Here is a 72,089-nt window from a genome sequence, read left to right as displayed (position 1 = left end):
GTGTCATAACTCATACCTATAGGAGTAAAGTTCCTCCTAAATGGTTTCTTTTGTCCTTGATTATTCATAGCAAGGACTTCACTTAAGTTAAAGGTACTAACATTGTTTGAGTGGGTGGTTTTGGAAGAAGAAGGGTTGTCGTTCTTCTTGCCTTTCCAGCCACTGTTGGAGTTACTGTTAGCAGCTTTCAGTTTAGTCAGGTTGTCTTTAATATTGATTCCAATGTCATAGACGGCCTTGAAGGTATGGAGATTATTCTGGTATTTGAGATGCTTAGAGTACTTCTCTTGAAGGTTTTTAATGAATAACCTCACGGATTCTTTTTCACTTGGCACCTCAATCATCTTAGCAGAGGTTTCTCTCCATTTGTTAAAGAAAGAGGTAAAACCCTCATTCTCCTTCTGCTTGAGGATTTCAAGCTCCCTATAGTCAGTCTCAACTTGAATGTTGCATTTGTATCTATCAATGAAAGCGTTTACTATAGACTCCCAAGTAGAGGTTATTTCTTTTTAAAGAGAAAAGAACCATTGTTGGAAAACGGTTTTGAGAGATAGAGAGAACAAAGAGGGAAACACCTTCTTGTCAATACCCTTGATGCTCATTATTGTTTCGAAGGCTCTTAGGTATAAGTAAGGGTTGTCAGTCGCTTTGAATTTCGGGATGTCGTTGGCATTGAACTTCTGCGGAAGAAGATCCTTGTCCACCGAGACCCCTTGTGAGCTAATTCCTTAAAATTTATAGTCACTAGACAGTTTGCTCATACTCTCTTGCATGAGGTCCATCTGTTGTTGCTTCACAAGATCATTGATTTTGAGGGTTAAGACCTTTAACGCCTTAGTCACAGTAATCAATTGGTTCTTGAGCTTATTAACTTCCTCTTGAGTTGCCATTGTTGTCTTAGCTTTCCTTTTACGAGCGATCGGTTTGTCGAAAAGTTGGACTTGAATAAAAATGTTGTCTTTGATTAAGCGCCCTTCTTTTCTTGACCACGCGCTATAAATTAAACCATTTTTGTTTTAATGACTTGACTCAGATTGACTTTGACTATACGTTTTGAAAAAGAGAAAAAGCAAAAATAGGGTGCATATTTTTGGCAAAAATAAGGCATACATTTTTTGGAGTTAGGTATAGGGTTCAAACAAGTGGTTTAATTGGAGGATTAATATCCGACTTACCCCCCTAAAAAAATGACGGAAAAATACGCGCATACAAGACTCCCTTAGACATAGTCAAAGTGTATATTAGTGTGTGCTTTATAAGGTGAGTGTGAGTGACATGCTTTGACTCTTGTGTAAGACCATGGGACTTAGTTCTTAGACTCGATTTATGACTTGACACGGTATTATTACTAGTAAAAATAACTGAATTGACTAGAAAACTGTGTAATTTAGACAGAAGGTGATGACTCGAGTAATAAACCGAACTGTCGCTAAAACGACAGGATTGACGCCTCTCTTTGAAGTGTAGCGCCAGACGACAGGATTGTCGCCAGGCGCTACGCTCCACAGAGTGGCGCTGCAGTTTTAATCTTGGAACCATTGCTGGAACGTCGATCTGGAACTACTTTCGGTATTATTACTCCACAGGGTATGCCTAAAGTCGTACTAAGTCAGCTCTGATTAAATTATTAGACTTTAATTACTCAATTAATTAATTAATTAATTAGGCAAAGTTCTTTTAGTCATAAATAAGTTTATTTAATCTTAACACAAGTCAAACAAACGGTTAGGAAAAAACACATAGAGGATGCACAACCAATAATGCACAATTAGTCAAGTAGGCATAACATGATGCAATGAGTTTGCAACCTAACCATGGCTCTAGTTATCTAAAGTTTGGGATATAGGTTAGTCAAAAGAGGGTCCATGGTTAATTGTCCAGATGCACCGCGCGGAAGCCTAACCGTGAAGGGTTGGTGCGAGTGGATAGGACGTCGCGAGTTTAGAAAAACTCGCTTCCATGGTTTGGTGAATTCAACATTCTCGGATGTACCCTTTGTTGCTCAGAGCGTTTAATCAGGTAGATGGAGCATGAATTACCAGAGGGTTATGTCCATATGTAGAACACATATGGGTTTCAGAAAAGTGAGAAAAACTCAATCACGTAGTAGGATCGAGCAAACAGTGCGAAAAACTGGTCGAAATTAGAACGCATATTTCTGACTCGGTATTGGAAGAACTTGGCGCCAGCAAACAAAGGCCAACGCCATAATTTGGCATTAGCACCTGGCGACAGAAGTTGTTGCCTGGCGCTAACGTCAAATAATTGGCGCTAGACTTTGTTCGCTGATGCTAGTTCCTACATGCCTCAGCAGCTTTCTGTGCTCGATAAAATTTTCCAGTTTCGCGCAGCATTATTTTGATCTTAGTTTTGAAAGATATTCCTCAAATTTCCTACATGTAAAAATCCTATGTTTTAACTCATTACGGATGGTCTTTCCAATGAGATCTTTTTTATGCATATGACAATAATGTTAATCAAAATTACGCACAAGGAATACTTAGAACTTTTCGAGTCTCATCCACTCATTCTAAATCATTGCCGAAATAAATTTCAGGAATTAAATAGATTTCCTCCCCAGCGGAGTCGCCAAAAACTGTAGGAAATATTTCAAGCATTACCCCAAGCTTGAACCCCACTATGATAATACACTAAAGTACGGTGGCGTCCAAAGAGAGAGAAGATAGAGCAAAAGAGTCGCCAACAAGTTTTAGGAAATAGTAAACCGTTCACATGATGAAGGTTACACCCGTTAACGATCCAGGAGATCGTCAACTCCAATAGGTTTTGAACTATGACTGGTAGTTCGGGGATGAAGGTACAAATCCAACCTAAAAGAGATTGAACCTGCCCTAATAATAGGCCTCTCCTTTATTCTGATCGTATTCATGTGTGCTTTCTGCCTAACATGCAATCAATAGGTTTACCCTAAACCTGTTTATCTATGTTGGTTGAATATGAATGCACAAATAAATCTATTATTGGCGATCACTTGAATTATAATCAAATTAACCCTAAACAAGATTATTAATTATCTTACTAAGCATGATTACAAGTAAAAATTCCCTTTAAACATACATTAAAGGTGTGATCAAGCAATAACAATAATCATCAAGCAACATAATAATAATCAAAAATTAATAATAATAACCATAATCATAATCATAATCATTGATGTTAAAGCATAATAATAGCAAGATCCTAGGCATGATACTAACAAGATTAATAACAAACCCTAGCATGTCACTAAACAATAAAGATAAAATATATAGCCCTAACATGATACTAACATGCTATATTAGGAAAGAACATAGGAAGCATCACAGAAATCATAATAGATGTAAGTAAATCACCCTAAATATCATACTAAAGAAAGCATCCTAACATGATACTAGGAAGCAATAAAACAACCTAATCATGATTTCTATATCATAAAATCAATAAATTAATTAAAGTACTTACTTAGATGCCTCTACCTCTTTCTAATAACAAAATACACGCATTAGTAACTTCAAGGAAAATAATAAAATAAACAATTAAATTAAATAATTGAAAGAGAGATTTGGGACCAAACCCTCAAAAATTAAAACCTTTCACGTCTAGGGCGAAGGCAACTTCGAACTATGCTAGATGTTTCTTGATCTTGTGAATGCGGAATTTTGTATTCAAAAGGGGTGGTTTAGAAAAGAGAGAGAGAATAAGCTTTAGCTTAGAGAGAGAAGAGTATTGTTTATAGTAGAGAATATTTGATGATGAAAAACGGAGGTTTTAGGAGGCTATTTATAGAGAAAATCAGCCAAACGGATAGAAAAACAAATTAGAGTTTCGACGAGGATAAAAGAAGTTAGCGTCAGGCGCTGAACATTAGCGCCAAACGCTGAACATTAGCGCCAGGCGATAAGCATTAGCGCTAGGCGCTAATGTCTGTCGCCAGGCGCTAACTTTTATCTTCACACGTTTTCTTAATTCAGATAAAATTTAGCCGTATAGAAGGGCAAAATCGTATTTTCCTTAAAAAAACTCTTTTATTCTAATTAAAACTCTAAAAAGTCAACCAAAGTTAATTTATCAATCCCAATTGCATTAGGAATGATAAATCTATATTAGGCCCTCCTCTAGATCATTGTGCCGCATATAAGTATCAAACCGGGCCCAGTTTAGTAATTTGGCCATAACTTCCTCATTATTTATCGGAATTGGGCTTATAATATATCATTGGAAAGGTCTTTTCAAACCCCATCCAATACACCATTATTGGACCCTTTATATGGACCAACCAAACTGGATTGGATGTTTTCTTAAAATAGGTTTTCAAAAACACAGAGAAGAGAAAAGAAATTAAAACTATCCGCAACACTAGACTTTCCACACTTCACTTCATTCGATTATGATTCAACGTGAAAGGTACTCATCACCGGGTTTGGTTTTGGGGAGACATAAATGGGTGTCTACAGTAGTAGATCTACAAAATTTTTTTTATCTTTTGCCTTTAGTTTTGGCGGGTTCGGTTAGGCTGGATCTAGGTTTGGGTATGAGTAAGGTAAAGTGGGGTGGTGGGTAGATCTGGGTTTTGGGTGGGTGGGTGGGGTTTAAATATGGTTGGGATTTTTTTGGATGTTTTGTGGATTGTGGTGCGGTGGTTTAGTGGTAGGGACTGGTGGTGGTGGGGGATAAAGGTTAGGATCAGTTAGGAGGTAGTGGAAGTGGTGGTCTAATGTTGGGGTTAGGGTTAGTTGTGGTGGTGGTTTGGTTGGGGTTGGGGTTGGAGGTGTTGATACGTCGTGTCGGTGGTGGCGCGATTTTTTTATTTTGGTTGATGCAGTTTCCGACGAAATTTCCCTCGAAAATTTTCCAACAGAATTGTGCTGTCGGAATTTTTCGACGGATTTTTCCGGCGCCGAAAAATCCTATATGTCGAAAAAGTGTTTTTGATGGAATTTCAATCGGAAAAGACCATTTCTCCTACCAACCATTTCTGACAACCCGTTACGACGGAATTCAGGGTGTTTCCGATAGATTTTTTCCTCCATCAGAAATGGGCTATTTTCTAGTAGTGCTCACTATCTTGGCGGTGGTCGGATGGTCGGGGGAGTCTAGGTAGCATCGTCGGCGATCGATGGAACTTGGGGTAATGTCGCCGGAAGGGAGATGGTGGTTGGGCAGGTGGCGGCTGTTTTAGGTTGTTGGGGTTACTTTTTAAAAAAAAAATAGAAATCTAACCATAGTTAATATTTAATGAAATAAGGTTAGGAGTGAGATCAAATTTTTATCTAAGGTCATTTTGTATATTAAAAAAAAGGAGAGATCACCATTGGTGCGTAGTAGAAGTTGGCGTTCACCGTTGAGAATTTTCTAAAATAAAATGATTATAGAGAAAGGTAAAGGGGAGGATATTTCACAATTTTGCTTTGTGTTTTTAACTACTAAGTATAGATTCCATAACTCGTGAAATGTAAGTGACTAAAGTGCATCATTTTCACCATTTAAAAAAATTAAAATTAATATATAAGGTCTGTTCATATTTACTGAACTGAATTGATTGGAGCTGAATTGAACTGAATAGAGCTGAAATGATTTTTTTATGAGAAAAGAAAATTACAAACTGAACTGAACTGAAATTAAGGTGAAGTGAAAAGACCCTTAGTGCACATTATATCTATTATATGTTTGTCTCAAAAAAAAAAAAAAAATCTATAATATGAAGTTTGAAAAAATTTATTCATTCTATTTCTTGACCGTAAATCTATTAGAATTGAGCTCGTGTGATAAATAAGGTGAATAATAGGAATTAGGAACAAATCTCACCTTTTAATCACCCTACATCCGACGGCTCACATCTCTCCTGCATTCATTAATGACATTTTTGTAATTTTGCAAATTTTTAATTTTTTTTTCCAGTTTTTTAACTTTTAAGGCAATTTCATTTACTTGATGACTAATTTTATTTACTTTTACTAACTTTTTATTTACTTGTTAGAAATGAAACTGAAAAATCACTTTATAAAGTTGAAATATTACGAAAATGTCATTAATGACATGGGAAGCATGTTGACCGTCCGATTAACATGATCTAAGAGCCTTGATTAGTTTCTAGTTCTTATTATAGCCTTGGATCTCATTATAACTTGGTTCTACATATATACTCAACAAATTTATAAATAAATATAACTGATGTTATTACTTTCCACATGTCAAACTCTTATAAAAAAAATTTCCTCCAAAAATAATAATGACATCATTATTTTTTTAACATAAATAAATATTTGAAAATTGTAAATTAATTATACATTTTCCTAACAGATTTTATATTTAAATTGACTAATTATACAATTTTCATTGAAGAAATTAAAGGAAAGTCGGACTATTCCATTTTCTTATAAACATTATCTTTTTTTCCTGATCCGTATATTTTATACATATTATATGAATTGGGGTTTCCACTCTTTATTAATTTCTCAATTTATTAAATTTTGTTTAAATTATTTGTACTATGTACATATTACACACAAATAAGCTAAAAAATATAGTTAAAATCATAAAATAATGGAAAATTTGATTCTAATAATCCAATTTTTCACTCGTCTTTTTCTATTAATCCCACCTTTTGATTATACATGATTACTCCCACCTTTACACCTCATTCTAGTTCATTAGGCAAAGGTGACCGATAACCTTTTCTTCAGGTAATTTATTTTATTATTTTTTTCTTTTACAATTTTTAACAAAAATAGTAATGAATGAAAAAAAATAATAAAAAATTAAAGACATCCCCTACCACCCCCTTCCCCAACCAGGCGACCACCCTCGCCCCTGCCACCCCTATTCATCCAGTTTCCAATCCCTCCCTCTTCTTCCTGCACCCTTCCCCTCCAATGGTAGATCATGTATAATCAAAAGGTTGGATTAATAGAATAAGACTAGTGAAAGGTTGGATTATTAGAATCAAATTTTTCTAAAATAATGTTAAAATTGTGCATCGTACGAGTTTAATCTAGTTTTTTTTTATTAATCTGGTTTTTTTTTTCTAAAAAAAAACCTTCATTCTTTTCCACCTCCTCCATCTCTCTCTCTTTTAAGCTTTAGCAATTTCATCACAATTGTTATACTCCCTCCGTCCCCTTTTAATAGTCACTTATGCCATTTTTAGTGACCCAAAATGTTGATATATTTGCTTTTTTCAAGTACCATATATATTCTTTTTTTTTTTTACCAAAATTCTCTCCCATTTGCAAAAATATTTGTGCAAATTTAATTTTTCCATGTACTTTAATTACTTTCTCTCTCTACTTTTTTGCGAACCAATGTAAATTTATTTTTTCAATGTACTTTTACTACTTGTTATTTATGTTTATGAATTCCCGTGATTTTATACCAAAAATGACTATCAAAAGGGGACGGACAGAGTATGATACTTTTTTTTTTGACAAGAAGAAGAATATTATCACTAATAAATAGCCATACGGCATCTACAACAATAATAAAGATTTGTAAACCACAGATCTAGAGAAAATAACATAACTTTTACAATCAAAATCATAAAGATTTTGCATATCGGGCATAGCTCACACTCCACCGCTTCAAACTTGACGCGAGTAGTGATTTTCGATGTCTCTTCATCTTTCCAAATAGAGACCTTCGCAATCTGCGCTGATGTTTTGATCGTAAAGTTGATGACGAACCCTAAACCCATATGAATCCAAATCACCTTCTTAATTATTATTAAAACCCTAAAGATAAAATTCTCATCCATAGATGAGAATCAAAATCCCAAAAAATTGAAAAAAACCCACAAAAATTGGGACAGACTCTCACAAACAGAGAGAACAAAACAAAGCAAAACAAATCAAATAACAAAAAAGCAAATTAAATTAAAGAAAAGAGAGAAGAGAGAAAATAACAAAAAAGCAAATTAAACGGCCAAGAAAATTGAAACCCTAAAGAGAGGAGAGAGAAGAGAGAAAAGAGAGAAGAGGGAGACGGCTAAAAAAACCGACAGAGTATGATACTATACCTATATTAATCTTTGTATTTTATATCAAAAGTTAACTACAGAAAAGCATATATATGAATCATTAGCGAAACTCAAGCAATTCATTTTTATTGAATAAACAGAGTTGTTTAGTCATCAATTTTAAAAGTATATATATAATATATCTACCCAATTTTAGTTTGTTTTCTTGATAGGTATCAAGGTATGTTAATAACATCTATCAATGATGTTGATGTAAATATTTTTGTTGTTTTTATCATTCAATTTTAAGGGTTTGATCTCTAGATTCAAATTATTTATTTAATTACTTATTTACAGAAAACTATCACTTCAGAATGAACTCACATTATTATGCCAAAGATTGCTTTGTGCAGCACCATACCGGTAGCATCATCAAGAATGAAACCAAGAAATCCGGGGAGACTCAAACAAACTAATTTACTATATCAAAATTAAAATACAAGGATAATATGAATATCAACTAAAACACATGAACTAAAAGATCATATTAGGCTTTTAATTACCTAGTTAACAAACTACTACTTACTAAACTACTTTGTACTTTGCCAAACGAATACTTCTACGACGAGGAATGAAGCTCTTATTTGAAGAGTTAACAAATTGACCTATGAACTTGATCTCACAAGCTGAGGGATTCTCAAGGTGGAACAATTTCTCACATAACTCATGCTCTCGCCATATGGCTTCTCCTTTTGAATAGCATTGCCGGTCTAGGTACACATCGACTGATAGCAATTCTAACACTTTTCCACAACTCAAAATATACTTGATCATCTCTACATCTTCATTAGTATCACTAAGGTATTTGATCTCTACGTACTTTAACCGAGTCCCACAAGTAGGCCAATGTTCAGGCAAATTCGATTTTATAAAGTGACTCGAATGTTGAGGTAGTGATAAGTGGAACACCTCTAAACAAGGACAACATCTTAGAAGTAGCACCACATCATTCCACCTAATAAACTCAATACCACCAAGTTTAATACCATCAATATTATCATACACGGCGATTCTTAGTTTGGACAACTTAGCAAAGCTAGGAAGAGGGTCATACTGTAATCTATTAGCAATAACATTAAAAGTACTAGTATCTAGGCTAAGGGATTTTACACGAGAAATCAAGTACGCGAGTGTTGTACCACCATTACGGAAATCTTCTTCTTTCAAAGGACCATATCCTAAACGAATATCTGCTTTTTTTAATGCACCTATACTCCCAACAAATCGAACCAGCATTAGACCAGGAGCCTGTAATGTAATTTCTTCCAGCTTTGACAGATTGATCACGAATTTCGGTTGCAGAAGGGTTGGTTCATCCCATTTAATAACCAATTTCTTGAGATTATGGGTCGATAAATCTACAATCTGCTCAATCATTCTAAATTTATTCGTCGACAGACTTAAATCTTCCAACAGTGGACAACACCTGAGAATTTCAGCCAACTGATGACAATTGAAGACCGATAATTGAAGTTTCCTCAACTTCGGCAGATTCATAACGAACCCTTTATCGAGTGGCTTAATACTGACATCTCCAATTATTTTAATCTCCACCAGAGATTGACATTGAAGAATACAAGACGGTAAAGTAATATCCTTTTCATTAAAACGAGTCGATTCCAATACAATCTGCTCTGGATTTCGGCAGCATATATCATGCATCCAAGATTCTATATTGGAAAATTCCTTCCCCTCATTCCACAGAAAGAGATAAAAACGGTGAATCTTTGTTGAGGTGAGCTGCGGAAGGATGCGATAATCAGACGCAGAGTTATCATGAATAGGATGAGGAAGACAAGTTGAGGAGAAGACAATGTTGGTTATGTGAGTCCAGTGGTAACGCCATTGGTGCGATAAGACGGAGGTGGTTACGGCGGATTTGATTGGAAGGAGAGACAGAATATGTATAAGGATGGCGTCTGGGAGTAAGCTTAATCGATCAATCTCCTCAAATTTTTTGGATCGCTTAATCTCAGCCATATTAACAAGGATTTTTGCGGCATTAAAGCTTAAACTAGAGATTAACTGAGTTATGGGGACTTAAATAATAGACTAGAAATAAAGTAGTACTCCGTATTACTTATTTATTTATTTATACCGTTCAAAAAAAAAAAAAAAAAAAAAAAAAAAAAATTATTTATTTATATATTTTTTTTTTGGAAAGATATTTATCTTGTTTAACACAACTGAAAATTAGGAAATATGTTCTATATATTTTATTTTAAGTAATCTTATAAAATCAATTTATGTTTACAATATCTTTATTGTTAATTTAATCAAATATTATCTTCGTTTAATCTGGCATTATCTAGGGTTGTTTGATCGGATTCGAGTAAGGTGAATGATATTTTTCCGACTTTTTCAATAGTATTTTTGTTTATTATTTAGCATTTTTATTTAGTAGTGTCAATATAGCTTTAGAGTGGCAGATTTTCACCCTGGACACAGGTTTTCAATTACAACTAGCGTTAGGCCCGAGTGATACTTTGAGTTATCACTTATTTTATAAAAAAAATTATAAATATTTAATTTTTACAAATTTTTGTATACGGCTGGCCACATGGTGCGGCAGGGGTTACTTGTAGGGTGTTACTGGTTTTGTTAGGAGTTACTTGTAGAAGTTACTTGTATTATGGGGTTACTTGTATGGGTGTTACTGGTTTTGGTCAAGGGTTACTTGTAGGGTGTTACTGGTTTTGTCAGGGGTGACTTGTAAGTGTTACTTGTATCATGATGTTACTTGTACAAGTGTTACTGGTTTTGGTCAGGGGTTACTTGTAGGTGTTACTTGTACTCTGGGATTACTTGTAGGGTGTTACTGGTTTGTTATGGGGTTTTGGTTTAGAGTTACTTGTAGCAGTTACTCAGAATAAAAGTAACACCTACAAGTAACTCATACAAATAACCCATACAAGTAACCTCATAAAACAAGTAACACCCTACAAGTAACCCATATAAGTAACCCTAAAATACAAGTAACACCTTACAAGTAACCTCTGCCGCACCATGTGGCTTGCCGCACTGAAAAACCTCTGTTTAATTTTTATTAAATAATAATGTTAGTCTCATAAACAATTTTGGGCGTTTTTAAAAAATTTACCCATATTAAATATATTCTATTTTTAACTTAATTTTTTTGGAATTAATTGGTTATGGATTGATGACATAACTCTAAATAAGGAAATCTCTATATTGAATTATGCCATTATGATTTTTAAATATCAAAAAACTTAAATAAGATAAACTAATTTATTTTATGTGATTGATTATATATGGGACTAAAATTATGAAACGGGGAGAGGGTAATAGGTTAGTGGTTAACATCATTTGGCACCTAACAATCCCAATCATCATCATATAAAGCGTTTTTTATATTGCTAAAATTGAAATTGAAATTCATTGGACCAAAGACATTTAATGGACCCTAGGCGAAATACTAGACTTCTTAGTTCTTACTGATTGTTTAGAAAGAAGCTCCGCAACCAATTCCAACTTTTTGTGTTTTGTACCTCAAACATCTGCCATGCTTTACTGATTAAACACTTACAGCATTGCCGTTTAAATTTAGGAATTTCTAGCAAGTGCTTGTACCAAGATTAATAAAAACAAGTTAAAATTAAGGGGAACCTTGGAATATGTAGAGTAAATTGGCCTGCAAATTAAATTTAATGAATAACACATCTGATTTCAAAAGACTAGTATGATCAGTTAAAAGATAGATGAACATAAATTTATCAGGCCACTACAAATACACAAAGTTTTATATGTGGACGGCCAGCCACAATATTTTTTTTTTATTTTTATTTTCTCTCTCATTTTCTCTATCTCCTCTCTAGTCTCTTCTAGTCCTCTCCTCTCAATTTCTCCGGAAACTAAAAATCAAACAAAATCAGCAACAATTTCTTCAAAATAAACAACAAATCTGCAACCATCATTCACCATCATCGATTTCGCCGTCATTTCAATTGAAGACAAAATTGCAGGAGGGTTACGGTTTTCGATTTCAATCGCCGGTAGTCATGGAGGTTTGTTCGTCGGTGGTGTTGGTTTTTGGTGGTTTCAAGGGTGGTATTTTGTTTGTTGTTCCAGATCACATGGTGTTTCGTTCGTCGTTAGATCTAGTATAGTGGTTTTTTCGTTGGGTGGGTAGTGGTGGTTTGATTGTGGGTTCGTTGTGGGTACGTACAAGTAGTTCGTTGGTGGAGGTCGCTGGGTGCGTAGTGGTGGTTTGTTGGTGGTTTTGTTGTTGGTAGAAGTGGTTTGTTGGTGATGGTTCTCCTTTCTAGATCTAGGTTTGTTGGTGGACAGGGGTTACTTATTAGGTCGGCCAGGGGTTACTTATTAGGTCGATCAGGGGTTTCTAGGTCCGGTCAGGATTACTTGGTCTGATCAGGGGTTACTTATTAGGTCGGTCAGAGGTTATTTTTAGGTCTGGTCAGGGGTTATTTGATCCGGCCAGGGGTTACTTATTAGATCGATCAAGGGTTACTACGTTGGAGGGGTTACTTTTTGTCATGTGTTAACTAGCCACACTGTGTGGCCAGCCACACACAAAACGTGTGGTTACAAATAGAGGTGTCAATTCGGATAATCGGATGGAGTTTGGGTCGGGTCTGTTCGGATCGGGTCTGCTCGGATCGGATATGTTCGGATCAAAATTATCCTTTTAACTCGGATCGGGTCGGATCGGGTCAAATTCGGGTCGGGTCAAATTCGGGTCATGGTCTATCGAGTCCGGGTCGGATATGGGTCGGGTCAACTCCAGATCGGTTCACTTTCGGTTCGGATAATTTTGGATCGGGTTTAAAACGGGTTTAACCGGATAACTTCGGGTCGGATGAACATGGGTCGGGTTGATTTCGGTTCGGTCAAGTTCGGTTTAATTAAGATAAGGTTGATCCGTTGATTCATTAATTGGTCAGTTTCGATTCAATTCCTTTTTGTGTTTGGCTGGATTTTGGTCGATCTGACCAAATTCATATCCAAATAAGGTTATTTTTAATCTAGAGATATTATTGAGTTTTTACCTTATTATTGGTTCGATATGATTATTAATTATGAAGCACGAAATTTTAGTTTTCTCATTTGATCAAGTTATGTATAATTTTTATCTTAAAGGAAAATTGAGATTGAATAATTATCGATAACTTATCATACCTATATAAGTGAGACCGAGCTAGTGATATATTGATGAGTAATAATAGTTACATATGGTGATATATACAAAATAGAATATCAGTTTTTTAAGGTTATTACAAGGTTACAACTCTTCATCAATTGTACAATCTTGCGAGGTTATGAGTTCTGTACTATTAGTTTAGTTTATTACTAATTCAATTTGTATAAGATATTTGTTATGGTTGTTAGAATTACTTTATTACTAATTCAATTTTTATATTAAAAACTTGACATTATACATAGTGATAGTTAATTGTTACTATGTACATTCTTTTTATTTAAGCATAAATTATTGCATATGTATGTAGTGTGTATATAACCGTACGATGTATAATGCCTATAATTCTAGGATAATGCACAGTCGTAGAGGAAGTAGTAATGAAGGAATGTTATGTATTTGTAAATACATAACAACAATTAAAATATTCTAAAAACACATGGTAAAGAGAGAAAAAAGGAGAGAGATAGGAAGAGAGAGCTCTTTATATGGACCCCACCTACTTTTTGGTCAGATTGTCTCACTTGATGGGTTTGTAGTAAACTTAAGACTCTAGACTATTTCTTTGTAGTAAAAAAGTTAACTTATTAATAATTAGTAAATATATAGTATAAGAACTTGAATAAAAAGGTCAATAATCAATTATGGTCGGGTTAAATTCGAATCGGGTAAAAATCAAATCGAGTTAAAATCGGGTCGGGTTAATAACAGTTCGGGTCAAAACAGATCGGATCTGATCGGTTATTTGTCGGGTCAATTTCGGATCGGATTGAGCTCGGGTCGGGTCAAATCAGTTCGGTTTGAGTTCAGGGCGGGTCAAATCGGATTCGGGTTGAGTTCAGGTCGGATCAAATCGGTGCCGGGTTAAGTTCAGATCGGGTCAAGTTCGGATTCAGGTTGGGTTCGGTTCGGTTACAGATCGGGTTTGGGTCTTGAATTTCTCGGATCAAATCGGTTCGGTTACAGTTCGAAACGGATAATTTTTTTCGGGTCGGTTCGGGTTTGACACCTCTAGTTACAAATAATAAATTGTTAAATTGGCATCATTGTACAAAAGATTAAACAATGCACCATCAAGATTCATGTCTTGATTAACAACGAGCCGAAATGAAACCAAGAAGTTCCTCACTTCACATTAAACAGATGAGACTCAAAATAACTATTTTACTCATAAACCAAATAAATATATAAGGTTCAAAACCAGAAAAAGAGGGGAAAAAATGCAAAGATCTATCAAGTTCAAACCAAGGAAGAGCATACTAGGCTTTAAATTACTAACATCATCAATAAATTATTAATAACCAAAATAATTTGTGCTTTTGTGCTTAGCCAAGCGATTACTTCAACGAAGAAGGAATGAAGTTCTTATTTGTAGCGTGCACATATCGACCCCAGAATTTGATCTCACAAGCTGAGGGATTTGGAATGCCAAACAATTTCTCACAAAAATCATATTCTTCTGGCATGACTATTGCTTCGTCACTCTGTACATCATACGCTTGATCAACACAAAAAGAGAGCAATTTTATCTCTGTTTTGTACTGTAAAAGAAGCCTAATCATCTCTGAATTAGGACGAATTCCTCTACACCAATGTAACACTAATTGCAGGACCTTTAAACAGGGACAACATCTTAGAAAAACCGCCAACTGGTGCACCTCATTCAACCCAGTACAACCGATAACAACCTGATAAGCAATGACATTTAGGCTAAGGGATTTTACACTAGAAATCAGCTTTGCGAGTTCTGCTACACTACTTCGCTGGTATTCTAAAGGAAATACTAAACGAATATCTGCTTTATCTAACGCACTTGAATCCCCAACAAAACGAAAAAGTGTCATACTAGAAGCATGTATTGTAATTTCTTCCAGATTTGACACATTGATTACAAATTTTGCTTGTAGTTGGGTTAGATAATCATACACATCATCAATAATAACCAATCTCTTGAGATTATGAGCCGATAAATCTATAAAATGCTTGCTCTTACCAGAACACTCAATGTTCACATTTAAATCTTCCAGCAATGGACAACTCCTAAAAATTACCGACCACAACTCAACAAAACCCCCAGATAAATGAAGTTTCTTCAATTTCGGAAGAGTCACAAAAAATCCTTCGTCGGGACATGTAATACTAAAATCTCCGATCAGTTTAAGCTCAACTAGAGATTGGCATTGAAGAATACAAATAGGTAAAATAATCCTCTTACCTAATAAATTGGGCTGCATCATTTCCACCATAATTTGTTCCGGACTTCGGGTGCATATATTACGAATCCATGATGCTATATCTTCTTTATTTTCGTAATTATTCCACAAGAGATAAAAACGACAAATTTTCGTCGAGGTGATCTGCTTAAGGATGCGATAAACAGTTGCGGAGAAATCACGAGTTGGAGGTAAAGGATTACATGTTGGGGTGATGACGACGTTGGTGATGTGAGTCCAGAGGTAACGCCATTGGCGCGATAAGACGGAGGTGGATACGGTAGATTTGATAATATACGGATTGGTTTGATCACCTTTGGTTTTGATAATATGTGATTAGTTGTGTTTTCATTAACATGAAAAATGATCTTAAACTTTTGATGTGATATCTCACATAATTAACCACCAACATATCATTAGTAAAATGGCTATCATTCATAACCAAATTAAGTAGATGACCTATATAAATTTGATCTTATGAGCATTAAGAACATTTGATTCATCATGTACATAATTTTTTTGGATATACAATTAGTTATATCTCAATAAGCTATTCAATATTGCAAATTAAATGCATGGTTTTATTATTACAAACCCGTTGATAAGAACTACACATCAGTTGATCAATGCCAAGATAAGAATATTTTTTTCCGATGAGCTCTATCACCACGTATCACCATTGAACTTAAGGCCTGTTCATATTTACTTATTTTCAGTTCAGTTCAGTTCAGTTCCAATCAGTTCAGCTCTTAATTTCCCTCTCTCATAAAATATTCATTTCAGCTTAGTTCAGTTCAGTTCCAATCAGTTCAGTTCAGTTCAGTTCAGCTCCAATTCAATCAGTTCAATTCAGTTCACTTCAGCTCAGTTCAGTAAATATGAACAGGCCCTTACAGTTTAATCAGTGCTAATAATGCATGTTGTTGCGTCTTCAATTCAACTGAGCAAGAACAAATATGATAAAATGCCTCTTTCATATCCCGTTTATTAAATAAAAAAGTGCTACTCGTGCATAATATTTATCATATGGCAGGTTGACTCATATCCCGTTTTAAATTATTTCCTTAGCTTGGAATCTATAGCCTTTTAGAGTGAATCGGTGAGACGGTAATGCCAAGATAGATGTGTTTTTTTAGGGGAGAAGTCTTGCTAGCCGGAGGAATCGGGGATCCCACACTTGCTTATTGGGGTGAGAATTGAATCTCGGGTGAAGGAGGTTCTCCAATCATTAGGCCAACAAAAAGTACTCCATAAGTCCATATAAGCAAATAATAAAATATGGAGTACAAGTACAACGTATGTGTATATGGAGTACGTATCATTATTATCTATTAAATTTTAAGATTGTGAGGAGTCTTTTTTTTTTTAATAATAATAATAATAATAATATAACTAATATATAAAGCTAAACTTTTAGCCAGGTCACGAGGTATTGACACTTGGCGTTTCAACTTTTCGCCAAGTGTCGCGCCACGTTTGATGGATTTAAATAGACAATTAAAAAGTTAATTTAAAATTCTATTTGGACACAATTTTAGGATAAAATTGTTAGTTTAGAGTTTTATTTTCAATAAAATACCAATATTTCAGAGGTACAAATTGAATTATAATTTTGTTAAAAAAATTTCAATAAAATATAGCAAATCATCATAAAAGTACATCAATTTCCTAACTAATTGTGTATCAATGATATATTTAAAAATTTGACATATAGATTAAAAATTTATCTTCAATAAACAACCCGGGTATCGCACGGGCACAAAACTAGTAATAATAATAATAATAATAATAATAATAATAATAATAATAATAATAATAATAATAATAATAATAATAATAATAATAATAATAATAATAATAATAATAATAATTTTTTTTTTTTTTTGAAGGGAGAGATTAAAATTCATTAATAATAAGCCATACAACACTTACATAAGAAATCGTAATCGAACAATACAAAGACAAAAGAACCAATTACAAGTTCGAAATAAAGGAAACTACAATTGCACGCGCAAAATGACTTTCTGAAATACCCTTGGCTCATATAACGTTGTCCTATGCAGCCTCTTGCAAGTGGGTCTGGCAATATGTTGTAGTTTCTGACGTGAACCTTCATTGACTCAGAATCCCGTACTCCTCGACCAAAAATCAAACTTGGTGCCATACACTTCACCATTGACAATACAATCTCTGATTCAAACACGGACCCCAGCTCAGAAGCATAACCCTTCAGCCCAAACCAACAGAAGATCAAACCAAAGCCCCATAGCATAGCCAAAAAACCCGGTTCAAAACATGCACCAGAAGATCGGCACACCGATCTGCACACCCCATAGCACACAAACGCACCACACAAGAAGAAAAAATAAAAAACCCTAAAGAACAACACAAACAACGATTAAAATAAGAAACAGACAAAAAATTAAAAACGAGAACTACAAACAAAACCCTAGCAAACGACCCCGCAGCCAATCCGAGAACCACCATCCAAGCACCGAGGTTCACCAACCCAACCCACAAACCACCGTACAGGAAAGCCTGACCCGCAGGAACCCGCCCGAGAAGCCCAAACCCCACACAACCCTGAACCACGGCAACGACGGCTGGAAACACCAGACTGAGAACGGCCCTACGCGAGGGACTTAGAGGGAGATAACTCTCCCTCCCCGTTCTCCTGCAAAACGTCGCGACGACGACGGCCAAGGCGGTGGAGCAGAGACACGGCGGGGAAGCGGGGAATAAGAGCGGCGGCAAGCCGGCAACAAGGCCGGTGAGGAATAGCGGCGGACGGAGAGGGGAAGCGGTGCAAAAAGCTAGGTCTACCGGACAAAAAACCAAAGCGAAAAAAGAAAAAAAAAACACCTCAAGGAGGTAGATCAGAGGCTCGCCGACATAATGGCATGGGCGGTGAGCCGCACACCCGCCGGCGAGCCTCATGGCCGGAGCGATTTTGAGAAGACGGATGAGTTTTTTGGGGGAGAGAGAGAGTGTTTGTTATGAGCTTTCTTTAGAAGATTTATTCTTTTTATTTTAAAACTAGACAAATTAATAATATGAAAAAGTGGAAGACATATTTTATAAAGAAAATATAAAAAAAACAATTAAAACTGATTCAATTCACACACTAATAATAATAATAATAATAATAATAATAATAATAATAATAATAATTATTATTATTATTATTATTATTATTATTATTATTATTATTATTATTATGATTATTATTATTATTATGAAAAAAATGTCCTAACTAATTTGCTAAAAATGCTCTTAGTTTCTTTCTTGGCTTCCTCCCTCCCTCCATTTCCAGAAAATTTCTCTCTAACAACATCTCTACTTCCTCTTCATTCTGGTGTTGAATTTTTGGTGCCCTAGTCGTCTTTCAATCATGCCCTTTTCATATTAAGGTTTTGCGCCCTTCTCTATCTCCCAATTTTATTTTATTTTTCATGTACAAGTTAATTATCTATCAAAATCATGAGATAATTAAACATTTGATGCTTAGAATTATTATTACAAAATTTAGCTACATTTTGGATAAAGAAACTTACAATTTGCGTTATGTAATGCTCTAGGGTGTTTGTTTATATATTTCACATGTACATTTATTTGTTATGTTCAATTTAATGTTATTTATTTCTTGATATTACACAAAATTTTGATAACAAAAGTATTTAATAAAATGGCGTGTCTTCTCCAGAAATCGAATAAAAGCTTTCGACTCATTCATTCGTGCATACTCCACATCGCTCATTTGGTAGAGCGTTACTCTTACAATTGTGTCATTGCTATATATGACACCTTTTTCTTATGTTAAAATGTATGTGTTCAATTAAAATCGACACAATGTCTAGAAGTCGTGTCATTCAAATTGTTGTAATAAGGCTCTCACCTACGGTTTATAGTCGATTTTGCTATGCATAACTTGTACAATTCTAGTGCAGGATTATTTTGTCAAGTTGGTGACATTTGATACAGGCAGTCGTAAATAGGGGTGTCCATTCGGTTTTCGGTTTGGATTTAGGCCAAATCCAATCCGATCCGAATTATAATTCGGTTTTCATTTTTTCAATCCGATCCGATCCGAATTACTCTTCCAATCCAATCCGATCCAATCCGAATTAAAATTCGGTTATTTTGGATCCGATCCGAAATCCGAATTAAATTAAGTTGATTTATAACGTCTAATAAACTAATACGATAACATAAAACGGTAGTCAAGATTAACATAAATTATTTAACATCAAGACTAATTAAATTGTTCAAAATAAATAGTACAACTTAAAAGCAACACTAAGAGTTCACTACAACAAAAAAGCTAGCAGGAACAACTTAAGAAGAAAAGTAGCAGCAAACAGCAGCAAAAACAGCAGCAAACAACAACAAAATCAGCAGCAAACAGCAGCAAAATCAGCAACGAACAGCAGCAAACAGCAGGAAAAACAGCCCACCAGCATTCTTTAATCAAGGCAGAAGCTTAGTCGTCTAAAACCTCAACTGTTTCAGGCTCAGCAATGGATATCTTGCACAAATCTTGATATTGAGAGAAAAAATAAAGAACAAATAATAATTAGAATTAAAATCAATAACAATATTAATACATAATTAAAACAAGAAAATAAAAAGATTTAGCAATCACCTTCTTCAAGTTGCTCAACTTCCTCCAAACATCAACATTACTTTCAGCATTATTAGCTTCAACATTATTAGGTTCAACCCCCCCTTTGCGTGAGACTCGTGACATACTGCAACTCTGCAAGTATAATTACGAATAAATTAAAAAAATTTAGTTGAAATTCAACAAAAAAAATAATAATAATAAAAAAACAATAGAAGAAGGGTAGCAAATTACCTTAAGTGGTTTAGGATTGTGAGATCAGAATAAGGAATGATTTGATTTAAATTTTCATGAGATGAATAGATGATGAAGAAAGAGCGCTTGATAAGTTGAGGGAATGAGGGAGTCAGGAGGCGTTGAGGTCTTGAGGAGTAATGAAGACTGAAAGAGGCAAATTTAGGGTTTTTAGTTATATAGTCTGTATTTGGGCTAAATTTTAAAGGCCCAATTATAAACTACAGCAGACCATTATATAAATGTTGGTAACTAAATTTCGGTGTTCGGTTTTAATTGGATCCGAATAGGGTCAATCCGATCCGATCCGAAAATCCGAATTTTCAAAAAATCTCAATCCGATCCGATCCGATTTAAAGTTCGGATCCGATCCGAATTGATAATTCGGTTTGGATTGGATTGGATTTCGGTTTTTATCCGAATTATGGACACCCCTAGTCGTAAATATTAATTTCGCGACTGAAGTATTGACAGTCACAAATATTCAGTAGCAAATTCAACAATTTGATGTAGTTTATAAAGAGCTTACTTCCTCAATTTGCTTTAGTTGATCAACTTCTCCACGAATTTAGATATGGCAGCTTACAAATCACAGGTCATGAATGGTCAAAGAGAAAAATTCGTCAGGTATACGAACTCATAATCTTGTAGCATTATATGTTCATAATTAACATTAACTATAGGTTACTCTGCTTTAGCATCATTCTTATATACTAATTGTTCGTGTCGGATTTTGTTACATTGATACTAACCCAAGTTGTATATCAAATAAATAAACATCTAAATGTTTATTTTAAGATATAATCTTACTATACTAGATTTGTTTAAAAGTGTGGCATGTATAATGGTTTCTTAATTTTTGACAGACTACATAAAATGGACTCATTCTCAACAAAGGACAATGACTCTACAAATCGTTTCGCCTTCAGTATAGAAGGACTAAAATGTAGTGTTTATAAGTCACAAAATTCAACAAGGTCTTTTAATATAGGAATGATGAAACCTCATGGACTAAGGACAATTGGTAAGTCACTACGATCTGGGGTTACTCGAGCAGTGTTTCCAGAAGATCTGAAAGTGTCTGACAAGAAAGTGTTTGATCCTCAAGATAAATCTCTTCTTCTTTGGAATCGACTTTTCGTTATATCTTGCATCATTGCAGTGTCCATAGACCCTTTGTTCTTTTATCTACCTATAGTTGAACATCAGAAGAATTGCTTAGGCATGGACTATGGATTAGCTGTTACAACTACGACTTTGCGTACCATGATTGATGCTTTCTATCTTATTCACATGGCTTTTCAATTTCGTACTGCATATATTGCACCATCTTCTCGAGTCTTTGGACGTGGTGAGCTTGTTATTGATACCGGAGAGATTGCTAAACGTTACCTACTGCGCTATTTCATCATAGATTTGTTAGCTGTTCTGCCCTTACCACAGGTATTATATGTACTTGTAATATTTTCTTGATGATGTCAAGTAGAGGCAATGTTATTTCTTTGATTCGTCGTTCTTGGTTCTGCAGATTGTGGTCTTAAAATACCTTGTTAAAGCTCAAGGGAAAGGTATACTAGAGACAAAGAAATGGTTGCAAATAATTGTATTTTCACAATACATTTTTAGATTTGCTAGGTTTTATCCTCTGACTTCAGACTTGAAAAAGACTGCTGGTGTCTTTGCTGAAAGTGCTTGGCTTGGAGCTGCTTATTACTTGCTGTGGTACTTGCTCTCTAGTCATGTAAGCGCGTTAATTTGTTATTTCAATCATTGTAAGTGTGTTCTAGTCTTGTTGTGGTACATTTTGGTAAGTGGAACAAGCATGGGAAACACAATTCGCTACCTGATTTTGTTAAACTAGTCTAAAAATGTATCACTAGGCCATGTACCATGTACCAATTCGTAGTTTGTGGGGGTATTATTGAATTTGGTAACAATGGTCGGGTTTGTTTGTTTTAGTCTTGAAGGCTATATGCTAAGTATCAAAAACATCATTGCAGATTGCTGGGGCGCTGTGGTATTTATTTGCTGTGGAACGTATAGACACGTGTTGGAAAAATGCATGTCAAAGTCAAGGTGATAAATGTGATAACGATTTTTTGTATTGTGGGAATCATGATATGGCTACTTTTGAGGTATGGCAAAATATTAGTGTGGATGTTCTTAATAAGATGTGCTCAGTTGAGGAAGAAGATTCAAACTTCAACTTTGGAATTTATACACAAGCACAATCCTCTAAAATCGTCGAATCTCAAACTTTTGTCAATAAATTTTGCTACTGCCTCTGGTGGGGTCTTCAGAATCTAAGGTTATTTACAACTACTAAGCATTTCTAGTTCTGCTAAACATGTTAGTTATTTAGCCTCACTTTTTAACTCGTACATTTGTTGTACTAACAGCTCAAAAACGTTATTTTTTGCAGTACATTGGGTCAAGGGCTACAAACTAGTACCTATCCAGGGGAAATTATATTCTCTATATGTCTTGCTATATCCGGTCTTATTCTTTTTGCACTTCTGATTGGAAACATGCAGGTATTTCCTGTTTCATACACGGTTTTCTGTTGATTACTAGTCAGGTTTACCTGAAATTGACATATTATTAAACCAAATAGGCTTAATTTTATGAAAGAGGTGTGGCTTCTAACTCTGTAACCTCATGCTGTTGTTTGCAGACGTATCTACAATCACTTACTGTTAGGCTAGAGGAGATGAGAATAAAGAGGCGCGATTCAGAGCAATGGATGCATCATCGTTTACTGCCACAAGTTCTTAGGGAACGAGTAAGACGATATAACCAATACAAGTGGTTAGAAACACGAGGAGTTGATGAAGAGAGATTGGTTCAGAGTCTACCAAAAGATCTTAGAAGGGACATCAAACGCCATCTCTGCTTAAATCTAGTCAGAAGAGTAAGTGTCTGAACTGTCAACTATACTAATTGTCTGAATGTTTTCTTTGAATTTTGGTGGCTCTAACTTCAACTTAATATGTATATCAATTGTGCTCGGTATCTTTAGGTTCCCTTATTTTCAAATATGGATGAAAGGTTGCTCGATGCCATTTGTGAACGACTGAAGCCTAGCTTATACACCGAAAACACCTTCATTGTCAGAGAAGGAGATCCAGTCGACGAAATGATCTTCATCATAAGGGGACACCTAGAAAGTGTGACAACAGATGGTGGAAGAAGTGGATTTTACAACCGAGGATTGTTAAAGGAAGGAGACTTTTGTGGTGAAGAGCTTTTAACATGGGCCTTAGACCCTAAATCCAGCATAAATTTACCACTGTCAACAAGAACTGTGAAAGCTCTAACAGAAGTAGAGGCCTTCGCTTTAAGAGCAGAAGAGCTGAAATTTGTTGCAGGGCAGTTTCGAAGACTTCACAGTAAACAGGTGCAGCACACCTTCCGGTTCTACTCTCAGCAGTGGAGGACTTGGGCAGCTTGCTTTATACAAGCTGCTTGGAGACGCCACATGAGGAGGAAGATAGCTGAGCTTCGACGATTAGAAGAAGGGGAGGAAGAGGATTATGGTGATTATTTAGAACATGGAAACAGGTCAAGTAAGAAGCGTAGAGCCAAGGGTGATGAAAGTGGCTCTAGCCTTGGTGCTACCATCTTTGCCTCAAGGTTCGCTAGGAACGCTCTTCGTAGGGTTCATAGACTTCGTAGTGGGAACAACACCACCGGCTTGGCGTTGCAGAAGCCTCCTGAACCTGACTTCTCCAATATTGATTGAGGTTTGTAGTCATGATTTTAGTTAGCAGTATAACCTATGTTATGTGATAGAGTTGTACTACGTTTTGCTCGGGTCAATTAAATTGTATAGTTACTTATATAGTTTGAATGGTATAAGGTGATATAGAATGTACTTTGTATCATTTGTGTGTTACATTTAGAAATGACTAGAGGAAATTGCCTAGAAAATAAGATAATTGAAATTTAAAGAGGCAATCAAAGAGAGATGAAGCATATGAAGTATGAACTTGATGATTGTAGGCGAAACAAAGAATTTGACTCCATGATCTTGTTATAATTTAGGTGTACTCAGTTAAATCGTGTCATCGTGAGGAACAAAATTTGTTTAACGTCTTGCATATAATTTATTTGAATTCTTCGAAACACCCCCTATTCCCAAACCTTTTTTTTCGTTCCTGTTCACAATCTCCATAGTGCAAAATTTTGTTCTCAAATTTGCATTTCAGAAAAGCTAATCTTTACATGATTAATAAAATTTATTTGCCACTTCATTTGACTCACGTTTTTTTTTTCGTAATTCTTTTATTATTATTTTACTAAAAGACATTAAAAAAAAAAAAAAAAAAAAAAAAAAAAAAAAAAAAAAGAAGAAGTAATTGCTTCTTTTAAAATAAAACAATACAATTCCTCAAAAAAAAAATAAAAATAAAAATAAATAAAACAATACAATTTGTCCCTATAAATGCTTAATAACAATGACTTTTTCTTAATGCCTATAACTTTTTTTAATTCTTAAATAGAAAGTTCTCTTGATTTTAGTTTTCAAGAAAAGATGAAGGAAATAAACAATGTTTATTGGCACAATCAATATTTTTAATTTTAATCAAACTCGTTCTAATGGATTTTGTAATGGACCGTTTTTCATGAGTGGGCCCGTCTTCTTTTAGAAATAGAAGTATGTTTGGGCTAGGAATTCTAAGAACTTTCGTCCAATCCTTTGATTCTCAACTGCCAACTCGCTTAAGCTTAAGCTTACTTTTTTTTTTGGGGGGGGGGGGGGGGGGGGGGGGGAGCTTAAGCACATTGATCGTCAATTAGTAGTGACAAAATTAATTTGTTATTCTCAAATTTCACTGTTCAAATGTTCCATTCAAAGGGGGTGTTTGTGGACTCATATTTGATGGGAGCGTTGTTACTATTTAAGTATAACTCCGGACACTGGCAAGTTTGTTATGTAAGGCACTTAAACTGATAACACAAAGTCTTATATGTGGCTTGCCACACCGTGTGGTCAGCGCTAGCCACTATAGGGATTACTTTGCTAGTGTAATGGGGGTTACTTGGTCAATATTAAAGGGGTTACTTCGTCATTGTTATGAAGTTACTCAGTCAGTGTTGTAGGGATAGTGTAATGGGGGTTACTTAGTATTAAAGGGGTTACTTGGTCATGGTTATAGAGTTACTGAGTCAGTGTTATAGGGGTTACTCGATCAGTATTATAGAGGTTATTGTTAGATTTCGGGAAAACTCCTTGGGTTGGAGTGTGTACCATTGAATAATATATATAGTGTTACAATACTAGTCCTAATCTTGTTAGGAAACCTAGTACGATAAGAATACAAACTATATCACAAATATATACAAATATATCCTACTCTGCGACAAATATTATAATATCCTATAATATCTATCACACCCCCGCAGTCGTAGCGGGAGGAGGGCGAACGCTAAGACTGGACCTAAATTCCAGAAATAAATCTCGTGGTAGGCCTTTGGTGAAAATGTCTGCAGACTGATATCTAGTAGGAACATGCAAAACCCGAACTTGTCCCAAAGCGACCTTTTCTCGAACAAAATGAATATCCATCTCCACATGTTTGGTGCGTTGGTGTTGTACCGGGTTGCCAGAAAGGTAGATAGCACTGACATTATCACAATAAACAATAGTAGCCTGCCGTAGAGGACAATGTAACTCAAGTAAAAGATTACGAAGCCAACATGCCTCTGAGACAACATTCGCGACGCCTCGATATTCTGCTTCTGCACTCGACTTAGACAAAGTATGATGACGCTTAGATGACCAAGACACGAGGTTGTTCCCAAGGAAACAACAATAGCCCGATGTGGAACGTCGGGTATCGGGACAACCTCCCCAGTCAGCGTCAGTGTAAGTAATAAGTCGATGAGAAACAGTCGGATATAAATGTAAGCCGTGATCAATGGTACCCTGAACATAACGCAGAATGCGTTTCAATGCCTCAAAGTGAGGTTCCCGAGGATCATGCATAAAAAGATACACCTGTTGTACCGCATAGGCAATATCTGGCCTAGTGAAAGTGAGGTACTGAAGAGCACCTGCTAAACTACGATACAAAGTCGGATCCCGAAATGGTGGTCCTGCATCTGCACTAAGTTTTGACTTAGTGTCAACTGGAGTAGCTGCAGGCTTGCATGAGCCCATACCTGCACGCTCTAAAATCTCATGTGCATACTTTTCCTGTGAAAGTAGCAAATAAGAGGGAGTACGGGTTACCGCTATCCCTAAAAAATAACTCAACGGACCCAAATCAGTCATAGGGAACTCAGTTTGTAACTGAGATATGATCCCTGCACGCAACTTGTCAGAAGAGGTAGTTAATATAATATCATCAACATATAGAAGCAAATATGCCATATCATCACCCTGTCGAAAAATAAATAGAGAGTTGTCACTCTGAGAGATGACAAAACCCAATTTGATGAGAAAATTTGCAAAGCGTTGGTACCAAGCTCTGGGAGCTTGTTTCAAACCATAGAGAGTCTTGCGGAGTCGACAAACATGAGTGGGTGCTTTCTGATCAATAAAACCCGGAGGTTGGCGCATATAAACAGTTTCCTGCAAGTCACCATGTAAAAATGCATTTTTGACATCTAATTGATGTATCGACCACTTTTTAGCCATAGCTAAACTGAGAACAGTACGAATAGTGACCGGTTTAACTACCGGACTGAAAGTCTCATCACAATCCACACCAATTTCCTGCGACCTGCCATCACATACAAGACGAGCTTTGTGCCTTTCAAGGTCACCATTAGACTTGTATTTATGTTTAAATAGCCACATGCAATTAACAACATTCACCCCCGCAGGCCTAGGCACCAATTCCCATGTCCCTGTCTTAATTAAAGCACCATATTCATCATTCATCGCCACATTCCAATTATGGTCATTTAAAGCTTGTTTATAGGACTTTGGAAGGGGTGATTTATGAAGAGTGGGACCCGAAGGTTGAACTGTAAGGTTACAATATTTCGGGTTGGGTTTAAAAATACCCCGTTGACTACGGGTGACCCGGGGCGAGGGAGGTGGTGGCCGAGTTGGTTGTATGGGAGGAACGCCACGCATCGGTGGCGGAGAGTAGGCTGCTGTGGCTGGGCCGGGGTTGCTGGCCGTGGGAGGTGAGGGCAGTGGGGTCCGCGGGCTACTCGCGGCTGGGACTGGGCTGCCGCAGCCAGCCTGCGGAGTAGCCTGCTGGACAGGCGTGTGTCTGGGCTGGTGGGCAGGTGACACGAGGCTGGGCTGCTGGGCAGGTGGGCCGTGTGTGGGATGTTGGATAGGGGAGATTTGTGGGCTGACAGGATTGGCAGTTGGGCCTTGTGTGTTTGGGTTGGTTTGTTGCGGGCTATGGAGTAAGGGGTGCAACAAATGGGGTGAAGGTGTATCATCATCACTTAAAAAATCATAATCCTTACTTCGGAATTGAGCGAGATTTCGGAAAGGAAAAGTCGCTTCATCAAAGGTGACATGTCGGGAAATGATTATTTTATTTGTGGTGAGATCAAGACATCTATACCCTCTATGGTCAATAGGATAGCCCAAGAAAACACATGGTGTAGACCGAGGAGCTAGTTTATGTGGAGTTGTTGCGGATAAATTAGGAAAACATAGACACCCAAAGATACGAATGTGATCATACGAAGGAGTTTTTCCAAACAAGGCAAAAGCAGGAGTATTGTTTTTAAGAGCTTTTGTGGGCAAAATATTTAGGAGATAAGTGGCCGTTTCAAGAGCATAAAACCAATACGAAGGGGGAAGAGACGCATGAAAAAGAATAGTACGCTTAATATTATTAAGAGTACGAATCATACGCTCGGCTTTGCCATTTTGTGAAGAAGTGTGTGGACAAGAAAAACGAAAAAGCATCCCATGGTCAATACAGTTCTGCTTAAAGGGGTCATTATCAAATTCCCTACCATGATCACATTGAAAGCTTTTAATTTGACGTTCAAATTGGGTTTCAACATATTTTCGGAAATTGATAAAAGAGTGAAAAGCTTGAGATTTGTATTTTAACGGAATGGTCCACACAAAATGAGTATGATCATCTAATAAAACTAAATAATATTTGTGACCTTGAGTACTACGAATAGGAGAAGTCCATAAATCGGCATGTATAATATCAAAAGCACAAACTGTAGTATTATTAGAATTATCAAAGGGAAGTTGAGTGTGTTTTCCTAATTGACATGAATTGCAAAAATGGGAGACATGCTCCTTATTACAATAAATATGATTTTTAGACTTAAGAAAGCTAAAAACTTGAGCCCCAGGATGTCCTAAACGACTATGCCAAGTAGAAGGGGAAACGGCATTGAGGGTAGTAGCAAGGCAGGTTGATGGAGTGGACTTGGTGGTTCTGACTGGATATAAATCTCCCGAACTATCACATCTCGTTATTAGCCTCCCCGTATGAAGATCCTTCACAGAAAAACCAAAAGGATCAAACTCAATAGACACATAGTTATCAGTAGTAAATTTACGAACTGAAATAAGGTTCTTAATGAGTTGGGGTGCTAGGAGGACATCACGAAGGATAAGAGGTGTGTTAGGATGGGGAAGGGAGCCATGACCATAACCAGTTACTGGAATACGATGACCATTACCAACTAAAATATGATTTTTAGTGCTTAAATTAAACAGGGGTAAGAGATTACCAGCGTTATTTGTCATATGAGATGTGGCACCCGAATCCACGTACCACTGATTGTCGGGATTTGGAAGTGTCATTGTGGAAAATGAAGAAGCCAAGTCTGTTGGAGTCATGGGCTGCCCATATTGGGCCGTATAGGCCTGCTAAGGTCTAGGCTGTCCAAGAATGGACTGTTGGTGCTGCTGAACAGGAAAAGGTGCTGGCGGCCTGGCCCATGTTGCCTGCTGGGCCCATTGCTGGAAGCTCGCCCATAACTGTTGCTGCGTTGGGCCTGACGGATTAGGTGGGGTGGTCTGGGCTTGGGCCGATTGCTGCTGCTGTGTCTGGCCACGGCCCCTGCCCTTTCCCTTGGGTTTTCCACCCCGGTCTTTACTGTTGCTGCCACGTCCTCCGCCACCACCACCCCGGCCTTGCTGTTGCGGTGGTTGCTGCTGGGCGGCTGCCGCGGTGGTGGTGGTGGTGTTGGTTGTTTGCGTGAGAAACGCTTGCCCGGAGTTGTCCTTTGCCGATTTTCGAGACTCCTCTAACAAAATTCTTGATCTTGCTTCATCAAATCCGGGTAGAGGTCGAATTTGAGTGATGGACTGAGCCACTCCATCATAGTCCGAGTCAATTAATCCGGCACAAAGACGTAACACCAAGGTTCTCTCGGACACGGGTTGACCAACGTTAGCAAGTTGATCTTTTAATTCCTTCAATTTCTGACAATAAGAAGACACATCTGGAAAATTCTCAACAAACAAATTGTTAAACTGATTCTCAAGATAAATAGCACGAATTTCACCATTGTCTTGAAAAATATTAGCGAGCCTATCCCAAGTTTCTTGTGCCGTAGCATTCTTGTATAACACCGTGCTTCGTAAATCTGCAGAAATTGTGTTATAAATCCACTTTTTCACAATTGAGTCAAGGCGGTTCCACTGCGCCGTGGTGAGGTCCGTAGGACGAGGTGATTTTGGATCTATATGGTCGATAACATTGCAGGAATGACAATGAATCTCAAAGAGTTCTACCCAACTACCATAATTCCCTTTGTCACGATCAAGAATTTCAGGCACCTCATTCTTGATATTGCTAATAGAATTAGCAGGGTGATAGTCGTTGGAAGGTGGAGGAGGAGGTGGGGAAGGTGGTCCATCTTCTTTGGCCATTGTTGATTAAGGAAAAAAAAAAACAAAAGGCTGCTACTGGGAACAAACAATCGTCAATCTTGCGGCAAGAAGGACAAAGAAGGTAGCAAAATTTGGTGATGAATAACCACGTGAAAGAAGAGTGTTGCGGAAGAAAGGATCGGATTTTTTTAGAAAATTAAAAATTTTGTGGAACCCTAAAAAAATCTAGGCTGTGATACCATGTTAGATTTCGGGAAAACTCCTTGGGTTGGAGTGTGTACCATTGAATAATATATATAGTGTTACAATACTAGTCCTAATCTTGTTAGGAAACCTAGTACGATAAGAATACAAACTATATCACAAATATATACAAATATATCCTACTCTGCGACAAATATTATAATATCCTATAATATCTATCAGTTATTTAATAAATGTTATAGGGGTTACTTTAAGTGGTCACACGGTGTGGCCGGATGCACACAAGACGGACTGAACAGATAGTGTATGAGCTTTAACTTATAATGTCTCATAAACTAATTCAATGTATCACAAATTGGTTTAATTAGAATGATCTCTAAATGAGATTTGATATGAGATTTTAATTTTAGCGTGTTTATTACAATGAACTATCATTGTCCACTATTAACGAGTAGAGTTTTTGAGTTTTTTGTGGTTGAAATATTGTTCGTTACCTTAGCTTGCTTGGAACTAATTGCCTAGTAGCCTTGAATTGGAGCAACTTCTTTAGTTCTTTATAATGTCATAAGATTTCAATTGGCAATGGGCAAATGATACCCTCTTTTACACTTAATAAAAGTTAGATTATTGAATTGGATACGATAGTCAATCATCTAGTGGGGTTGCTTTTTTTTTTTTCCTAAGCTTTCTTGATTTGCATTATTTTATAATTTTTTTGGCTCTCAAAAGCTAACTTTTCTTTTGTTTGTGATTGGAAATTGATTGTCTTGAATAACAAACAATTGGACAAAACAAAGAGGTCAAGCTTTAACTCCACCAAAAATAAAGTAACTTTACTGGCCAATTGATACATCAACTAGGGCTAAAATTAAGAAGCTTTCGAGTTTTTGTAGCTTTTTTACTATTTCTCATGTTAAGAGAGCCGGAAATGCCGTGGCCCATTTAGTAGCTAGATGGGATACAAATGATTGTTCCGAACGTGTTTGTATGAACTCTTTCCCCCAAAGTATCTTAACTTTGGCGGAACTTGATTTGAAATAAATTTTCCAGCTAACTTTTCCTCAAAAAAAAAAAAAAAAGCTCTTAGTTTCGATATGTTAGCTATCTAGCGTGAAAGAAACAATAAAATTAGAATCGAAATGCACACGTAATCTATCGTTAACGGAATTTTTAACAAATTTTACACTAACAAGAAGTCACATAATTAATTAACATTTTACCATATGATACAGTTATATATATGCTTCCTTGTGTATATAACTCTATGCATTTTATAAATATGTTTAATTTTTAATATTTAAAATCATAAAACATTATATTTAGATTATATTAATCGATATAAATTTAACAAGATCATATATAACTATATTCATTTATGTATAAATCACAATTGAAATGATTAAAAAGAGCTCAATATGAATATTGTAAAAAGTTAAACAAAGGAGCTAGGAGGTTTCTTTGGCATTGGCCTACTTATGATTCATCGCTTGTCATCACACACTTGATGATATAATCTTCATGAGTTATTGTATGCTCAATTAATTCCACATTATAAGATAATATCTTTTCTTTGTTTTTTTTACACAATTTCTTTACCAAATAGAAAACCATCACAAAACTCATGCACTCACGCTTAATCATCCTTCATCTGACCACAACCCCACCCCTCACTATCTCCCCTTGCTTATTTATCAAAGTCTATTCCACTAACTTTGCCATATCCTATCATCCACACCTTCAATCAATAACAACCATGTCCACAACACCACCGCCAATACCGAAACTAGAAGATAATCATCAATCTTTACCTCCTACAGTGGCGTCATGGACAACATACTTGGTCCAAGATGTTACTTTTGAACTAAGGAAGCAACGGGGGATAGCGGTCCCACTGGTGATGATGAACTTAACGTGGTTTATCAAGCAGGCAATCACGGTAGCCTTCTTGGGGCGGCTTGGTGAGCTACAATTGGCTGGAGGTGCTCTAGGGTTCACGTTTGCAAATGTCACCGGATACTCTATACTGACGGGCTTGTGTGGAGCCATGGAACCAATATGTGGTCAAGCATATGGTGCAAAGAACTACAGACTACTTCATAGGACCCTCTTCATGGAAACTCTTTTGCTGCTCGTTGCCACCCTTCCTATCTCTATCCTTTGGCTGAATATTAGCAAAATTCTTCCCCTTTTTGGGCAACAAGAGGATATGGTAGCTATGGCTCAACGCTATCTTCTCTATCTGCTCCCTGATTTGATGGTGAACGCCTTTCTTTGCCCTCTGAAAGCATACTTGAGTGCTCAGGGTATCACCGTTCCTATTATGTTAAGCTCTACTCTTGCAGTAGTTTTTCATGTTCCCATCAACATACTTTTGATAAAAACAAAGGGTTTTGAAGGGGTAGCCATAGCAGTCTGGATTAGTGATCTTCTAATAATGTTACTGCTCGCATTATACGTGCTACACATGGAACTGAGGGGGAGAGAAAAGTGGCAGGAAGGGGGGTGGTGGGATCAGGGTATCAAGGAATGGCGTGCCTTGATCAGCTTATGCGGGCCATGCTGCCTGACAACCTGCTTAGAGTGGTGGTGCTACGAGATCCTAGTCCTCCTCACAGGGAGACTTCCTAATGCTAAGGAAGCGGTTGGGGTGCTTGTAATTGTGATCAACTTCGATTACTTGCTCTTCTCGGTAATGCTCTCCCTTTCTGTAAGTGCATCAACCCGGGTGTCCAATGAGCTCGGGGCAAACCAACCAAAAAAAGCTTACAAATCAGCCTATGTGTCCCTCATAACAGCAGCCTTCTCTGGATGTTTGGGGGCCTTGGTCATGGTGGCAGCCCGGGGTTGGTGGGGCTCACTGTTCAGCCATAGCAAGGGGGTAATCAGAGGGGTCAAAAAAATGATGGTCTTGATGGCTATGATTGAAGTGGCAAACTTTCCATTGACAGTTTCCGGAGGGATTGTCCGAGGAACAGCAAGGCCATGGCTTGGTACATTTGCAAGCCTTGGTGGGTTCTACTTGCTGGCTTTACCTTTGGGGAGTGCATTGGGTTTCAAAGCAAAGCTCGGGCTTGGGGGTCTTTTCTTGGGGTTCTTGGTAGGTGCATCAACCTGCTTGCTTTTGTTACTGGTGTTTATAGCAAGAATTGATTGGGTCAAAGAGGCAGGCAAGGCTCAAGTACGCGCCTCAACAGGCGAAGAGTTTTTATCAGATGAGGGCTCAGTTAAAACCTTAGAAAAAAGAGAGAATTTTGAAGTTACTACGTGATCACTATTGGTCAGCATTCTAAGGCAGAGAATTCAGACACACCTAAAAGTAAGAAAATTATCTGACTGAAGGAAAAAAATGGACTCAGCTATGATTTAATCTTCTATGTCCATGAATCACTGCGATATGTAGGATACAAATGTAAATGTAAGAGACAATTGTATGAAATTTCTATATACTAAACCCAAAGATACAAACAATTGTAATTCGGATTTTATAATTCATAAATTCTGGAATAAGTGAATCATGATTTTCCCATCTGGAAATTTTTCCATCGAGGGAATGGTAGTACACAAAAAGCATGTGGAGTGAAGGGACTTTCCGCAACTGAAGAATGAACGAAAAGCTATGAATTGAGCACATTACTTGAGCTCAGTCACCATTCACATGCTTTCTAAGATCAAAGAATTACAATGTTAGCAACATCGGAAGTTAATTAAATATGAATTACTTATCTTCATCAAAACCAGGTTTAGAGCCTATTGATTTAAGCTTGTTGGCCTTCTCATCATCGAAACCTAGGGCAGCCAATATCTTATGGCCAGGAGATTCCTCCTCAGACCATATGCCAAGAAGTAAATAAATTGTCGTAATTACCCCATTTTCATCTGCTTAGAGGACAATGCGTAACGAGTCATAATATAAACTGAAGTTCCATTTCTTTTTTCTTTGTTCAGAATCAGCAGTCTAAATTTTGATAGAGAAAATAAACCATAAACAAAAGTGAAATCAACATCCAAAAGATAGTGATAATGTGTCGTCAGTACTCACTACTTTCTTTTTACAGGTGCAATCCACAACAAAAGGATATTATAATTGGCCCCTTTAAAGATTTGGTTGGAAATATTTTCAGACAATGATATAGTTGAACTTCAGAAGCAATACCAAACACAATTTACAACATTGCAATTATTATTACTAGAGTGTACCCGTACAAAATGCACGGGATATATATTATATTAGAAAGATTTTAATTTTATAATATAAGAAAAAATATATTTCAAATACGGGGTTGATTTAGATGTAGTAACGTATGCCCTGTTATTTTGAATTATTTATGGTCTGCTCTTGCTCTACTCTGCTAAAATCATACTTTGTTGAGCTCTGCTCTACTCTATTGTCACATGCTCTACTCTTTCGCAATCTGATGTGCTCTATTCTGCTCATAAACTCGAAAGAACAAAACCTTACTCTTATATGTTGGTGGCCATGCAAATGTGTCAAGCTATTATGGGGGTTACTTTTTCAAAGCTGTAGAGTTACTCGTTCAATGTTATAGGGGTTATTCGGTTAGTGTCATATGGGTTATTCGGTTAGAGTCATATGGGTTATTCGGTTAGTGTCATATGGGTTATTCGGTTAGTGTCATAGGGGTTATTCCATCAGTGCTATAGGAGGGGTTACTTTGTTCTTTTGCAAGCAACTATTTGATGAGGCCAATTACGCAAAAAAGCGTGTTGTACATATTTTTATTTTGATTATTAGAGAAGTGGAAGTTGTTTGAATTGAACGGTTGGGGATTTTGAGTTCATAGTGAATTGTTGATAAATGAACTGTAAATCCGTGCATCTGTGCTAATACATGACACATATTATACACAAAAGAAAATAACACAAAGTGAAATGTTAATAGTGTTTAAGAAAAAAATGAATTGTTATTATTAGTTATTGCAATCCCTTGAAAAAATACAATTTTTTTTTTTGTTTCAAAAACAAACAAATAAAGTAATGGAATGATAGTTATTATTTTTTTTTTAAAAAAAAAAAAAAAAAAAAAAAAAAAAAAAAAAAAAAACCTCAAATGCATGAGATTTGAGGATTGGGGATTTGAAGGGTTGTGGTGAAAACGACTCTTCAATTATATATTAGATTATTATTATTATTATTATTATTATTATTATTATTATTATTATTATTACTAGTTTTGTGCCCGTGCGATACCCAGATTGTTTATTGAAGATAAATTTTTAATCTATATGTCAAATTTTTAAATATATCATTGATACAAAATTAGTTAGGAAATTGATGTGCTTTTATGACGATTTGCTATATTTTATTGAAATTTTTTTAACAAAATTATAATTCAATTTGTACCTCTGAAATATTGATATTTTATTGAAAATAAAACTCTAAACTAACAATTTTATCCTAAAATTGTATCCAAATAGAATTTTAAATTAACTTTTTAATCGTCTATTTAAATCTATCAAACGTGGCGCGACACTTGGCGAAAAGTTGAAACGCCAAGTGTCAATACCTCGTGACCTGGCTAAAAGTTTAGCTTTATATATTAGTTATATTATTATTATTATTATTAAAAAAAAATAATAATAATAATAATAATAAGACTCATCACAATCTTAATATTTAATAGACAGTAATGATACGTACTCCATATACACATACGTTGTACTTGTACTCCATATTTTATTATTTGCTTATATGGACTTATGGAGTACTTTTTGTTGGCCTAATGGTTGGAGAACCTCCTTCACCCGGGATTCAATTCTCACCCCAATAAGCAAGTGTGGGATCCCCGATTCCTCTGGCTATCAAGACTTCTCCCCTAAAAAAACACATCTATCTTGGCATCACCGTCTCACCGATTCACTCTAAAAGGCTATAGGTTCCAAGCTAAGGAAATAATTTAAAACAGGATATGAGTCAACCTGTCATATGATAAATATTATGCACGAGTAGCACTTTTTTATTTAATAAACGCGATATGAAAGAGGCATTTTATCATATTTGTTCTTGCTCAGTTGAATTGAAGACGCAACACCATGGTGCAAGGAACTAATTGCCTAGTAGCCTTGAATTGGAGCAACTTCTTTAGTTCTTTATAATGTCTTAAGTAGGGGTGTCAATTCGGTTAAACAGTTCGGGTTTGGGTTGGGTTTATCAGTTTCGGGTTATAACGGGTCGGTTTATAACGGGTTGAAATAATAAGCGGGTCGGTTTCGGTCGGTTTTGAAAAATATCGGGTCAGTTTGGTTTGGTTTTTTTAATTGCAGTTTCCATTCGGATCGGGTCCTTATCGGGTCGGGTTCTAGTCGGTTCAGGTCATAATCAATTTGGGTTGAACCGGATCGGTTTGAAAACGGGTTAAGCCAGTTTAATGTGGGTTTCGGTTAAAAACAGTTTGGGTCTTAATCAGGACGGGTCGTAATTGGTTCGGGTCATAATCAGTTTGGGTTTAACTGGGTCGGTTCGAAAATGGGTTTCGGTTGAAAACAAATTGGGTGAAATCGAGTCCAATCATTATCGTTTCAGGTTATAATCGGTTTAGATTGAACTTGGTTGGTTTGAAAACGAGTTTACCCAATTTGAAGCGAGTTTCTAATCAAATCATATCGTGTTAAAATTGAGTCGGATGATTATCGAGTCGAATTAGTCAGATAACGGGTAGGAACGAGTCATGTTATAATCAAGTCAAGTTATAAATAAGTTGGGTTTATCGAGTAGTGGGTTGAAACAGATTAGATCATAAACATATTGGGTAATAGGTTGTAAATGACTCAGGCATAATGGGTTACAGGTTTTAAACGGTTTGGTCACAACGGGTTACGGGTCGTAAACGGCTCGGTCACAACGGGTTACGGATTATAACCGGTTTGGTCACAACGGATTACGGGTTGGAACGATTTAGGTTTATCGGGTTTTAACGGTTTTCGGTTTAAAACGGGTCGGGTTACTATCGGGTTTAAACGTAATCGGTTTGGGTTACTTTCAGTTTCGGGTTGTAACGGTTTGGCTTGATAACGGGTTGGGTTAGTAATGGTTTGCACAAATTCAATTCAGTTCAGTTCAGTTTCGGGTTGGAAAAAATTAGGTCGGGTCAGTTTTCGGTTTCTAAAAAACGGGTTTTAAACAGTTCAGTTTTATTTCGGATCGATTCGAAACAGTCGGGTTTAACGGTTCGTGTCAGAAACTGACAGCTCTGGTCATAAGATTTCAATTGGCAATGGGCAAATGATACCCTCTTTTACACTTAATAAAAGTTAGATTATTGAATTGGATACGATAGTCGATCATCTAGTGGGGTTGCTTTTTTTTTTTTTTTACTAAGCTTTCTTGATTTGCATTATTTTATAATTTTTTTGGCTCTCAAAAGCTAGCTTTTCTTTTGTTTGTGATTGGAAATTGATTGTCTTGAATAACAAACAATTGGACAAAACAAAGAGGTCAAGCTTTAACTCCACCAAAAATAAAGTAACTTTACTGGCCAATTGATACATCAACTAGGGCTAAAATTACTTAATTGTGTCCTTAGTCATTATACTAGTTGGCCGTGTTCTCTTTTCTAATTTCTATCCTCATAATTAGTGTTATGTATTACTGTAATACTTCTGAGTTTATCATAGTTATCATTTAGTTTCAAGTACATGAATTTTGTGATTTAAACTTCAATTGTTTTAAAAAAAAACGTCAAGTACATGGATTTTGTGTTCCTCGTCATCATAAGATAGTAGCAACGAAGGTTTGGTGATGAGAGGGTGAATGTGTATAGAATATAATGAAGAGCAAGTTAACTGGTCAAATATTTAGAGATAGTTATAGGTTTTGTGTAGAACATATTATGTAGAACCCCATATTATAGGTTTAATTTTGCAATAGAACGAATTATGTGGATGACAGGCTAAAGTCGTATCACCTAATCAAAAGTAATTCCTAAAACCACTAACTAAAATAGATAGGGAAGTAGGGTCGAATCCACAAGGAAACAAGTCTTTCTATTCCTAATTAATTATTATAATCTAAATTATTAAAGTAACCAAGAGTTGTTGTTATTTAAAGGAATTATACTACGAAAATAAAAGTAGGGAGAAATAAAAGTAGGAGGAAATCAATGAATAAAAGACCTTGGGCATAGGTTCACCAATAAATAACACTCCAGGATAAAACATAATAATTAATCATCAATGCAACAATTAACCAGATCATAAAGGGTTTTCGCTACGTATTACAATCACAGAATTAATTTACCGGTATTAAATCTCATCTCTCGAATCTCGACCTAACCATTTATAAATTAACCCGCCTATTGACACTAAGCCTAAACATCAATTTTCATCTCTCGAATCTCGAACCAATGTTGCGTAACTCATACAATTAAACCAACACTAATCTAATTGCATAGCATTAAATTAATCGATAGAAAATTAATGTAAAACATTAACAATCAACAATAATAAATCACCCCTTCATATTATTTATGGATCCCCACAACCCTAGAAATAAACTACTCGTACATAACCAAAACTAAACTAAACAAAGCAATTAAAGAAAGCATATTTAAAACAATAACTAAAATAAAGAAAATAATTAAATAAAACTAAGGAAAAGCAATATCCATCGAAAGCGTGAAAATTGCAATTACGTAAACACGAATAAGCAACAGTAAAAGCACTAAAAGGAAAATATAATTTCTAACTACAGAATAAAACTAAAAAGCAAACTAAAAGAAAACGTATATCAAATAAAGCTTAACAAAACTAAAATCAATGTTAAAGGAAGTTGACACTAAAAACAAAACTATGAAAAACAAAGAATGCAAAAGCTGCCGAAAAAAAAAGAACTAAACTCAAGTCTCAATAATCAATCCCCCACTCACCTATACTACGAACTACTACTCCTATTTATAATAAAAAGCCCACAAATCCCACTAACTATAAAACACTCCATCAAAGCCGACATAAGCAAATCAGGAGCCCACAAATTAACTTTCGCCCAGCTGACTTTCTTTTGAGGACTGGGCTTCGTGCTTCGTTTTGCTTTGGGCCCAAGATCCTTAACTTGCTTGCTCATTACTTGATCCGAAATATTAATTTGGATCTCTTTACAAGTTGAGCCCTTATTCACCGAACCAAATTTCTTTAACTCGGCCTTGAGCTTTAAATATACGGTCACAAAATACAATCCGACTCCAATATCTTTGTAGTGGATCAATAAGCTCAGAAATTGTCATAAATCTGTAAATTCCTACAAAATAAAACCAACTCTACAAAAACACTAAAAAACGTATATTAGTAATAAAAATAGCCCTGCAGAGCTCAAATAAGCACAAATATGACCGTGGGAAGGGGAATAAAATATATAAAGAATAGACTTATCAAACTTCCCCAAGCCAACCTTTGCTTGTCCCTAAGCAAAGCAATGAATAAATAAATCAATACTTCACCCCAATAATAATTAAATCAATAAATACGATTCAAGGTAAATCTGACAAACATGTATCAAAGTCAACCAATCAAATCCATCCAACTACCAATCTTCCCTAACAATTGTCAAATAGAGCAAACCACAAGAGCATATAGAATTCAAGACTAGTGCTCACACACTCAACTCTCATTTATGTGGCGAGTAAAAGATGTATTCGATCGCTCTCCAACCACCCTTTTAATGTGAACAATGCCCTCCCAAACTCACAACACTCGTGTGTTTTAAAAGACATACACTCAACCTAATAGTCGACTCGGAATATGTCAAGTCATAACTTGCATTGATAAGCAACACTTTCATATATATACAACTCTATGTACAAGGTCGGAAGGTCTTTAAAGCTTTAAATGTAAGGTTAGGGTAAGGGGTAGGAAATATTTGGGAATATGTGAGAGAAAAGCTATGCTTAAAGGGAGTCAAATCCTAATAAAACCCATGATCAAAATAAATAATGATCAACATCTCCAACATAACCAACTCCAACAAAAATCCACCAAATACAACTCCAAACAATATAAACAATCCCAACTCTTACAATTTCACTCATAATAATATAATAATATAGAAATAGAGTGAATAAACAAACTTACTATCAAACTTGAAATTTATCATTGAAACTCAGATTTTTTTTTTCCCCCTTTTGATCAACCTTCACTTAGAACACTTGAACATTAAACATTTTTTCCTTTTTGCTTTTTTTTTTTTCTTTTGAAGTTCACTTTTTTTTTCATTTTTATTTCGAACTTTTTTTTTTCATATCATCATACTTTATTTTTTTTCCAAGAAAATTCAACTTTCAAACTCAACAAACAAAATATGATCAAGAACAAATAATTTCTCAAAACTCACCCAAATTGTGCAAATAATGTGCACACTACAAACTCCCTCGCCTCACTCACTAATAGCACCCCCAAGCCAAGTTTGGAAATAGCAACCAATAGGGAAAATATGACTTGTAATGTCGTTAATAAACAATAAAGGGGCACAAGCAACAACACGGGTAGCAAGAAGGAAACAAATGTATGTAAATACTCTGAAGGCTACCTAAAAGAATGAACGCCTTCGTCCTCCTCATGTGCATAATAATGAGTCATGAAACACTACTCATAGTTGCAAACCAATACTCAAATTCATTGGCATACCAGTAACTAACACACATTCCTAACCAAATCAACTAGTCAAGCACTATATTCACAGGTAGTTGGACAAAATTGACGCATGTTAAGGCATCTAAGCAATCAAACTTCAAATCATGATCAACTAATCCATAATATTTATCATCAATAACCAAGAATCAAAACAATTTTCTCGAGTATGGGGCACAGGGAAGCATGATTTATAATTCATTGGAACGTATTTTTGGATATTTTAATTTTTCAATTTTTTTGTATTTTTCATATAGGAAAACAATAAAACTACACTAGAAAGCAATAAATCTATACTAAGAAAGCATTAAAAACTAAACTAAGCACACTAAAGAAAATAAAAAGAAAAGGGAAAGAGTATGTACAAGAAATCCCCCCCAAGCTAAATCAGACAATGTCCTCATTGGCTTAAAGGGAAACAAGTAATCCAAGTGACTACCCCTCATCATTAAACTCGTATCCACCACCATCCCAAACATTGCAATGCATCACCTGGGTACAAATTTGAACAAAATAGAAACAAAGTGTTAGTAAGAGAAGAAGCAAAAACGAGTAAGGTCCACTATTTTGTTTATACAAATGATAATTAAGTTATTCTAATTGCATTGGAAAGTATACTTGAAGAGCTTTCCAATGATAGGTCACACGCAAAATTTCGTTGAGAAACGCAAAAGTTATGGCCTGTCGAAGTTGAGCAGTTTTGCTGTCGCGCCCGATCGGGCGAGCGTGGCCCGATCGGGCCCGACTCTAAGGTCCGAACTGGCGTCCTCTTCTTAATTACTGCTCGAAATCCTTTTCTATATTTGATTTCCTTCGTTTTTCCACAAGATTGAGCATTTATCACTCGATCGGGTGGAACTTTCACTACGGGCTCAAACTCTACAACTTGTTTCTCAATCTCCACTTGTTCATCTTCAAACCCGAGTCCAACACAATTTAAAGCTCTTTCTATAGCATCCACTTCATCTTTCCATGTACTAGTTTTTCCTGCAGAAGATGCAACACAAGATACCGCCTCCAAGGGATCTCTAACGGGAGCTTGGGGCTTATTAGAAAAATTTTGTACATCAACCACACCAATACTAAAACACTTTTCCTCTAACATTGGGCTTTTAGGGACATTATTTAGATTAAAAGTAATATTATCATCCCCTACACATAATGTAAGTTTACCACTTTTGACATCTATTATTACCCCTGCAGTATGAAGGAATGGTCTACCCAAAATAATCGGAATTTGCAAATCTTCCTTCATATCAAGAACAACAAAATCAACAGGTATATAAAATTTACCTACTCTAATAGGAACATCCTCTAAAACACCTATAGGGTATTTAACAGAACGATCAGCCATTTGCAGAGTAATATTGGTAGGTTTTAATTTACTCATATTTAATTTAGAGCTCATAGATAATGGCATAACACTTACACTAGCACCCAAATCACATAAAGCTTTTTCAATCATCAGATTACCAATATGACATGGAATAGAAAAACTATCCGGATCTTTTAGTTTAGGTGGAGATTTATTCTGTAATATAGCACTACATCTGCAGTAAAAGCAACAGTCTCTATTTCACTAATAGATCTTTTTCTAGTCAAAATTTCTTTCATAAATTTAGAATATGCAGGAACTTGAGTAATTAAATCTATGAAAGGAACTGTTACCTGCAAATTTTTCACAACCTCAAGAAACTTACCAAATTGCTTATCCAACTTACTCTTTAAATATCTATTAGGGAATGGAAGTTTGATACCAAGACCCTGCACATCTCCACTCTTATCTTGGGGTTTACCCTGCAAAGAAGTATCAGAAAAGTTAGTTTTGCCCTGTAGCCCTGCAAGGCTAGTAACAACATTGTTTGGTTTAACAGAATCAAGATTAGCAATTTTTGTTGTAGCAGGTTCATCTTTGGGTATAGGAGGCCCATCATAGTGTGAACCACTCCTCAGATTAATTGCATTTGCGTATTCTGTTGTTTTTATTGCCTGTGATGGTAGGGCTCCCAGCTGGCGAGTTTGCAGAGTAGAGGAAAGTTGCGCAATCTGAGTATCTATTATTTTATTATGTGCTATTAATGAGTCAATTTGCGCATCTCTACTCTGCATCTGCTTCTGCATATTGGCTAACATCGTTTTGATTTCTGATAGGCCAGAATCAAATGGAGGAGTAACAACCTGTTGTGGTCTCTGATGTGGAGGTTGGTAGTACCTCTGTTGTGGTTGTTGTACCTGTGGTGGGGGGTTAAGCACATTCGTACTATTGTACGACATATTTTGGTTATTTTTCAACCCTGTATTGTAGGTGTTAGAGTATGGACTAATTTGCTTATAGGTTTGAAAAGCATTAATCTTCTCAATCGAACTCCTACAGTCATGTGCCCAATGACCTACAAGACCACAATTTTCACAAAATATTGTAGAGTTAGTACCAATAGCAGAAACATTAGCAACGGAAGATGAATTAGAATTATTAATACTGTCTAGTTTCTGGCTAATAAAAGTCAATTGTGTCTGCAAAAAGGATATAGAATCGACTTGGTGTTTTCCCTTGTTTGCAAACCCTCTGGGATTCCCATATTGGGAATTATGAATAGCCATCTCTTCAACAACCTGTCATGCATCTTCCACATTAAGATTCATGAATCTCCCACTATACACTACAAGAAAATAACCTTTTCGTAGCGATTATTTTAACCTTTAGTATCGATTGTAATTGCAACAAAAAGCTTTCCCAACGAATGGTCATTCGATACAATATCCCCCGTTGCCTTAGCCTTTAGTAGTGGTTTTCAATATCGCTGGGGTTGGCCTCAATAATCGATACAAAAAACTACATCCAATCGTGGTGATTATTGTAGCGATTACAATCGCTATAAATGTTCAACTCATTTTCTTCAAAAAAAAAAAAAAAACATGCGTATGATCTTTACAAGATTCGAACATGCAACCTCAAACTCTTATATTAAATTTTTCACCAATAAGCTATGACATATTTTATGTATTCTTTTTCAAACAATATTTATATATCTAGTGTTGAAAAGGCTTTTCGTATCGATTTTTAAGATTTAGTGGCGATTGTAAATGATACGATTTCTCAAAATTATATAAATGTGTAAAAATAGTGTGGATATGTATTATTATGCTTTTCGTATCGATTTTAGATGGGAAAACCATGGCGACTGTAAAAATGATACGACATCCTTAATTATTTCGCAAACATACTTGCATATTGTAGCGAATGAACAATCGCTACGAAAAGTGATTTTTCTTGTAAGCTGCAAAATCTAGAACTGATCTAGATGAATTTCCAAGTCCATTGTAAAAGGCTTGGATCAACTGCCATTGTGCCAGATTATGGTGAGGGCATTCTCTATATAGATCCTTGAACCTCTCCCAAGCCTCATATAGAGTTTCATCGCCCTCTTGGGCAAAGTTCTGAATAACACTCCTTAGTACAGCTGTTCTCTCTGCAGGATAATACTTGTTATAAAAATTCAAAACAAGAGTTTCCCAGACAGTTATACCAAGTGCAGTTCTATTTAAACCATTAAACCATAATTTGTCTTTTCCAGTTAAAGAAAAAGGAAAGAGAATCTCCCTGATTTGGTCTTGTGTGACCCCAGCTTGCCTGATGGTATTACAGTACTGACAATAGTCTGCAATATGAAGATTTGGGTCTTCACCCTTAGCTCCACTAAAATGCTTCCTTTCTATCATCGTTATAAATTGAGGTTTTATCTCAAACTGTACCCCATCAAGAGCCGAAGTGGGAGTAAGGTGTGGAAAATCTGTAAGCTTTGGTTGTGAGTAATCACTAAGCTTCTTTGGAGCCGTCATCTCTGATTCTGGATCTGATGATACCTCTGAATCGCTAGAATCAATTGGAGGATCTCGGTAATTATTATTATCACCAGAATCTGCCAGAATTTTCTTGTATAAATTCTTCTGTCTATGGAAGGATCGAATGGGATGTACCCTGATATGAACACCTTGGCATAAACAAAAAAACTAAAAGCAAATATGAGACCTGCCTCAAAGAACTAACGTTCTCTGAGACAAAAAGAAATAACCTAGACTACAAAAATAATCAGAAATAAAAATAAAACCGTTTCCCCGGCAACGGCGCCAAATTTTGACAGGCTAAAGTCGTATCACCTAATTAAAAGTAATTCCTAAAACCACTAACTAAAATAGATAGGGAAGTAGGGTCGAATCCACAGAGAAACAAGTTTTTCTATTCCTAATTAATTATTATAATCTAAATTATTAAAGTAACCAAGAGTTGTTGTTATTTAAAGGAATTATACTACAAAGAATAAAACTAGGGAGAAATAAAAGTAGGAGGAAATCAATGAATAAAAGACCTTGGGCATAGGTTCACCAATAAATAATACTCCAGCATAAAAAATAATAATTAATCATCAATGCAACAATTAACCAGATCATAAAGGGCTTTCGCTACGTATTACAATCACATAATTAATTTACCGGTATTAAATCTCATCTCTCGAATCTCGACCTAACCATTTATAAATTAACCGCCTATTGACACTAAGCCTAAACATCAATTCTCATCTCTCGAATCTCGAACCAATGTTGTGTAACTCATACAATTAAACCAGTGCTAATCTAATTGCATAGCATTAAATCAATCGATAGAAAATTAATGTAAAACATTAACAATCAACAATAATAAATCACCCCTTCATATTATTTATGGATCCCCACAACCCTACAAATAAACTACTCGTGCATAATTAAAATTAAACTAAACAAAGCATATTTAAAACAATAACTAAAATAAAGAAAATAATTAAATAAAACTAAGGAAAAGCAATATCCATCGAAAGCGTGAAAATTGCAATTACGTAAACACGAATAAGCAACAGTAAAAGCATTAAAAGGAAAATATAATTTCTAACTACAGAATAAAACTAAAAAGAAAACTAAAACAAAACGTATATCAAATAAAGCTTAACAAAACTAAAATCAATGTTAAAGGAAGTTGACACTAAAAACAAAACTATGAAAAACAAAGAATGAAAAAGCTGCCGAAAAAAAAAAGAACTAAACTCAAGTCTCAATAATCAATCCCCCACTCACCTATACTACGAACTACTACTCCTATTTATAATAAAAAGCCCACAAATCCCACTAACTATAAAACACTCCATCAAAGCCGACATAAGCAAATCAGGAGCCCACAAATTAACTTTCGCCCAGCTGACTTTCTTTTGAGGACTGGGCTTCGTGCTTCGTTTTGCTTTGGGCCCAAGATCCTTAACTTGCTTGCTCATTACTTGATCCGAAATATTAATTTGGATCTCTTTACAAGTTGAGCCCTTATTCACCGAACCAAATTTCTTTAACTCGGCCTTGAGCTTTAAATATACGGTCACAAAATACAATCCGACTCCAATATCTTTGTAGTGGATCAATAAGCTCAGAAATTGTCATAAATCTGTAAATTCCTACAAAATAAAACCAACTCTACAAAAACACTAAAAAACGTATATTAGTAATAAAAATAGCCCTGCAGAGCTCAAATAAGCACAAATATGACCGTGGGAAGGGGAATAAAATATATAAAGAATAGACTTATCAAACTTCCCCAAGCCAACCTTTGCTTGTCCCTAAGCAAAGCAATGAATAAATAAATCAATACTTCACCCCAATAATAATTAAATCAATAAATACGATTCAAGGTAAATCTGACAAACATGTATCAAAGTCAACCAATCAAATCCATCCAACTACCAATCTTCCCTAACAATTGTCAAATAGAGCAAACCACAAGAGCATATAGAATTCAAGACTAGTGCTCACACACTCAACTCTCATTTATGTGGCGAGTAAAAGATGTATTCGATCGCTCTCCAACCACCCTTTTAATGTGAACAATGCCCTCCCAAACTCACAACACTCGTGTGTTTTAAAAGACATACACTCAACCTAATAGTCGACTCGGAATATGTCAAGTCATAACTTGCATTGATAAGCAACACTTTCATATATACACAACTCTATGTACAAGGTCGGAAGGTCTTTAAAGCTTTTAATGTAAGGCTAGGGTAAGGGGTAGGAAATATTTGGGAATATGTGAGAGAAAAGCTATGCTTAAAGGGAGCCAAATCCTAATAAAAACCATGATCAAAATAAATAATGATCAACATCTCCAACATAACCAACTCCAACAAAAATCAACCAAATACAACTCCAAACAATATAAACAATCCCAACACTTAATAATATAGAACTAGAGTGAATAAACAAACTTACTATCAATTTTGAAATTTATCATTGAAACTCATTTTTTTTTTTCCCTTTTGATCAACCTTCACTTAGAACACTTGAACATTAAACATTTTTTCCTTTTTGCTCTTTTTTTTTCTTTTGAAGTTCTTTTTTTTTTCTTTTTTTTTTCAAACTCTTTTTGTTTTTTTCATATCATCATACTTTATTTTTTTTCCAAGAAAATTCAACTTTCAAACTCAACAAACAAAATATGATCAAGAACAAATAACTTCTCAAAACTCACCCAAATTGTGCAAATAATGTGCACACTACAAACTCCCTCGCCTCACTCACTAATAGCTCCCCCAAGCCAAGTTTGGGACTAGCAACCAATGGGGCAAATATGGCTTGTAATGTCGTTAATAAACAATAAAAGGGAACAAGCAACAACATGGGTAGCAAGAAGGGAACAAATGTATCTAAATACTCTGAATGCTACTTAAAAGAATGAACACCTTCGTCCTCCTCATGTGCATAATAATGAGTCATGAAACACTACTCATAGTTGCAAACCAATACTCAAATTCATTGACATACCAGGTGTTTAGGGTAATTTTACCCCGCCACGTGGTCCAACCAGAGGACGACACGTGTCAGCTTCAGGTTGGCCCAAAGTGGACCAATCTCCGCTTGACACGTGTCACTCCAGAAATTAAAGGAAAAAGGCGGCCTTCAGGTCCAAATCCCGAGAAAGCCGCAAAGCGGCGCAACCCACCAATGATTAGGGCTCAGTGACCTAATCAGGGGCACAAATCCCAAAGACCCTATAAATAGGGAGATGTCCCTCTTTTTGAGGACACATTGAATCATTTATTACACCTGCATTCTCTCACATCAGAGAAAGACCTGAGCTTGGAATCCGAGCTGATACCCACCTAAATTTCCGTTCTCTTTATTCCTTTTCAAGTTACTAATTTGACCGTCGGAGGCGGAGCTCCAACCACCTGGAGTCTCCGTTATTTTGCAGGTACAGCTCAGTCGGATCAGACTTCGTGACGTAACTCTCCCAAGGGACAAAAACCCCCAAAACATTTGGCGTCGTCTGTGGGGAGAGTACCTCGAAGATGGTTCAAGAGTCTGTACCACCCCCTAACCGTCTGGGCGATGACCCAGAAGTCTTTACAGACCATGAGGATGAAGATCCTCAGGTCGAAACCTTTACAGTCGATGATGGCTCTCTCATAATCAAGCGCATCCGGCCCAGAGATACTCTGAAGCGGGGTGCCACCCAGGCGGGTACAAGTCGACCCCCTGGGCAGCCGGAAGGGGAAACCCATACGACCGCTGGATCAGCACCTGTCACCCGAGACGAACTCACGAGGTTCATGACAAATTTCAAGGGTGAGATTAAAGAGCTGATCACCCAGAGTCGGGCTGGCCCAAGCAGAGGTCAGTTGGCCAAGAAGGCTCCTCTGGAAAAGGGGAAGTCAGTCAAAGATCGGCAGCCAACTCCCCATCCAAAGGAGAAGGCGGCCGGGACCATTGTTTGGTCCAAGATTCTTCTTCCTAAGAGGAATAACAATAATACCCGCCGGACTCAGCAGCCGGTGGGAAGTAAAAAGTCATCTCTTGATGCCCGGGAAATAATCAACCGGAAGAGAAATCAACAGCTGTCTGAGTCGGCTTCAACGTCGAACTTCCCTGACAGCTTCAACAATTCTCCTGCAAGGAATACTCTCCCCCTGCATGAGAGCCAGACGGGTGGTAATACCGTCCATTCTGATCCTCAGATGATTGGAACTGTGTCGTATGTACCTACTCAGGTTTACGGTCAGTATCCTCCTCACTTCATGCAACCGACCCTCTTCGGGGGTCAGGCGGCATATCAAAATGTCCAGCCACTGGACTGGCAGCTCCGTCTGCTACGCCTGGGTGAACAACCTTCTGCGTTCACCCGGGAGATAACCGAGGCGGCACAGCCGGCCAAGGTTAAGAATGTATTGGTGGGTACTTATGATGGTAACACCAACCCGGAAGACCACCTTATGGCATACACCAACCTCATGTACCTACAGGGGTTGGACGACGCCACCTGGTGTCGATGCTTCCCGGCTACATTGAAGAGCATTGCCCAACAATGGTTTGGCAACTTGCCAGCCGGGTCCATTAACAATTTCAGGAAGCTCGCTTTCCTGTTTGCTTCTAACTTCTCAATGAACATCTCTGCTAAGAAAACAAGCCTTGACTTGAGCATTGTTAAGTAGGGGGAGAGAGAAGGGCTGCGCTCCTATGTCAGGCGGTTCAATCTGATCAGAATCCAGATCCAAGGACTGTCAGACGAGGTAGCTTTTATAGACTTCTTCAAGGGTCTGAGAGACGGGTCGACCTTTATGTTCGACCTAGTCAGAAAAGGGGCTTTCACCTTACAGGCGGCTCTGAGGGAGGCGGAAAGCTACATTCAAGCTACCGACCTCTGCTCGCCTGGTAGCCAGTCATACTCTAAGAAGTCCGACAAACAGAAAGACAGCCGGCCTGCTTAGCCGGCCAAAAATAAAGAAGAGAGCAAGAAAAGAAAAGAAATCTGGGCGGTTAATGATTCTGACCAGCCGTCCCAGAAGAAAAAGAAAGTGTTTAAACCGTACGTCCCCAAGTACGAGTTTAATAAAGACTGCAACTCCATTCTCATTGAGGTAAAGGACCGGCTGTCCATTGAAAAGTCGAATCCAATGAAGAGTTATGTTCAGTCACGGAAAAAAAATAAATTATGTTAGTTCCATAAGGAGGTCGACCATGATACCAACGACTGCTTCAGTCTTCAGCGGGCGTTGGACCGTCTGGCTGACAAAGGGCTGTTGAAGTCCTACATTTCTAAGTCTCCAGCCAGGGAAAAAAAGAAAAACAAGGGTCAGTCCTCCAAGACTACCCCCAACCTGCTAGTAGCTCGGATACCGACAAGGAGTCGGTCTTCACAATAGCAGGCGGGTTCTCCTATGGTAGCCCTACCATCCGGGGCACCAAGAGCCATCTTCGAAAGATGGACAAGGATGATGATGAGCAGGCGTCTGCAAGCACATCCTTCCCAGACGTCTTGATCACTGAAAAGGACAGGGGCAGCGTCCGCCGTCCGCATGATGACCCGGTCGTCATTGAATGTAAGGTTGCCAACCAGCTGGTTGGAAGAATCCTTATTGACACTGGCAGCTCATCAGACATCATCAGCCTCCGGTGCTTGCAAAAGCTGAAATACAACGTCAGCAGTATGCATCCGGTCACCCACCCCTTGGTTGATTTTGGGGGTGGGATGGTCTACCCAGCCGGAAGAATTGACTTACCCATCCGGCTGGGAGAGAAGGGCCAAGGACGACATATTGTCGCCAGATTCTTGGTCGTTGAGGAGTTGACCGCCTACAACATTATCCTTGGCCGGCCAACACTCAACGTAGCCAAGGCAGTAATCATCCCGTCTCTCATGCTCATCAAGTATGAGAGGGATGACGGCACTATTGGTTCCCTGAATGGGGATCAGAAGACGGCCCGAGAGTGCTATCTCTTAGCCGTCAGAGAAACTGTGGCCCCAGGCGGCCAGGAACCAATAGACCTTGACAATGTCAAGGATGCCGACCCAGCGCCTGCCCCATCAGCAGCTGGGAAGAAAAGAAAGGCACCTCTGCTGGTGGAGGTAAAGAAAGAGAAAAAACAGCAATCACTGACCGGTGAACGGTCAGATGAGCTCCGTCCCCAACCGGCTGGTGAAAACATTGATCTCGTTTTGGATGACAGCCTTCCAGAGCGTACTGTAAAGGTTGGGACGGTTGCTCATGCTACCTTGGGTGCAAGCTTGCACCTCCTGCTGAAAGAATTCAAAGACATTTTTGCCTTTGAAGTGGAAGAGATGCCAGGCGTCAGCCTGGATCTTGCTAACCACAAACTCGCCGTGGACCCCAAAAAGAAGCCCATCCGGCAAAAGAAAAGAAACCACGGCGAGGAAATAAGTCAGGCGGCAGCTGCCGAAGTCAAAAAGCTGCTAGACGCCAGGTTCATTCGGCCTTATAACTTTCCCGACTGGGTGGCCAATGTGGTCCTTGTTAAGAAACCGAATGGGACCTGACGCATGTGTGTTGATTACACAGACCTCAACAAGGCGTGTCCAAAGGACAGTTACCGCTTCCAAAGATTGACAGTCTGGCCGATTCTACAACCGGTCACGCCTTGATGAGTTTTATGGATGCCTACTCCGGCTTCCATCAGATACCCCTGTGGAAAAAGGATCAAGAGAAGACGACCTTCGTCACTGATCAGGGGTTATTCTGTTATACTGTGATTCCGTTTGGCTTGAAAAATGCGCCTACCACTTTCCAACGGATGATTAATACGGTCTTCATTAATCAAATTGGGAGAAATGTGGAGGCGTACATTGATGATATGATAGTCAAATCCAAGCTACAGACGGATCACCTTGCTGATTTCTGAGAAACATTCACCACCCTCAGGCGACATAAGGTCATGTTAAATTCAAAGAAATGCGTCTTTGGTGTTGAATCTGGGAAGTTTATCGGATTCCTGATTGATCAAAGGGGGATAGAGGCTAACCCTGAAAAGATACAGGCGGTGATAGACATGAAGTCACCCCGTTCTGTCAAGGAAGTGCAAAGACTCACCGGTTGTCTGGCCGCCTTGGGGAGGTTCCTCAGCTGGTCAGGCGACAAATGCCTCTACTTCTTCCAAGCAATCAGGAAGAAGACCAGATTTGAATGGGGGGATGATGCTGAGGCGGCATTCCAGAGTTTGAAAGAGCATTTACATTCTCTACCTAGGTTGGTCAGTCCTTTGCCTAGGGAGACGTTGTACATGTATTTAGCCGTCTCAGATCATGCCCTCAGTGTCGTTCTTCTTGCTGAGCGAGACGGCGTGCAGCTCCCGGTTTACTTCATTAGCCATGTCCTCAAAAATGCTGAACTCCGGTACCCCATGGTTGAAAATTTTGGCCTTGCTTTGTATATGGCATTCAAAAAACTGAAGCCTTACTTTTTGGCACATCCGGTGGTGATTTACACCGACCAGCCACTCAAGCGGCCAATGTCTACCTTAGAGTCATCCGGGAGAATGTTGAAATGGGCTATTGAAATGCAAAGCCTTGAAATCACTTACGAACCAAGAAAGGCAGTGAAAGGTCAGGCGTTTGCCGACTTCATTGTTGAAATGACCCGTCCGGTGGCTCCGGATAATCTTGATCGGGTTTGGAAAGTGTACGTAGACGAGAGCTCTACAAAGAACGGCTATGGTGCAGGCGTAATCTACGAGTCTCCTGAATGAGACAGATTTGAGTATGCACTACGCTTCAAGTTTCAGGCCTCTAACAATGAGGCGGAATATGAAGCCCTGCTAGCCGGCATTCGCATGTGTAAGGCGGCAGGGGCCATGAAAATTGACGCCTACTCTGATTCCCAATTGGTTGTTAGCCAGTATGAGGGAAGCTATGAGGCTACTCATCCGGCTATGATCAAATATCTTCAGGCAGTCAAAGAAGAGGCCGGGGCACTTGAGGAATTCCGACTGAATCAAGTGCCTAGGTCGGAAAACAAACAGGCGGATGCATTGTCAAAATTGGCGTCTTCCGCCTGCCATGATACGCCTCGGTCAGTCTTTTGGGAAGTTCTTGAAAAGAGAAGCATCTATGAATACCCCATTGGAATTCTAGACTGAAGCTCTACCTGGATGGATGGCATCCGGGCTTACCTCTCAGACGGTACACTTCCTGATTCGCCACAGGAGGCAGCCGTCTTGAAGAAGCTAGCTGCAAGCTTCGAGTTGAAAAATTGAGAACTCTTCAAGGCGGGGTTTCTTAAGCCCCTGTTGAAGTGTGTCACCTCTGAAAAAGGGAAGGAAGTTCTCGTAGACCTGCACTCGGGATTCGGAGCCTCCCACATAGGCGGCAGGTCCCTAACCGTCAGAGTCAGGCGACATTATTTTTGTCCTACTCTTGAGGCAGACACCAAGGAGTTGGTAAAGAAATGTGACAAGTGCCAAAAATTTGGCAGACTTATTCACCGTCCGGCTACTGATCTGACGGCCATCCACAACCCTATCCCGTTTGCAAAATGGGGCATGGACATTCTAGGTCCTTACACGCCTGCTCCAGGCGGAAAGCGCTACATCTTGGTGGTTGTGGATTATTTCACCAAGTGTGTGGAGGCTGAGGCGGTTAAAAACATCAAAACCTCAGACGTGATTTCCTTCATCTTGAAAAACATTATCACCCGGTATGGGGTACCTATGTCTATGGTATTTGATAATGGTCCTCAGTTTGAGACGCCTCAGCTAAAAACTTGGTTGGGAGATCAGGGGATCTCAAGCTATTTTGCATCTGTCGGCCGGCCCCAAGCAAACGGCCAAGTTGAAGCCTTCAACAAACTCATCTCAGACGGCATTAAGAAGAAAATAGAAAGAGCCGGTGGCTTATGGGCAGAAGAGTTAATCCATGTCATATGGGCCATTCGGACAACAGCGAAGGGGGCAACCGGTGAAACCCCATTTCTCATGGTTTACGGTGCTGAAGCCGTCTTGCCCATCGAACATTACGAGCCAAATCTCAGAGTCATGCTATATGATGAAGAGGCAAACTGGGAAGCAATGCGCCTGGCATTGGATTCACTCCCAGAACGCAAGGGCAATGCCGCCTTGCGTCATGAGATTTACCGTCTGAGAATGACTAGAGCCTACAACAAAAAAGTACACAAGAGTCCCTTGAAAGTTGACGGCTTAGTGTTACGAAAAATGGAGGCAACCGGTAGGGCCTATGAGCTGGGAAAGCTGACTCCAAATTGGGAAGGCCCCTACCGGATCTACGAGGAAGTAAGAGACGGCACCTACCGCCTGGAAATTCTAGACGGCAGGCGCCTGCCTAGAACTTGGAATGTAGACAATTTGAAAAAGTACTACTTCTGAGAATGTAAGTTTTTTGTAAACAGTGAGTCAATTAATGAAGATTCAGACTTTGTTTGCAAAATTGTTTTGTTGTTTTTTTATTATTCGCCTGGGTAATACTCAGACGGATTCTACATTTACCTAACTAAGTTTGATACTTAGTAAAGGTTACATTTGTTTGACCGCCTGGGTAATCCTTAGATGGATCCTTTGTTTATTTAACTAAGTTTGAAACTTGGTATGATTTAATAATTTCCTGTCCGTCTGAATAATACCCAGACAGGCTTCTTTGTTTAACTAACTAAGTTCGACACTTAGTGTAAATTCAATGTTGTAATAACGCTCGGCCAATGCTCCGATTAAAAACTAAGCAAAAAAAACGCTTAGTGGCTATACAACCGGTCCTAAACAAGACCAAAGGCTAAAATGGCCGGATGGTTGCTCATTTTATAAAATCTTCTGTCCGGCGACACCCCGCTGGGTGCAATCGTCGCAGAGAACAGACTATTTGTCGTTTCTACGTACCCATGTAGACGGCAAAAATTGGACGGCCGAATTGGTCAACTCATAGCCGTCTGACCAAAATGACCTGTGAATAACGATCAATTTACCAAATACCGGATGCCCTGGGGCATCAGTCGGTCATCGGCTGAAGTTCTCACTTAGGTTATTTATTCTAAAATTGCACTTTCTATCCCAATTGGGCAAAAGAGTTGTTCAATGGCTATGAAATCTCTACCAAGACGGACAAACTCCGCCTGGGTAGTGACTGGAACGCCTGTTGGTGTACGGCTGTGCACTTGGTTTGGGGCAATCACTACTGTGATTGATTGACTTACAAACGTATCATGCTCTTTGCAGCATCAGACGTTTCCAAGTCAATCAACCAACTCCACTTGAAACCAATCACACAGCCGTCCAGGGGCAAGGACAACCAGGCTTTTGATAAGTTAGGCAAAAAATTGTCGCATGCTTTTGATAAGTTAGGCAAAAATGAAAAATTAAAATTCGCAAAAAATTGAAAATCAGACGCAAACGCAAAATGATCAAAACCGACTCAGTCGGTGCATTCCATAAAAGTCCACCCAACCAAACGGTTGTAGTGGATCAAATGTTAACCGGACCCCGTCCGGGAGAAAAGAGAAATTGTTAATTAACCCGGCTCCATAGCCGGTAAATACAAAGATACTCGGCACACAGGGCGGAAAAGTAAGTTTTGGCACACTACCGCAGAAAAGAAAAAATAAAAACAGAGATTGGCATACTACCGCTGAAAGATCACTTCTGGCCTTCAGGCGGTGCCTCCTGGTCCTCTTCCTCACCGTCTGAGGGAATCTCTTGTGCTACACCTGGACCAGATTGCTCAGGCGCGGGGGGCTCATTGTTGGAGTTGACCCAGGCTTCAAAAGACGCAGACTCTGGCTCACCTTGCTCTCTCAAGTACACCACGTACTCGGCATAACTGTGAGCCAGTGCCCAGATGCTGTAATCCGCGTCTGGGTACAAGGCAGCCCAAGCGATTTTCATACGGGCATCATTGTCAGCATCACTCTCAGCAACTAGGCGGTTTTGCTCCGCCTCCAGGGTTGCTGCAAAGTTTATCTGAGCCTGAGCAGCCTCCTTCTCCAACCTCTCAACCTTGGTCTTCATTTTGGTGTTCTCTTCAGAAACACCTTGAAGTGTGCCAAGGTCCGCCTGAGCCTTCTTAAGCGCCTCATTAGCCTTCTCGAGGCTCTCATCTGCCTTCTTATGGGCCTCCTCCACTTTCTTCTGGGCCGTCTCAGTATCGCCCGCCCGTTGGTTGGCCGTCTTCAGATCCGCCTCCAGCTGCTGGATTTTTGACGCCTGTGTCATTATGATTGCTTTAGTTTCAAGTTCATTTACGATAGTTGAGTATTGTAGGGAATAATTTCAAGCCTTTAAAATCCCACTAGCTTGAACCCCACTGTGATCATACACTAAAGTACGGTGGCGTCCAAAAGGGAAGAAGATAGAGCAAAAGAGTCGCCAACAAGTTTTTAAGGAACTTGTAAACCGTTAACGAGGTGAAGGTTACACCCCTTAACGATCCAAGAGATCGTCAACTCCATAAGGTCATGAACCAAATAAGGGTTTGGGGATGAAGGTACAAATCCAACCTAAAAGAGATTGAACCTGCCCTAATAATAGGCCTCTACTTTATTCTGCTCGTATTCATGTGCGCTTTCTGACTAACATGCAATCAATAAGATTAACCCTAAACCTGTTTAATCTATGTTGGTTGAATTTTAATGCACAAATAAACTATTATTGGCGATCACTTGAATTATAACCACATTAACCCTAACAAGATTATTAATTATCTTATTAAGCATGATTACAAGTACAAATTCCCTTTAACATGCAATAAAAAGGTGTGATCAAGCAATAACAATAAATATAATCAAGCAACATAATAAATAATCATCATTAATAACAATAATAATAATAATAATAATAATAATCATGTTAAAGCATAGCAAGATCCTAGGCATGATACTAACAAGATTAATAACAAACCCTAGCATGTCACTAAGCAATAAAAATCAAATCTTTAACCCTAACATGATACTAACAATCATAAATATTAGGAAGAATATAGGAAGCATCGTACTTTTAATCATACTTAATATTAAAGTTACCCTAGACATGATACTAGGAATCAAAATAACAATCTAAGCATGATTTCTACATCATAATATCAATTAAACCATTAAAGTACTTACTTGGATGCCTCGTACCTCTTTCTAATAACAAAATACACACAATAGTAACTTCAAGGAAAATAATAAACAAACAATTAAATTAAATAATTGAAAAAGATATTTGGGACCAAACCCTCAGAAATTAAAACCTTTCACATCTAAGGCGAAAGTGACTTCGAATATGGCTAAGTGTTTCTAGATCTTGTGAATGCGGAATTATTTATTTGAGAAAAGGCTAGTTTAGAAAAGAGAGAGAGAATAATCAAGAAAATCTTGATGAGAGTTGGTGAATGAAAACGGAGTTTTTGATACGATATTTATAAAGAAAATCATCCAAAAAAGATAATTTAACAATACAGAGTCTGAAGATCGAAAAACAGCATTGGCGCCAGCCCTGGCTAGTTGGCGCCAGCACCAGCGGCTAGCGTCAGGCGCCAATGGCTAGCGCCTGGCGCCAATCCTGGTTCAAGGCGCCAAGGCCTGGGGTTGGACGCCAAACTGATTTTCAACGCGTTTTCGAAAATCTGATAAATTTCCCGTACTAGAAGATAAAATAATATAATTTCCATCGAAAATGCTATTTGATCTTGATTAAAACTCTGAAGAGTCCTAATTGAATTAGGAATGAAAAGAACCTTCTAGAATGTTCTAGAAGACTAAAACCATTCCTAATTGCATTAGGAATGATAAATTATATTAGGCCCTCCCCTAGATCATTGGGCCGTACATAAAGCTCAAACCGGACCCAGTTTAGTAAATTGGCCATAACTTACTCAATATTCATCGGAATTGGGCTTAATATATCGTTGGAAAGGTCTTTGCAAGCTCCATCCAACTACACCACTATTGGACCCATATCATGGACCAACCAAACTAGATTGGCTGTTTTCTTAAAATAAAGTTTTCAAAAACAGGGAGAAGAGAAAAGAAATAAAACTTTCCGCTACACTAGACCTTTCCACACTTTCGTTTCATTCGATTATGATTCGACGTGAAAGGCACTCATCACCGGGTTTGGTTTGGGGAGACACAAATGGGTGTCTACTAGTATAAAGCAACATTATCAGCTTCTGTGGAGGATTTCTTGGCCCTTTTTACCTCTTCCCGTTTGCGGGAATAAGGACGCTTGAGCCCGTCCACCCGCAGCATAGCCTGCAAAAAATCAAGCGGGATAAATATTGCAGGCGGGATAAAACATTTAAAAAAAAATTGACAAGTCTCTTACCTCAGCCAGAAGGGATAGAATGCGTTCCAGATTGAACGTCTCTATCCCAAGGATGTTGTCTTTATCCCTCTTCCGGACGGCGTCAAGTTTGGCCTTGGCATGCTTCTGGACGTCTGGCCAGCGGGGAGATTGATCTGCACCATAATCAATACGTGATGAGTGCGAAACTAAGGCAGCACCTATCTGTTGCCGATCATCTGAAGATGACGTCTGTTGAGAGTGGGATTTCACCCGCAAAGGCCACCCCAGCTCAAGCGAGGATTCAAAAGGGTTCTTACCTTCAGAGCCGGCCAAGCGGGAACCGCTTGCAGGCATGGTGAACCCCCCGGTCGCTGTTACGGGGTTGACGAGGTCGAGGCCCAGGCTGCCGTCTACCCTCTCGATTCGCCCCGCTATCCGTATTTGTTGATTCCCGGCGGAGGCGCCAGGAGTTGAGGCGGAGGCGGACTTTTTGATTTTGTTGAGAATGGCAGGGGTTTCCTCCCTAGCCCGTTTGAGATTTTTCTCAAACGTCTTCCCTACCTCTCCGCCCTGTGAAAATAACAAAGTTAAAGTTAGCATCCGGAGAAAATAATCTTTGTGACCAATCTAAGAAAGGGTCAGGCGTTTCTACCTTGGCCTTGAGTTCGGCCGCAGTTTTCTCCGCAAGCGCCTTGCGGATGACTGCAAAGGACCGCTTGGGAGTCTTCTCCGTCTGCAGCATGTCTAAAGTTTCTTCTGCAAAAAGAAAGAGATTGATTAGTATCATAAATCAATTCTGATACAAAAACACTACAGACGGATATAAACTCAGGCGCATACGTTTGGTAAACATGTGTCCTAGCCCGCAGGCGGCTAGGAAACACTCGTCCCTGAACCAGGCGCTCTTGGGGAAACAATTCTTGGGGACTTTTATTGTTACCCCGGTTGACAAGGTCGCGTTTGTGAGGCCGAAAAATTCTGCCTCAATGATCTTGTCAAAATCTTCCTCTGGGACTTCCGGCCCATCAAGTCGGGCTTCTTATTGTACTGACGGAATTCATAATTCTCCCGTCTGCTGGGAGCTGACATCAGGTAGAACATGTGCTTCCAGCCGTCGAATTTTGAGACCTTGTCCAAGGTCATCATGTATTGAGGATGCGTGGTTAGAGAGTACCACGCCCTCCAGCCGCTTGGGCTTCTGCTAAGATAATGCATACTAGCAAAAGCCTCCCAGCCGGGGCTAAGCCTCTGGAACTCGCAGGCGGCAACATACCCCAAAATGTTTGTCCAAGAGTTTGGGGTAAGTTACCAGACTCCGAGGCCGTAGCCTCTCAATATTGCCTTCACTGCCTAGTGAAGGGGGAAGCGAAGACCAGCCTTGAACGCCGCCTCATAACAGCCGAAATAGCTGTTGGCGTTCTCTTGATCATCCTCCCAGGCGATGGTGCCATCCTCAGGCGGCACCCGGATTCTATACCCGTCTCCTAACGGGTGCATTTGCGTAAAGTTTTTTAAGTTCTCCTCCATTTGGATCCGGTCCTTGGAGGAGACGTGGATGTTGAAGGGATCGTCCTTCTCATTCCACTTCTTCCTTTCTTCCTCCTCACTATCCTCAAGCGGGGGTAAATCGTCGTTGCTCTTAGAGGCAGAGGCGGAGCTGTCGCTCTCCGTCTCCTCCTTATTCTGGGTCAAAGGGGCTGAGACGGCCTCATCGTCGCCTTGGTCGCACTCTTCCAAAAAGGAATCAGCGGGAGTTGAAGGGGCACGCGGAGGGGATCTCTCCAGAGCCGTCTGGTTTCCCTGACCAGACGTTTCTCCCTCAGGCTTTTGGCCGCCTGAGCCTTCGCTTCTGTAGTTTGGATCAGTGGTCGTCTGCATAGTCCGAGCCATTGTGTCCTGCACAGACACATAAATGGTCGGAATCCAAGGCAAAGGGTGGTCCCAACACCCCGAGACGGCACTCCCAGTCCTAGACTCAACCGTCCCAGGTGACCGGCTAGACTCTAACCTAGGCTGTGCCGTGTGTGTTGGTGATGCATCCATTTATTGCAAGAAATATGTACAAGCGGTGAAACAAGAAAAGGAGTGAGAGAGGCAGATACGGTACCTTTGGATTTGATATCTGAAAACGGACGGATCTGGCAGGGTTGACGGAGTACAAGCTTCCTTGCTTGCGCCTGACTCAAACGGATGACTTCTGCTCTCTCAAAGTTTTCTCTCTAGAAATTTTTTGTAAACGTACAGAATTATGAGGGTAAACGGCTATATATAGAGGGTAAATACGGGGGCATTTCCGTAATTTACTCGGAAGGTGAACGCTTACTTCTTTATGGTAAAATTACCACCAATCGGAGCGTGACACATGTCACAGATGCCACGTGGCGTGCCACGTCACATCTGTGAGGGGAAAATGTTTAGGGTAATTTTACCCCGCCACGTGGTCCAACCAGAGGACGACACGAGTCAGCTTCAGGTTGGCCCAAAGTGAACCAATCTCCGCTTGACACGTGTCACTCCAGAAATTAAAGGAAAAAGGCAGCCTTCAGGCCCAAATCCCGAGAAAGCCGCAAAGCGGCGCAGCCCACCAATGATTAGGGTTTAGTGACCTAATCAGGGGCACAAATCCCAAAGACCCTATAAATAGGGAGATGTCCCTCTTTTTTAGGACACATTGAATCATTTATTACACCTGCATTCTCTCACATCAGAGAAAGACCTGAGCTTGGAATCCAAGCAGATACCCACCTAAATTTCCGTTCTCTTTATTCCTTTTCAAGTTACTAACTTGACCGTCGGAGGCGGAGCTCCAACCACCCGGAGTCTCCGTTATTTTGCAGGTAAAGCTCAGCCGGATCAGACTTCGTAACGTAACTCTCCCAAGGGACAAAAACCCCCAAAACACCAGGAACTAACACACATTCCTAACCAAATCAACTAGTCAAGCACTATATTCACAGGTAGTTGGACAAAATTGACGCATGTTATGGCATCTAAGCAATCAAACTTCAAATCATGATCAACTAATCCACAATATTTATCATCAATAACCAAGAATCAAAACAATAGTTATCGCCTATGTCAAGCTAGTTCGAAGAATGTAGATGGTTATGGGTGGTAACTAAAGTATCAAGAAACTAGACAAATCGAGAAATACAATATGCTAAACAATAGGGATATAGGCTCCTCATGCAAGCTCAATGATTATGCTAATTGATAGATCACTCAATCGATTCAAACATCACAAAGGACAAACAATAGTAGCAATCAAAGGAATCCAAAAGCTATCTCCTATAAGCCAAGCTAGGGTTCACTATGAATGGCTAACTAGGAAAAATCACATCAAATTCAATCAGTTAAAGCAATTCTCAAATCAAGGGTTCATGTCATTGAAATTTGCTATGCAATCTAGATTAATCTTATAGGTTGATCACTCCTAGTCTATTTAATCACATGCGCAACAATGTCAACCAATTTAATTGCAACAATTCAATCAATTTAGGATCATTAACTAGCAAAAATCATCAATCAAGCATGCTTCCCCTTCTCCCTAGCAATAATCTACTCACTAATCATGGTGAAATTGAGAAACAAAACAGATTATATCAAAATCATATTCATTTCAAGCTTAATAAAAAAGAAAATCAATCAATCAACAAATTCTAGAGCAAAGAATATAATCTCAATCAAAATTCAAGAAACTAGAAGGAATTGCATTGAAATAAAATCAAAGGAAAGAATTCTTACAAATTTTCATTGAATTGAAGAAGGAATTTCATGATCCAATTGAAATCTAAGATCAAATTGTAGTACAAACTAAGTAAATCCTAAGCTTCTCTCTCTACTTTCTCTCTCTACTATTTCTGAAAAATTATCTCTCAAGTACAAAAATTAAGTAGTCCCGAAAAAATAAAATCAAAAGCTATAAATAGAAAATTAAGCGAAGGCGGCTAAAAAGGGTCGTGCGCACACACCAAACAGTCGCGCGCGCACAACAGGGTCTGCACGCACGCACCCCCTGTGCTCTGCGCACACACCCCTGTGTGGTGCACGAGGCCTTGGCTCATTCGCTTGCTCGATCAAACTCCGCGCTCCCGAGCACCCCTATCATTGGTGCACTCGAGGTGATGCTTGTGAGAAGGGAAGCTCCTATAACTTCAATTCCAAGCACTTGAACATCCCAAGATAAAGCGTTGCTTCCAAGGTTCTTATGCTTGCGGAGCTAGCTTGGATTCCCGAACCTCGCTCCATCAAACTCCTTGAATGCACTCGAGCTTCCTCCTTGATAATTAAATCCCGGGAAACTCGATACACCTACAAAACAAGTCAAAGAAACGAAGAAGCGAGAGAAATAGCCGAGAAATGAATAAAATAGAAAGAAAACCATTAAAAGCACGCATTTCTCTAAACTAACACACAAACACGCAAATCAAGCATTTTTTCCTAAAAATTCGACATAAAAGACTAAAAACGAGAATAAAACTATAAAGAAAACCTAGCCTAAGAGTGTCATAAATGACACTCATCAGATTTATGGTGGAAACACATATTTATTTTGTAAAATAACTCCAAATAATTTATCACCAAATATTTTTATATTAAAACTGTGTTCTTACGAACTAAACTAAGTAATTAATTAAATAAAATTATAAATGATACACATGTATTCTTATGAATTGAACTAGTAAATGATTAAATTATCAAATAAAATAGTTACAAACTAGAATAAGGAAATTAAATTCTTATCACCTTATCAACTGAACTTGTAAGGCCCTATTCTCTTCACCTTAAAAAAATAATATTAAGTAAAAATAATTTCAGTTCAGTAAAAATAAGTTCAGTTCAGTAAAATTAATTTCAGTTCAGTAAAAATAATTTCAGTTCAGTAAAAATAAGTTCAGTTTAGTAAAATTCAGTTTTCTTACAGAAAAATTATAATAGAAAATCAGTAAAAATAATTTAAGTTCAGTAAAAATAATTTAAGTTTAGTAAAATTAAGTTCAGTTCAGTAAAAATAATTTCAGTTCAACAAAATTAAGGTGAATCAAACAGGGTCTAACTCCAAATAAAATAGTAAATGATCAAACATATAATTATTCAAAAACATATTCACTTGATTTTTTTAAAATTTACTTTTTCAACATTGAGATTTTGTTTTACCAATTTATATCATTAAGCTTTAATCCCTAAAATTCCCTTCCTTTTTTTTTTAATTAGACAAAAGGCTCTTAAAGTAAAAATGAAGATAATTATTGTACAATAGTTACCATTTGCGTTTGTCAATATCGAAAACGAGAGAAAAGAGACGATAACGGTAGCGGAAATGGTGTTTGGCATTGTTATTGAGTAAGAACAGAGAGCGTAGATTTTGTTAATAATTTTAGAGACGGCTAAGAAGAGAGTGAAAATATGAATGGCGAGTTGGAGATGGATGTTGTTTTGGCCAAAATCTGCTCGCTAGATTTGACAAGGTTCTATAGGTCAACAACTAGATTAGAAAGTATGCAAATGATAGTGTAGGTTCAATGGATGAGGGTAAATAACCTACGAAAGATGAACAAAGGAGAAAGGGAAGAAGAGACACAAGATGATGACGCAGAAAACCCCAAGAATAAGGGTAAAATCTGCGGGTGGTGTTGAGTCCACCAATCTACTAGTTTGAGAATGAATTACAAGTACAATACAAGTTGTTTTGTGACTAATAATGAATTTGTAATTTAGTACTAATTGCTAATGACTATCAAATATGATGCCTAGGGTTCGTATCTTGTGTTTTTACAATGGTCTTCCATCCTATTTATAATAGGGGAGTCTTTTAAAGTCTTGTAACAACTTCTTTGATGATTCCTTGAAAGTAGGAGTTAGCAGGTTCAGCTCCGAGGTTCATGTCATGTTCTCTTTTTGCTTATCCATTGCCTTTTGACTTGTTCTTTGCTACTGGTTAGTTGGAGAATAGTGGGAGTGTCCTCCATGAAAATAGGAGAAGTAGTTTGACTCCTTGTTTTGGTCTTCAACGAATGTGGACTTATTTGTGGTGCAAATACATTTAACATTTCCAATTGACTTATTCCTGGTCAGAAATATCTCCTTCTTGATTGTAGGAAAGCTTATAACAACTTTGACTTTGTTCAAACTTGGATTCTCTTAGAATATTCCTTGAAAATATTTTTGTTTGATTTCTTTTAATACATGTAACCAAGTAGTTGGTCACGTAGCAATCTGTAACCCGTAATCTAGCAACCTGTGACCTGCGATCTAGCAACCTGCAGAAATCTGAACCTGTCATGTAGTAAAAACTTAGGCACAACAGATGTTAAGCAGAGGAAAAGAAATAATTGAGAATTTGGGGCAAAGAAGAAGGCTTAGTTGTTAGATGGAAAAGTTGTAGGGGTGGTGGTAAATTGGTGGATTCTTCTTCATGCGTTGTTATATAAGCTAAGGGAGTAGCGACCCTCGATTGATCTACCAATTTTGTCAATCAAGGTTATTTTCTAGTCGTAATAATGACAGTAACTAATGCCAACAATATCACTGAAATTATTAAAAAGATAGTTGGAAAACTCCAACATCTACTTGTAAGTCACCAGACCTATAAATTAAATTTTGTTTGTAGGACTGTAAGCTCAATCTGGGTATCTAGAGTAGAGTTGTCAATTCGGCTGATCGGATCGGGGTAAATTTTTTAAGTTGAGTCATGCTAAATTATTGTTTGCTAGCGAGTTCAAATCTGAATCAGATATTTTTTTAGTCGGTTTCGGATCAGGTAGGGCGGTGTGGTTATAACACCTCTAGTCTAAATCAAATACAAGTAGCAAATTAGCAATGAGTCACATTTGGCATACCATGCTGATATTATAAACTAGAAGTACAAATCATCAAGATATAATTTTAATCAACACATAAAAAAAAAAGGCTATGAACAACTTTGAGTATATGAATCTAAAGTTTTTCCTAGTTGCTTATATTTCCCTCTTAAACTTTATAATCTCATAAAGCGGATGATAAGCCCAAAGACTTGTGCTAGTTACAGAGTAGCATACAACTCTAGCATCTTACATCGTATAGGAGGTAAACTCAATACCAACTTACATTACGATGGTAAAAGAGGGAAATGGACCAAATGGTATAAACATAACATCTTATTCTTAAGCTCAATACCATCTGTTTCTTTCTAAAAATAGATGACAAAACAGTTCCGAAAGGTATGCAGTACGTAGTAAATTGAACTGACCAGAAATTATCAACACCAAATTGATGAAAAATCACCATTTAAAAAAAAAAAAAAATAGACATAAAATAAAGGAAAATTTGTCCAAAATAACACTACCTTTAGGCGATCTTCCAATAATAGCACGACCTTTTGATTATTCCAAAATAACACCACCTTTCACATGCATCTGCCAAAAATGGTACAAAACTGGTTGGTAACCTGGTTTACAAGTTGCCTGATATACGTGTCACAATCTCATTGGGTTTTTTTTCTAAAAAAAAATTGATTTACAAAATAAAAGAAAAACATAAAAAAAATAATTTTAAAAACCTTAAAATCATCAATCAATACTATATACTTCCTCCGTTTTTCTTTTATTGCACCATAAAGACTTTTACACTATTCACTTAATTTCTTTGACCATCATTTGTGATTTATCCATTAGGAAAAACATAGTCATGTGGGATCTAGTTAGATTCGTCTCGAAATTTACTTTTCAAATATCAAATTTTTATAATTTTTATAAAAGTAAAATTGAAGATATTAATAGTTAAAGTAATGCATTGGGAAGTGTAAAACCCCTCATGGTGCAATAAAAAAAGAACGGAGGAAGTATTAAAGTAATCACCAGGAATATTCTAAAATCACAAGCCAAAAACTTTTTTTTTATATTATTTTCCTTAGAATATAAAAAGATAATTAATGAAAAGAAATATATATATATATATATATATATATATATATATATATATATATATATATAATAGAACTATAACAACAAAATTAAATAAATAAAATATTAAAAATTTACACAATTTATAAACAAATACAAACTTATAATAATATATAAATATAATTTTTTTTTTTCCTGTTAATATCTGAGTGTTGCTCGGGGAAAGGAACGATTTCCCTAGAAATTGTTTAAATTAAAATTAATTCCCACTTTACATTGTTTTAAAAATTTATTCCCTAAACAGTGTCCACGTAGGATCGGGTATTAGCTTAGTTTTTTTTTTTTTTTTTTTTTGGTTCTATATAGAACCGCATTTGGTGATAGCGGTTTTACAATTACAACCGCAATGTATTTGATGAACCAATGCTGCTATTAAATATTGCTATTATTGAAGGTTCTTCCTGCAAGTTTATTTAACCATCCCATTAAATATCATCTCAACAATTTATATGTAATCATCTACAAGTTTTTATTTATTTATTTATTTATTTATTTATTTATTTTATTTATTTATTTTTTTTCGAAACCATCTACAAGTTTTTTTTTAAAGAAATTAAAATAGGAAGTAAAAAAAAATACATGGGAATTGAAGTTCTTGAGGTTGAATGCTGAGATATATATATGTTGAAATATTCTCTTGAATTCATACTTTTAGAAATTACCCAGAACAAAATTACAATTAAACATTGGTTTTAGAGAGAAGAAGAGTAGAGAAGATCTAAGAAGAAATAAGAGGTTTATAAAACCTGAAATTCTTTCTTCTACTATTTTCTCCTTTTCTTCTTCTTCCTATTTCTTCCGTACAATCCCTTAATTTTCTACTACTCTCATTCTCTCTCCTCTAAAAACTTTGTGATTTTCCCTCACTTTTTCCACCCCTTTTCAATTTTCTCCCAAATTCATCGATTTTTCATGCAAAATTGCAAAATCCCATTCGAAGAAATCGAGAATAAGAGGTTTTAAAAGAAAAAAAACAAGAGTAAAAGTTGAGGAGAGTGAAAATGGGAAGACAGGGGAGACGTGGAACAGAGAAATAGTGTTTTCTTCTTTTATTTTTGGAGGGCCCAATTTCATCATTGTAATTTATCATGTAAATGTAAAACCGCTATCACCACTTACCAGTTACCAGTTGTGGTTCTATACCGAACTAAAAAAAAATAAAGCCTAAGCTAACACCCAATCCTACGTGGACACTATTAAGGGAATAAGTTTTTTAAACAACACAAAGTGGGAATTAATTTTGATTTAAACAACTTCTTGGGAAATCGTTCCGGGGAAAGAACTAGTTAAAAAAATAAAATTAAAAAAAAAAAAAAAAAAAAAACCCAACCCAGCCCTCCCCCTCCCTCACACTGTCCAACCCCCTAATTCACCGGAAAACGCTAGCCTACCAACCCAGCCCCCTATTTCACCGGAAAACACCACTACTCTCTCTCAATTTCTAGTGCACACAACCTTCCCCTTCTTTTCCCTCCCCATTTCCGGCCCCTACTACCCTTCTCCTCCCCCAAAACTATCTCCTCGAAACCTTAACTCACCGAAAATGCCTTTATGTAGAGGGGAGGGGCTTAAAATAGGTGAATGAAGATAAAGGGAGGGGGTCGAAATTTGCTAAGGGAAAGGGGAGGCTGACATCGAGAACAAAGAAGGGAAGGGGATGAAATCGGGAAAGGGAAATGGAGGGGCGTCGAAAAAGGGTCGGGAAGGGGAGGGGGGTGCCGGAAATGGTGTTAGGAAGGGGGGGGGGTGCCGCAAAGGGGTCGGCAAGGGGAGCAGGGTACCGGAAATGTTCGAGAAGGAAAGGGTGTCGGAAATGGGTCGGGAAGTGGACGGGGTGCCGAAAACTAGGAAGGGGGGCGGGGAGAGGGTGGTTTCAAGTGGGTGGTCTTGGCGGGGGTGGTTGATGCCGGTGAAAGGGGATGAGCAAGGGGGTTATTTATTTAGTATTTATTTTATTTTAGGTTTTTATAAATCAAAATTTTTTTTTTTAAAAAAATCACCAATCTGACAGTGTTCCAGGGTTACCTGTAAAAAGGTTATCAGTTTTTTGTTTCATTTTTGGCAAATGCATGTGAAAGGTGGTGTTATTTTTGAATAATTAAAATGTCGTGCTATTATTAGAAAACCGCCTAAAGGTGGTGTTATTCTAGTTAGGCAAAATTTCCATAAAAAAATGAGTATTTTCAATTAGAACATGAAAAAGAACACAAGGAAATTTAATTTGAAATAAAAATTAATGAACAGAAAAATTATAACCAATAAAGCTACAGAACAAAACCGTTTCTTCCCTGAAATAAATCAAGGTATCAAAGGAGATATTCTGTTGAGTGACTATGAAGTACACTTCAAAATCATATAAATAAGAGAATTTTTAAAATGATCCATATGCATTTAAGAATATAATACAATCAAATCTTAAAATAGAATTGCAAGGAGATTTTCATAGTCAAAGGGTATCTTCCATAGAAGGGAATCTTAGCTTTGGTAACATTTTGCTTGAACTGATCAAAAGCACCAGCTCTATAAGTATCAGCACAAACCAGGGCTAGTTTCCAACCCTTTGATGATAATATGCATGTAGCGTGCTTTAAGAGCTGGCCCATCTCATGGATCCATTAGGGCTAACAGGTACTCGTAAGTAGAGCTGTTCAATGGACAGAGGGTCCATCAAAAGCCCTGATCCAGCCCAATTATAAACGGGCCAGGCCCGTCCAATAATTAAACAGGTCGGGTCTTTATAGGGTCAGCTAACCATGGATCCTTATAGGACTGGGCTGGGCTCTTATAGGGTTTATAATTTTTTGGCTGGACTCTTATAGGGTCTATTTTTTTTTTTACTCTTATAGGGTCTATAATTACTAGTATTAAAATCAAAAACAAATTTCCAAAGAAATTTCTTCCTTTCTAACGTCAGTTTCAAAAAAACAAAAAAAATTCCCTTTTAAAATCCCCTATTTCCCCCAAATGATGAACCCTAAAAAAATTCCCAAATTCTAAATCTTCAATTTATCACCTTCTTGCTTGCCGCTCTCAATCGTTGATTCCGTCATATCATTTCAATTACCAAGGTATGTTGTTCGATTTCGCTCAATTCTTCTCGATTATATTCAAGTAGTACATTTTAATTTCTTTTTTCAATTATTTTGATTTGTTTCATCTGGAATTTGTATGTTTTTGTGATTTTCATTATTAATGAGAAGATTAATGTAGTTTCCTATGCAATTTGTATGTTTCTTCTATTGCTAATTTTGTCAATTTAGTTTAGTTTGAAATTAGGAGCTCTGTTTAATATGTAATATCGGGTTTCGATTAAATTTTGCTACCCCGATTTTGTTGTTGTAATGTATTTGGATTAATAATTGTTATTGGGATTTGATCTGTAACATTGTTTTCGCCTGATTTTTGTTATCCCATTTTGTTTGTGTATTTGTTTGGAGTACCAATTGTTAGTGTAGTTTGTGATTCTGTTTCGCCTTAGTTTTGTCACCCCCATTTTGTTTTTTATGCGTGGACATTGGAGTACCAATTGTTTCGGGTGCAATTACCCTCGTTTTGTTTGTGTAAGTTTCGTGTACTAATTGTTATGGGCGTTGATGTAGCTGGAAGCTATGTGTACTTAGTAATAGCGTATTTTTTGGTCTTACTCAGTTCTCTACTTTTAACTTGTTGGCTAAGGCCCTTTATAAGGCCCCTTAAAGACCCTTTATAATTCTCTTAATTATATTGTGTTTACTTTCTGGTGGTTGTACCTTGTTTATACATTTTTAAATGGGCCGGGCCGGCCGGGCTTTATGGCCCATGGACTAGTTCAGCCCATTTTGGATTAGTCTTAACCCGGCCCGACCCGGCCCATTTCATATAAAGCCCTGACCGGCCCGGCCCGGCCTGTTGAACAGGTCTGCTCGTAAGCATACCATCAAATAATCTGAATCCACTAGTTCATCCTTTGAATTTGGAGAAGTACATGCCAAACCAAGCATACTCGGAAATAATACTAAGACAATTTTATTCTCAGTCGAATCAGAAGATATGGCATCAACAATAGGCAAGAGCTTTTTTACTTCATTCTTTGACAGACCAAAGTTTCTAGCAGCACTTAAGCAGATCATCACAAGCACGCATCCTGGGATATATTATTTTTAGAGCAAACACTCAGATGGCTATAAACTGTTTCAGCTCTATTACTTCTAGGTGGAAGACTTACCCGATGAGGTAAGGAACATATACTTAAAAATAAGCAACCATATCCACAACATGTTCACTAAAGCATGCCCAGAGCCAACTTACCAATTTACGTTGCCACGAGTACATGAATCTCCCTGTTATGACCAACTAAACGCATAGGCTGAACATCATAGAAAGCAACAACACCAAATCTTGAAAAGAAAATATAATGAGTTCCTTACAAAGTACAAACGCACCCAATGCTTCCAATTGCGCATCCAAAAACATACAATAACCAAGGAAAGGAACAACTTAAGAGATTATCCACACTTTAATGCCGAAGAAGTCAGGACTCAACCTAGCATCTCATCAGTTACACATAGGAGACAAAGATACAAATGATTAACATCTAAATCGATTCTTAAGAAATAAGGTGAAGCAATCATTTCCAAATTTATTGTCTATCTCTTGCCCTCCCTTTATCCCTCTCATTCTCCCATATTAATCTTTTCTGAGATGACAAAATTCATAAGTGTTACCTATGTTTCTCGGTTAATTTCTCTAGTAGTAACAAAAAATTATTCCCCTAAGCCTAAAAGTGACTGTTATAGACTATACACTCACACAAGAATTAAAGTCAATGCAAACAAATACTCAGCAAGCTAAAGGAATATTAATTAATGCTAGTTAATCATAATCTTTAATGCTACTCTATGATACACTGATTTACCGTGAGTGTGATAGCACTGGCAGTAATTGATAACATCCAACTTCTTGCCTCGGAATCAAACTGTCTAAATTTAATTTGATATAGTAACTGTTTGGCCTAGTTTCTACAAGTGTTTCTTTATCTAAGAAATAGAAACTGGGCCAAACAAGGGTTTTTTAAGAAACAAAAACACTTTCTCAAGAAGCCCAAAATAACTTCTAGAGTGGGAAAAATAAGAAGCACCAATTTTGAGCTTCTCTATATCAGTTTCTCGGGGAGCTGATTTCCCATTTAATGAAACTTTTTTTTGGACAAAAATATTCTTAACATTTTACAAAAGACCTCTAATATCCCATTAAAAAAAAGAAACCCCCCTTCTCTCTCTCTTCACCTCTCATAAACACTAAGCAGCTCTTTCTCTCTCCAAAAACACGAAACGCTCAACCCTCAAGGCCAAACGAAGACGGCGTCCGACGACATGCAATCCGGTCCTCCTAGACCACCGGCGCCACCATTTCGTCCACCCAAGAGGACACAACCAAGCAATAATAAGGTAATTTTTTTTACTTATTAAAATTTTCTCTTTTGTGGGTAGATACCTAATTTCTTTGCATTGATTTTGAAATAGGAGAAAGCTATAGATCTCAGTGGTTCTCCTCATCCAAATCATCCCAATACTTCACGATCAAGAAGTTCTGCCAATGAGGTTAGTGAATTGGTCCAGAATATAGATCTTGAAAATTTCATTTTTGATTCAATTTAGCAAAATACTGACCGTTTACACAAATTCAATTTATGGGTATTCTTAGAATTTAAAGACTGGGTAAATGATACATGTGTTAGGACAATGCCATGAAATTAATGTTAAATATAGTATGGTTATAAGTTTAATGTGGTTTAGGCGGAATAGCAGTCGAAACTAAAAACAATGTCATCTGTAAGGGCTGAGCTTGTTAATCTCATACGCAGTAATGAAAAAATTAGAACTCGGAAGCTTTTCTTTCATATATGTTACATTGAAGTTATTTGTAATCGTAGTGGGTTCGATATAGTTGTTGTCTAATACAGCATTAGAGCCCAGAAATATGCAAAGTCATTAAGCTAGAGATAGGAAGTTGTTTGCTAGGCTGCTTGTTCTGGGGCATAAGGGGGTGTCAGATTGACAGTTGGGGACAATATTAGAACTATGGTCTTTATTAATTGGTAAAGTTAGGAAATGTGTCTACTTTTTTAGAACATCCTAAATTCTTAATATTGTATTATAATTGACTATTGTTTTTTGACAAAGGGATTGCTGAGTACCTCGATATTGTGTGCCTTGTTGCTATA

The 72,089-nt window shown here is 37.6% G+C and overlaps 2 protein-coding genes, 1 long non-coding RNA gene, 1 other non-coding gene and 1 pseudogene across 4 annotated transcripts; 3 read left to right on the top strand and 2 right to left on the bottom strand.

Moving 5' to 3' along the window:
• Positions 1-8,536: 8,536 nt before the first annotated feature.
• LOC145570046 (F-box/LRR-repeat protein At4g14103-like) lies at positions 8,537-9,991 on the bottom strand. Its single transcript, XM_081629033.1, has one exon. It carries the CDS (start codon positions 9,989-9,991, stop codon positions 8,537-8,539), a length of 1,455 nt encoding a protein of 484 aa, XP_081485159.1.
• Positions 9,992-19,604: 9,613 nt separating this feature from the next.
• On the bottom strand, positions 19,605-20,433 carry LOC145584113 (uncharacterized). The gene is made up of 3 exons (XR_014100337.1): positions 20,256-20,433; positions 20,043-20,156; positions 19,605-19,936 (listed from the first exon to the last, which is right to left on the bottom strand). It is a non-coding gene; the product is annotated as an uncharacterized LOC145584113 (long non-coding RNA).
• A 396-nt stretch (positions 20,434-20,829) lies between these two features.
• Positions 20,830-23,997, top strand: LOC145584106 (putative cyclic nucleotide-gated ion channel 8). The gene is made up of 7 exons (XM_081641034.1): positions 20,830-20,882; positions 21,122-21,698; positions 21,784-21,996; positions 22,256-22,563; positions 22,678-22,789; positions 22,930-23,166; positions 23,275-23,997. The coding sequence occupies exons 1-7, from the start codon at positions 20,830-20,832 to the stop codon at positions 23,995-23,997; spliced, it is 2,223 nt and encodes a 740-aa protein (XP_081497160.1).
• Positions 23,998-31,855: 7,858 nt separating this feature from the next.
• Positions 31,856-33,754, top strand: LOC145584099 (protein DETOXIFICATION 56 pseudogene; annotated as a pseudogene).
• Positions 33,755-44,229: 10,475 nt separating this feature from the next.
• LOC145606937 (small nucleolar RNA R71) lies at positions 44,230-44,336 on the top strand. The gene has a single exon (XR_014105464.1). It is a non-coding gene; the product is annotated as a small nucleolar RNA R71 (small nucleolar RNA).
• Positions 44,337-72,089: the final 27,753 nt, after the last annotated feature.

Source organism: Chenopodium album, chromosome 2, assembly GCF_948465745.1.
Source record: "Chenopodium album chromosome 2, dcCheAlbu1.1, whole genome shotgun sequence".
Classification (NCBI taxonomy): Eukaryota; Viridiplantae; Streptophyta; class Magnoliopsida; order Caryophyllales; family Amaranthaceae; genus Chenopodium; species Chenopodium album.
This window is presented reverse-complemented; position numbering and strand designations above follow the sequence as displayed.

Coding starts and splice junctions, on each gene's coding strand:
- LOC145570046 (XM_081629033.1), bottom strand. CDS start 9,991: ATGGCTGAGATTAAGCGATCCAAAAAATTTGAGGAGATTGATCGATTA.
- LOC145584106 (XM_081641034.1), top strand. CDS start 20,830: ATGGCAGCTTACAAATCACAGGTCATGAATGGTCAAAGAGAAAAATTC. Junction 21,699..21,783: donor CTGTTCTGCCCTTACCACAG/GTATTATATGTA, acceptor TTGGTTCTGCAG/ATTGTGGTCTTAAAATACCT. Junction 23,167..23,274: donor GCTTAAATCTAGTCAGAAGA/GTAAGTGTCTGA, acceptor CGGTATCTTTAG/GTTCCCTTATTTTCAAATAT.